The following is a 71722-nucleotide window of genomic DNA, read 5'->3' on the forward strand; positions in this document are numbered from 1 at the left end:
GAGGCATCACTATAGACCCTGGTTCGATTCCAGGCTGTATCACAACCGGCCGTGATTGGGAGTCCCATAGGGCGGCGCACAATTGGCCCTGTGTCGTTAGGGTTTGGCCGGGGTAGGCCATCATTGTAAATAAGAATTTGTTCTTAACTGACTTGCCTAGTTAAGTAAAGGTTAAATAAAAATCCAAACCGACAATGAGATCTACGCGAGTACTGCCCTCAGAAGAAAATGGATTGGTCAGTTAAGAACAAATTCTTATTTACAATGACGGCCAAACCCAGACGACGCTGGGCCAATTGAGCGCCGCCCTATGGGACTCCCAATCACGGCCGGATGTGTTACAGCCTGGATTCGAATCAGGGACTGTAGTGACACCTCTTGCACTGAGATGCTGTGCCACTCGGGAGGCCTAATGTGATGGCTACCTTGTGTCCACAACTTTCCCTTAAGTTCACATCAATGCTTAGCCATCAGAAAATATGTACAGTATATTACACTCAGATGCCATGTTCAAGTCTTTGGTATAAAATAAGATTTAGGTAGTTCATGTTTTGGCCAGTTGAGGGGGAAGTGAGCATGTGTGGAACGTAATACCATGGGTCCACCACAAGATGGCGATAGGCTGTTGTTGAACAACTTGGCCACCAGAGGGGAGTAGAGTACCATGTGACTAATATAATAGGCGAGCATTGAGGGCCCAGGGACAGCAAAACAGAAGGAATAAATGGCCTCTACGCAGAGTTGTCTGTCCCTCCTTGCTATCCATCCACAAGGGTGAGGAGAGCAGGGTTGGTCAGTCCCCAAAACATAATTAACTATTCATTTGGGTCGAATAAAACTCCTCCAGTGTTGTCATGATGCTGGTATGTGTGGTGTCTTCCAGGGGGATGTCGAGGTCCTCACAGCATGAAGGACTGGGTGTGTTTGAAGTCTGCAGGCTGAGCGAGAGAAAACAGTAGCATATTTTCATTAGGTCAGAACTACTGCAATTCAGATCTTTTTCTCCATTATTAGTAACCATTTGGAGAATTTTACTTACTACTACTGCCAAGAGAATTCTACTAGAAATGATCATATTGTCTTTTAATATGGTTATAAAATGTTATCTAGAAAATGTCACATGTAAGGGGTAATGCTCAAGTCAACATTTCCTGTGAACATAATACATCAACAGAGAAAATCTGAGGAAAAACACTCACATCTTGGGGTGGAGGGTTGTAGTTGGCATTAGTCCTGGAAGACAGAGGCATTTATAAAGACAATAGATTGTTTGACACAGTGGAGGGAGCGAGAGGGAGGGAGTTTCCTAAATGTGATGCAGCTGTGGTCTCAGTAAAAACATTGGCATCTATCAAAGAACACCACTACATCAAACACAGCACAGGACACGGTCCTATGGAGCAGAAAGGGCAACTTTTTCTGTAAAGGACTCCTAGGCACACACGTTCACGTGCAAGCGCACACAAACGGTATGTGCTTCTATGTAAAGTCCTGTTCATTGTCAATTGTTCAATTGTCAATTGTTCAATTGTCTAATTTTAAATCTATTACTCGAGTCTGTCTGTGGGTCAGACTCACTTGTCTTTTGTTCTATGGAGGTCCTGGCTGCTGATGTGGGCCACACCATGACACTGAGGGATCCAAAAGGACCTGGGGGGGTTCAAAGTTGAGTGAGGAGGTTCACACACCATGCTCAGGGTTACTAACAACACGACCACACGGAGGGGGTAAGCGAATCACAATTCAGCCGGGAGGGGAGTTTATTAGCAGTCAGGGTTCACTTGAAAAAGAGATGTCAATCCCAATGTGACTTCCCTAGATAAACAATGACTCATTAGAGTTATTATTTGTAATTCATTAAAATAATCATGATAATATTCCTAGTCATCTAACTGGCCTAATCTAGAGTCAGTTAGTCAAAATAACAAACCTAGTTTTTCTAACTGGGTCATAAAACACCTGTTCGTGTCTCTCTCTGTGAGAAGAGACAGGCTTGCACTGCTGGGCTCAATCACACCTGTCACTCTCTACTGAACTTACTCAGAACATTCAAACGCACACACCTCTATTCGTCAGTGGTAGTTACACAGCAATGCAGATGTGTTCAGTGTCAGGGTGTCTTCACTGTATTTTAATAATTGTTCATGGATTTAAGGACACAACTCTTACCTTCCTCTGTGTTCTGGAGATGAATAGAAATGAAGAGGAGAGTGGAGACAGAAAGTAAGAGGAAGTGAGTGCAAATCATATTTTCTAACAGAGAGTCAAATATATTTTATGTCCATGGACAGACAGAGGGACAGACAGACTCACTGCTGAAGTAGCCATTACGGTGTGCATAGTACCCCCCGAAGCCACAAATGGCGATGACCAGACAGATGACCACGACCGCAGCAACGACCCCTGCCATGTTTACATCCTCTGAAAGAGAGAGTGGAGAGAGTGAGAGAGTCACGCTAGTTGGTTACAAAACTGAGGACACCTCAAATAACATTTCTCTACACGCAGATGACATTCTCCTCTATATAACCAACCCTCAAGCCAGTATCGGAGATATCTTGGATCTGATTCATTTGTTTTGTACCTTCTCTGGCTACAGAATCAATTGGAATAAGTGAATGAATGCCTGTTTGAGTGCAGGACCCTTCTTGGTTAAAACATCTCCCATTTAAGATTTCCTCAACCTACCTGGCGATTGAAATTACAAAACTGTACTCTTCCCTATTTAAAGCTAAAAACCCTGCCACGTTTTGGCTCGATGACGCACCTGTGTCATACTTTTGGCTTGCTCCTCATGGAGCATGAGGATTGCTACCCCTACTCCATTGGTGCGGTGATGATGTCCCTTATACGCCTTGGGAAATCACTTTATAGACACAAACCCATTGCACATAGCACAATCTGTATTTGGAAGCAAGTTAAGGTGCTCTTTGACCTCAGACCAGTGTCATTCCTGCTCCCGATAGTGAGGAATCCTTCCTTTGCCCCTTCCAACTTAGACAATCATTTTGATCGCTGGGGAGAAGTTCGGATCCATGCCATAAAGGATCTGTACCTAGTGGGGGCCTTTGCCTCCTTTGAACAAGTGAGAGAAAAGTATGACCTTAAGAATAACTTTTTAAGATATTTGTGGAACAGTGTTGATTCTGTCCCTCTCCTCGCCCCAACCTGGGTTCGAACCAGGGACCCTCTGAACACATCGACAAGTCACCCTTGATGCATCGTTACCTATCACTCCACAAAAGCCACGGCTCGGTTATCCTTCTGGGGGTTATTCAAGAGGTCTTTTCTGTTTTCTTTTTCTTTTTGAAAAACAGCTTTTATTTCTTTCATTAATGTTTTTGTTGTATCCATTTGTTCTAATGTTTTCTTAGCTTAGAAGACCAATTGTACAGTTGTATGCCTATATACCTTACACTTCACAACTGAATGTAATTTATTTTGTGTAACAGACAACGTGGACCCAAAGGATATCACTTGAAAGTATTCATTAAAACGCTTGTTTCCAAAGTGGTCCCCGGTGGTAAAAACAATAACACATTTAATCATTAAAAAAGGCAAGACAAAATGACAAACAACCATAGATACATTCATTTATATTGACATCCTAAAAAGTGGCACTAATCACTGCAACTTTCCCTAACCTTAAAAATCAACCATATTCATTTCACATTAAAACAATCTATTCATTGCACATCATACCTATCATTCAAATAAATACACCGGACCAGCAGCAGTAGGGAGCACAAGGGGCAGTGGAGTGGTTTCTCTTACTTAGACAACCTTATCCAAATGAAAACCTTTGCCTGCTTTTTGAAGCTATTTCTACTTCTTCTTTGCTTGATCTCAAGGGGGAGGCTATTCCATAGACAAATGCCTGTATAGAAAAAGGTGCTCCTCGCAGTACTGTTTACTCTTGGGATTTTACAAGACATAACACCAGCTCTGGTATTGTAACTGTGTTGGTTATAGACCATATCAATGTGGTATGAAGCACGCGAGTCATGCTAGTTTGTGGAAAGACAAAACTACACTAATATGAACCACAATCATTCTTATAATTACACACACACACACACGTGCATGCATGCACGCACACTCACCTATCTTCATGTGTTTAGCCTCGCACATCTTGGGTGGCCCTACTTTGTTTGATGCCAGACAGCTGTACTGTCCCGTGTCGCCTCTCGCCACAGTCTTAAACTCCTGCCAGAGGAGAGGGAAAGAGACAGATGGAGGGCTCAACAGAAAGAAAAAGCGAGAGGAAGATGATATGATGCACAGAAACTGTACAGTTAAAAAAAAAATTGGTCTAGAGTATACCAGTGTGCTTCCGAACTAAGGCTCTATTTGGGTTGATGTCTGACCAAAGGGAAGTGACTTATATCAGCATATTGGTTGTCGCACTCGCGCTGGCAATACACTGGATCACTGCTACTCTAACTTCCGCGATGCATACAAGGCTCTCCGCCCTCCTTTCGGCAAATCTGACCACGACTCCATTTTGCTCCTCCCTTCCTATAGGCAGAAACTCAAACAGGATGTACCCGTGACAAGGACTATTCAACGCTTGTCTGACCAATCGAATCCACGCTTCAAGATTGTTTTGATCACGCTGACTGGGACATGTAGCCTCAGAGAATAATATCGATTTATATGCTTCTACACCTGCATTGCTTGCTGTTTGGGGTTTTAGGCTGGGTTTCTGTACAGCACTTCGAGATATTAGCTGATGTACGAAGGGCTATATAAAATAAACTTGATTTGATTTGATATATGCTGATTCGGTGAGTGAGTTTATCAGAAAGTGATAGGAGATGTTGTACCCACTGTGACTATTAAAACCTACCCTAACCAGAAACCGTGGATAGATGACGGCATTCGCGCAAAACTGAATGAGCGAACCACCTCATTAAACCATGGAAACCCCAGACTGGGAATATGGTTGAATACAAACAGTGTAGTTATTCCCTCTGAAAGGCAATCAAACAAGCATAATGTCAGTATAGAGACAAAGTAGAGTTGCAATTCAATGGCTCAGACACGAGATGTATGTGGCAGGGTCTACAGACAATCACAGACTACAAAAAGAAAACCAGCCACGGACACCGACGTCTTGCATCCAGACAAACTAAACACCTTCTTTGCCCGCTTTGAGGGTAATACCAAGGACTGTGGGCTCTCAAGGACTGTGGGCTCTCCTCCGTGGCCGACGTAATAAGACATTTAAACGTGTTAACCCTCGCAAGGCTGACGGCCCAGACGGCATCCCTACCCTCGTCCTCAGAGCATACGCAGACCAGCTGGCTGGTGTGTTTATGGACATATTCAATCTCTCCCTATCCCAGTCTGTTGTCCCCACATGCTTCAAGATGGCCACCATTGTTCCAGTACCCAAGAAGGCAAAGGTAACTGAGCTAAATGACTATCGCCCCAGAACACCCACTTCTGTCATCATGAAGCGCTTTGAGAGACTAGTCAAGGATCATATCATATCACCTCCACCTTGCCTGTCACCCTCGACCCACTTCAATTTGCATACCGCCCCAATAGGTCCACAGACGATGCAATCGCCATCACACTGCAGACTGCCCTATCCCATCTGGACAAGAGGAATACCTATGTAAGAATGCTGTTCATTGACTACAGCTCAGCATTCAACACCATAGTACCCTCCAAGCTCATCATTAAGCTTGAGGCCCTGGGTCTCAACCCCACCCTGTGCAATTGGGTCCTGGACTTCCTGACGGGCCGCCCCTAGGTGGTGAAGATAGGAAACAACATCTCCACTTCGCTGATCCTCAACACTGGGGCCCCACAAGGGTGCGTGCTCAGCCCCCTCCTGTACTCCCTGTTCACCCATGACTTCATGGCTATGCACGCCTCCAACATCAAGTTTGCAGACGACGCAACAGTAGTAGGCTTGATCACCAACAACGACGAGACAGCCTATAGGGAGGAGGTGAGGGCACTCGGAGTGTGGTGTCAGGAAAACAACCTCTCACTCAACATCAACAAAACAATGGAGATGATCGTGGACTTCAGGAAACAGCAGAGGGCGCATCCCACGATCCACATCGACGGGACAGCAGTGGAGAAGGTGGAAACGTTTAAGTTCCTTGTCGTACACATCACGGACAAACTGAAATGGTCCACCCACACAGACAGTGTGGTGAAGAAGGTGCAACAGCGTCTCTTCAACCTCAGGAGGCTGAAGAAATTCGGCTTGTCACCTAAATCCCTCACAATTTTTTACAGATGCACAATTGAGAGCATCCTGTCGGGCTGTATCACCAACTGGTACGGCAACTGCACCGCCCACAACCGCAGGGCTCTCCAGAGGGTGGTGCGGTCTGCATAACGCATCACCGGGGGCAAACTACCTGCCCTCCAGGACACCTACAGCACCTGATGTCACAGGAAGGCCAAAAAGATCATCAAGGACAACAACCACCCGAGCCACTGCCTGTTCACCCTGCTACCATCCAGAAGGTGAGGTCAGTACAGGGGCATCTGGGACCGAGAGACTGAAAAATAGCTTCTAGCTCAAGGCCATCAGACTGTTAAACAGCCATCACTAACACAGAGAGGCTGCTGCCTTCATACAGACTTGAAATCATTGGCCACTTTAATAAATGTATCACTAGTCACTTTAATATTGCCACTTTAATAACGTTTACATATCTTGCATTACTCATCCCAAATGTATATACTGTATTTTATACCATCTATTGCATCTTGCCTATGCCGCTTGGTCATTGCTCATCCATATATTTATATGTATATATTCTTATTCCATCCCTTTACTTAGATTTGTGTATATTAGGTAGTTGTTGTGGAATTTTTAGATTACTTGTTAGATATTGCTGCACTGTCGGAACTAGAAGCACAAGCATTTCGCTACACTCGCAATAACATCTGCTAACCATGTGTATGTGACCAATACAATTTGATTTCTGAGGTAGCCACTGTTGGTCTGAACTGTAGCTAAGGTTTCAGTGTCCTACTGAGGTTTGTATTATCATATACTGTGCTAGTGGTTGATTATACTTTCATGTATTGGAGTCTGTAATGGAGGCCTGCTATATCGGATGCATAACTTACAGTGTACAGAACGTGAGGCGCTCCTATTAATCTCAATGAAATTTGGGCGTAAGTGAGCTGTAGGTGTTATACTTTGGTTATACAAAGTTATACTTTGGTTCTATTTTCAAGATTTTTTTCCCGCAGCTCACAATAGGATAAAGAACCTTGCACATTGCTCTCGCTGGCCAAAAATTACACTTCCAGTGTAGTAGGTAAAAAAAGAAATACTATTTTCTCAATGCCCTAGTGGCTCCTATGTAACACACAGTTAGTGGTTCTGGCTGGGCCCTCGTTCTGTCAAATTCAAATTGCTTTACTGGCACATACAGTGCATTCGGAAAGTATTCAGACCCCTTGACTTTTTCAAAATTTTGTTTTACGTTACAGCCTTATTCTAAAATGGATTAACACCTCTTAAGGATCCGCCCCTTTTTTCAATTTTTTCCTAAAATGACATACCCAAATCGAGCTGCCTGGAGCTCAGGACCTGATGCAAGGATATGCATATTCTTGATACCATTTGAAAGGAAACACTTTGAAATTTGTGGAAATGTGAAATTAATGTAGGAGAATATAACACATTAGATTTGGTAAAAGATAACAAAGAAAAAAACATGCTTTTTTTTGTATTTTTTTTGTACCGTCATCTTTGAAACGCAAGAGAAAGGCCATAATGTATTATTCCAGCCCAGGCACAATTTAGATTTTGCAGTGTATGTGCAAAGTTTTAGACTGATCCAGTGAAACATTGCATTTCTGTTCAAAATATTTTATCAAGACTGCCCAAATGTGCCTAATTGGTTTATTAAATTGTTTTTTTTTCTCCTCATCAATCTACACACAATACCCCATAATGACGAAGCAAAAACAGCTTTTTAGAAATGTTTTGGGCGTAAGTTATAAAATTTAAAAAACTGAAATATCACATTTAAAGTATTCAGACCATTTACTCAGTACTTTGTTGAAGCTCCTTTGGCAGTGATTATAGCTTTGAGTCTTCTTGGGATGTCACTACACGCTTGGTACAACTGTATTTGGGGAGTTTCTCCAATTCTTCTCTGACAGATCCTCGAAAGGTTCTGTCAGGATGATGATTGGGGACTACAGGAAAAGGAGGACCAAGCACACCCCCATTCTCATCGACGGGGCTGTAGTGGAGCAGGTTGAGAGCTTCAAGTTCCTTGGGGTCCTCATGACCAACAAACTATCATGATCCAAACACACCAAGACAGTCGTGAAGAGGGCACGACAAAGTCGTGATTTGGCATGGGTCCTCAGATCCTCAAAAGGTTTTACAGCTGCACCATCGAGAGCATCCTGACTGGATGCATCACTGCCTGGCATGGCAACTGCTCGGCCTCCGACCGCAAGGCACAACAGAGGGTAGTGCGTACGGTCCAGTACATCACTGGGGCCAAGCTTCCTGCCATCCAGGACCTTTATACCAGGCGATGTCAGAGGAAGGCCCTAAAAATTGTCAATGACTCCAACCACCCTAGTCATAGACACGGCAAGCGGTACTGGAGTGCCAAGTCTAGGTCCAAAAGGCTTCTTAACAGCTTCTACCCCCAAGTTATAAGACTCCTGAACAGCTAATCAAATGGCTACCCAGACTATTTGCATTGCCCCCCCTCTTTTACACTGATGCTACTCTCTGTTTATTGCTATGCTTAGTCACTTTAATTCTACCTACATGTACATATTACCTGAATTACCTCGACTAACCGGTGGACCCACACATTGACTCTGTACTGGTACGGCCTGTATATAGCCTCGCCATTGTTATTTTACTGCTGCTTTTTAATTACTTGATACTTTAATTTTTTACTTAAAACTGCACTGTTGGTTAAGGGCTTATAAGTAAGCATTTCACTGTAAGGTCTACACCTGTTGTAGTTGGTGCATGTGACGAATACAATTTGACTTGATTTGGATGGGGAGCGTCACTGCACAGCTATTTTTCAGGTCTCTCCAGAGATGTTCGATCGGGTTAAAGTCCGGGCTCTGACTTGACCACTCAAGAACATTCAGAGACTTGTCCCGAAGCCACTCCTGCGTTGTCTTGGCTGTGTGCTTAGGGTCGTTGTCCTGTTGGAAGGTGAACCTTCACCCCAGTCTGAGGTCCTGAGCGCTCTGGAGCAGGTTTTCATCAACAATCTCTCTGTACTTTGCTCCGTTTATCTTTCCTTGATCCTGACTAGTCTCCCAGTCCCTGCCGCTGAAAAACATCCCCACAGCATGATGCTGCCACCACCATGCCTCACAGTAGCAATGGTGTCAGGTTTCCTTGAGATGTGTTGCTTGACATTCAGGCCAAAGAGTTCAATCTTGGTTTCATCAGACCAGAGAATCTTGTTTCTCATGGTCTGAGAGTCTTTAGGTGCCTTTTGGCAAACTCCAAGTGGGCTATCGTGCCTTTTACTGAGAATTGTCTTCCGTCTGGCCACTCGACCATAAAGGCCTGATTGGTGGAGTGCTGCAGAGATGGTTGTCTTTCTGAAAGGTTCTCCCATCTCCATAGAGGAACTCTGGAGCTCTGTCAGAGTGACCATCGGGTTCTTGGTCACCTCCCTGACCAAAGCCCTTCTCCCCCGATTGCTCAATTTGGCCAGGCGGCCAGCTCTAGGAAATGTCTTGGTGGTTCCAAACTTCTTCCATTTAAGAATGATGTAGGCCACTGTGTTCTTCGGGACCCTCAATGCTGCAGAATTCTTTTGGTACCCTTCCCCAGGTCTGTGGCTTGACACAATCCTGTCTCGGAGCTCTATAGACAATTCCTTCGACCTCATGGCTTGGTTTTTGCTCTGACATGCACTGCCCACTGTGGGACCTTATATAGACAGGTGTGTGCCTTTCCAAATCATGTCCAATCAATTGAATTTACCACAGGTGGACTCCAATCAAGTTGCAGAAACATCTCAAGGATGATCAATGGAAACAGCATGCACCTGAGCTCAATTTCGAGTCTCATAGCAAAAGGTCTAAATACTTATGTAAATAGGTGTTTCTGTTTCTTATTTGTAATACATCTGCAAACATTTCTAAAAGCCTGTTTTCGCTTTGTCATTATGGGTTATTGTGTGTAGATGGATGAGGATTAAAAAAATATATATATTTTTTTTTTAACTAAGGCTGTAACGTAACTAAATGTGGAAAAAGGGAAGGGGTCTGAATACTTTCCGAATGCACCGTACATTGAGTAGACCGTGTCAAAGCATCAATGGTACGACGGTATGTACACTGTTCTTAAGAAGTATCTCACCAGTATGCCCGTGATTGGGTTGAGGTGGTAGGTGGCGTTGGCCATGCGGGAGGGGGTCAGCGGCTTGTCGTCTTTGTACCAGGAGTAGGTTGCTGGGGGAATGCTCTGCTGGTCCCTACAGCGCAGCTGCACCACAGAGCCCGTCAAGGCCGAGCTGGGGATCTCACAGGATGGGGTGTGGGGGGGCACTGTGAGGAGGGGTACAGCCACAATGTCAGCTGGGTTAAGGGGGTGCACAAACAGCACAGGCAGCATGTCTGAGACAACACAAAGACACACTCAGAACACTCAGTCAGGCAGACAGACCGTCTCAGTCTGCCAGACGATGTGGTACACACCCAAGACTTCGAGGGTGATGTTAGTCTCCCCCAGGGTGATGGTGTCGTGAGGGGCAGTGATCTCACAGCGGTATTCGCCCGCGTCTTTCTGGGTCACCCTCTGTAGGGTCACCGTTGCACCCTTGATCCTTGCACGCCCCGCAAAGGCTCCTGGGAGAGTGGAAACCGGTCAACACAGAGAAGAGGGGGGTTGTGGAGATGTGGTTTCTTAACGACAAATGTTCTACTTAAACTAACACCAACCATCTGGTAACTTCTCTTACAAATGTCTTTGTAATGTTCATCATATTCTGCTTTATGTTGATGAAGCTCTCAAAATGAATTTCCCTCGTGTGAGGAGAGTAAATGAAATCTGAGAGTCTGAAGATGGGCTCTGGACAGGGGTTAAAAGAGACAGACAGAGAGCGATGGAAGACATAGTGCCAGGACAGCCAATCACCTCTGAAGTGTCCCTCATAGTAAACAAATGATACATCTGTTCCTTTCTTCTTCCACTCGATTCGAGGATTCTGTTCCTTCTCTGTCCGAAAATCACAGCTCAGAACCGCATCAGAGTTCTCATGGACCTCCACCTTGGGCGTGGTTGTTGACACGGTAACAGGGACAACGGGGAGGCCTGAGGGATGGAGAGAGAGAGAGAGGTGTCACATATGGGGTTGGGGAAAAGGGTTGTAAAATGGAGGACCAGTTATGAACACGTTAACGCAGTTATAAATCAGCTATAAAGCAATTCTAATCAGTTATGAACTAGTTTATAATCTGTTATAAACCAGTTATATTCAGTTATGATGAACCAGTTGTAAATGTTGTATGAACCAATTATATCTGTTATGAACCAGTTTTTCCTCTGGACTAGATTGGCAGTGGAGCATGAAGAGTCATGGCTGATTGTTTGGTTGGCTGGCTGTGTCTGTTTGGTTGGCTGGCTGTGTCTGTTTGGTTGGCTGGCTGTGTCTGTTTGGTTGGCTGGCTGTCTGTGTCTGTGTGTCGCTCCAGTTGAACATGTACATCTTGACAGGAACAGGAAATAGGAGCATCCCTTCCTGTTGGTTGATTGGTGCAGGGGTCAGGATTATTGTTTTGTCATCCTGTTGCTGTCCACAGGTCGCCCGGGTAACGCCCATCCATTGAGGGAGGAGCACGTGTTGCGTGTGTATGCGCATATGTATGTGTGTGTGGGGGAGATTAACCGGACCACAGTTTGGTACAATGGTCCCGTGTGGCTCAGTTGGTAGAGCATGGCGCTTGCAACGCCAGGGTTGTGGGTTCGATTCCCACGGGGGACCAGTACAAAAAAAAAAAAAAAAAAGTATGATTGTATGTACTTGTAAGTCGCTCTGGATAAGAGCGTCTGCTAAATGACTTAAATGTAAATGTACAATAACGTTATGTACAACACACACGCACACTGAATATTTGGGTCGTTCCATGAAAAGACTGCCTTTTGCGTCCCTTTTGACATTTTATGTAGAAATTGTGCACCAATATTGAATTTTAAAAGCCTGTTATATTAAATGAAGAGCCTTTTAAAATATACTATACCCCATGGAGAAAATCAGGTCTTTCAGTGGTGGAAAAAGTACCCAATTGTTATACTTGAGTAAAAGCAACTTTAACAGAAAAGTAAAAGTGAAAGTCCTCCAGTAAAATACTATTTGAGTAAAAGTCTAAAAGTATTTGGATTTAAATATACTTCAGTATCAAAAGTAAATGTAATTTCTAAAATATACTTAAGTATCAAAAGTAAAAGTATAAATCATTTCAAATTCCTTATATTAAGCAAACCAGATGGCACAATTGAATTGTTTTATTTATTTATTCACGGATAGCCAGGGGCATACTCAGACATCATTTACAAAACAAGCATTTATATTTAGCGATTAATCAGATCAGAGGCAGTAGAGATGGCCAATGATGCTTTCTTGATAAGTGTGTGAATTGGACCATTTGTCTGTCCTGCTAAGCATTCAAAATGTAACGAGTTCTTTTGGGTGTCAGGGAAAATGTATCGAGTAAAAAAATTCATTATTTTCTTTGGGAATGTAGTGAAGTAAAAGTAGTCAAAAATATAAATAGTAAAGTACAGATACCCCCCAAACTACTTAAGTAGTACTTTTTACTTAAGTACTTTACACCACTGTTTTTTTTATATGAATAAAGACTGAATTTTGGCACTTTAGCATGTCCCTCTGTGCACCCTCTATGATTCTAGAAAGTTATTAACCCACTTAACCCCAACATTTCACCCTCATCGTAAAGCCCTAGTTATTTTGCTGCTTTGACAAAGTCCTTTCTGAAGATTATTATTTCTTTCATTATTGATTCATTTACGTCTGTCCCTCATTTCAAGATCAACCGTGTTACGTGAACTAAACTTTTTTTCAAAATAAACATTGAACATCTAGTGTAAAAGCAGGTGAGCTGGTTCTTACTGTTTTTGGCCATTTTCTGGTGTTTTGTGGTGGGAAACTGAGCGGGTCGAGCACAACATGTCAACTGTTACCCATAGATAGACAGGCTAGAAATGTTTTAACAATAAAACAAAAAAATGTGTGAAGCTTGCATTCAATTGCCACTTCCTGTTGCACACAACATGAGACAATGTCCTGTAAAACTGCGTGCTATCCTTTGGGTGCTGATAAAAACGTAATTTTATGTGACGTCGGAGCTCCAGACAGCCCACATTAGTCGCTGCTCAATTCCATCGTAAATCGTTAAGTTTAGTCGGCTAGCTTTACACAGACACTTATTTAACCCACCCAGACAAACACATTTATTTTGTGTTGTGTTTGTATAGGCCAACATCCATTTTTCCTTCCATTGTTTCAGTAAATACTGAGATGTATTCAGATAACACATTTATTCACACACATGCTCAACTAGAAAACTGTAATGACATCTGTATCACTGCATAACCTACTAATACTATATTCCGCTCATTTCATTAAATACTGACAATTGCTGGCCAGCAAAGCACAAGGCTAACCCTGTCTACACCAGTGGTTCCCAACCTTTTTCGGTCACTGTACCACCAACTGAATTTTGCTCTGCCTAGAGTACCCCTGAAGTACCCCCTCATGTGCATTTTACCAGTAAGCCCATGCTCATGAGTCTTATCACGTACCCCCTTGGATAGGCCAAGTACCCCTGGTTGTAAAACAGTAAAACACTTTACTTAACTGAGGTCAACAACCAAATGAGTCATTCATTGTTAGCAGTTCGCTAGCTTCCTGTTTAGTTAGCTTCTGTTTGTTGCACTACTTCCTGTGGTTCTATTAGTGGACCAGAGGGTGGGGTGGGGCAGAGGAAAGGTCCTAACCAACCCTCCTGGTCTCCTGCTTTCCCCCACTGAAGTGCAGGAGTGCATCCCAAATGGTATCCCATTCCCTACATAGTGCCCTATGGGCCCTGTTCAAAAGTAGTACACTATATAGGGAATATAGACGCAAACCGGGTCTACGTGGAAGAATTGAGGGAAAGAATGGAGGCCAACGTGAGACAAAGGCATTGGAGAGGCACAGGAAGTGATAATGGATATACAGGTCCTCTCAAGGTGGAGGTGGCCATCTTAAATGGCCAGGACAGCAGAGCAAAAGTTCGGAAACAAAACATAAACAACTTGCTCGCTGAAAAACAATGACGCAAACAATGAAGCATACTCAATTTCATTTCAATCTAGTCGATTCACAGGAAATAAACGGAAAAACTGAATGTGTGTCCCATTGATTTTGAATTCTCGTTCTGAATCCTAGTTATGAGTATTTGGGCAATTAGGTCTACATAGGCCTACACATTATCAGTGGCAGAATGCTATCTCTCGTTTGATGTGCGTAAGTACAGTATGAATTCAAACTGCAGACTCATGTTGCCTATTCACGTTGTCCTTCAGATGTTTGAATACAGTAGGCGGTAAAAGTGCAGCCTTGTGTATTTTGTCCCTCCCTGCTTGCCGTCTGTGTTACTTTGTGAGTATGTGTAACACTGTTATCACTGCAGCTGTGTTGGGAGTGTGTGTGTGCCTCATCACTCCCTCTTTCTCTCTGAGGATGAGCATTGTCTCTCCCTGGCTGGATGGACAAAGACAGAAAGAGGGAGAGAGAGAGACAGAAGATAAGGGAGAGAGAGACAGACAGAGAATGAGATGTGGAGGGAGATAGGAAGAAATAGATGGAGAGAATGAGAAAGAACGAGAGAGTTTTATTTTATATTATCAGGATCCATCAATAGCATCCCTGGGTTGAAGAAACTGTTGTCATAGTGTCGGCTGTGGCCAGCCACCTTGAGGAGCGTCTCCTTGAGATAACACAGACGTGATAACAACCGTGACATGAGGCCCACACTTTCTCCGTCTGCTGAGTGGTGACCTGTCCCTCTCTGAACCCTATGAGCTATTGCGCCTGGGACCTAACAGGGTTGGGGTCAATTAAAATTGAAGTCAGTCACCTCAGGAAGAAAACTAAAATTCCAATTCAAGAATTTAAAAAGGGGCATTTATTTTAAATGACTTTGCAATAAAAGGAGAATGAGATGCTACTTCTATAAAAAAAATGTCTAAATGCAAATACTTCATAATTGAGTGACTTCAATTGGAATTGACCCCAAAACCGGACACAAACGCACACACCCAACTGGGTTCGAACACGGATCTCCTGCAAGCCCCCCCCCCCCATTACCTATCATTATAAGCTACAACTGAACACTAAATCTGTGCTAGGAGCATTTTATATGTTAGGCATCTAAGAGGACATCCATTTCCAGACAGAGAGGGATCTAGAGAGACAAACAGGGAGAATGTGTGTGTGTCTTCCAAGGAGAACAAAGCCCCTCTGTATCCGTGTAACCCTGCACTGCTCTGTCAGGAACAGCTGTGCCAGTCAGGGTTGGTGGTGGGGGGCTTGTTTGCAAAATGTTGGCATCTCACTGACACCATGGAGTCATCCCAAATGACACCCTCTGTAGTGCACTACTTTCGAACGGAGCACTATGTGCCCTGATAAAAAAGTAGTGCACTATAAAGGGAATATAGAGTGCCATTTGGGATGGACAAATATGGTGACCTGCTGATATCAAAGTTGGTGGTACCCGCCCTTGTGTTGCCCACATTCAGATTAGACTGGCATGTTTCCAACAAAAACTTAAGGCCACATTTGTGGTCGATATCTGTTTTCTGTAGTTGCATGTAGTCCAATATCATCGCAATAACACGCACACACAGTGAGGAAGGCTGTATACGAAAGACCGGGAACGTTGGAAACTTTAGTACAGGCCATAGTGGTTAGAGCGTTGGGCCAGTAACAGAAAGGTTGCTAGATCGAATCCCCGAGCTGACAAGGTAAAACAAACTGTCGTTCTGCCCCTGAACAAGTCAGTTAACCCACTGTTCCTAGACCGTCATTGTAAATAAGAATTTGTTCTTAACCAACTTGCCTAGTTAAATAAAAATGAAATAAAATAACGAAGAGGATAAAGTAATAAGTGAAGTCAATTGTAACCGAAACAAGTGCTGGCCCCTTTTTTTATTTGTGTGTGAAGCACTAGATGCATCAACACAGTAAGATTTTTTTTTTTTTAAATTGTGATTTATCAATATTTTCCTATCTAAAAGGGCTTATTTTTTTCTAAACACAAACAGCTGACATGGCATTACAAATACAAAAGCAATAGGGATGACGGTAATTTAATTATCAAGAATACCAATACAGATCAACCCAAACATGCATTACACACGTCCACAAGCACGCAAACAAACACACACACGAATTACTCATTATCATACGGAATAGCCTAAATGCAAAAGTTTACTTACATTGTATCAGTAGAATGACAAGGAGCAAAAACAGTGACGCTTTCTCCATCCTGAACTCCTGCTGTTCAAAAAGTCTGCCCTTCCTCGAAAGATGAGTTGCTCTTGAGCGACAACCTAATCCCGCACTTGTACACAACTCCAGTAATTCCAGAATCTCGTCGCTCCTTTGGGAAAGGATGTTTCAAAACTCAGTAGTATTTCCTGAGCAGTTAGGCAGCGCGCCGGCGGTTCGGAAGTCGCACTTTCGGGCTTTCTGTAAAATAATACACTAGCCGCAGGGCATACGGCTGCAGAGTGGCTGTCCACTCAGTCACTGTAGACGGTCTCTCTACTATTCTAATGTTGTGGTAGGGGGGGTTTGGTGGGGCGAGGAAGCGAGTTGGTGGGAGACTCCTGGAGAAGGAATGCGGAGAGCGCAACGCTGTGTCCAAGACGCGTACTACACTTGTCCATCTTGCGCAACGCGCCAACAATGGCCAACTGCACTGATGACAGTTTTTTTTCTGTGAGTATGTGTCATCATAGTCTCAGCACTTAAATCCTATTTACCCTGGCATAACGCCATGCTATTTACTTTGAGACATTTTGATGAATTACCATAAAAGAGGACCACCACCAATGGTATAGGAAGCGACACCTGTTGCCAGGTGTGATTGTCGGAACAACAATGCAGTTAAGAAAACCAAAAAGTAAGAAATAAGAATAACAAATAATTAAAGAGCAGCAGTAAATAACAATAGTGGGGCTATATACAGGGGGTACCGGTACAGAGTCAATGTGCGGGGGCACCGGTGTCGAGGTACTTGAGATAATATGTACATGTAGGTAGAGTTATTAAAGTGACTATACATAGATAACAACAGAGAGTAGCAGCGGGGTAGAAGAGGGGGGGGGGGGCAATCCAAATAGTCTGGGTAGCCATTTGATTAGCTGTTCAGGAGTCTTATGGCTTGGGGGTAGAAGCTGCTTAGAAGCCTCTTGGACCTAGACTTAGCGCTCAGGTACTGCTTGCTGTGCGGTAGCAGAGAGAATAGTCTATGACTAGGGTGGCTGGAGTCTTTGACAATCCAAGCTATATTTTACAAAAGCACATAGGCCTATCCCATCGTTATCAAATACCAACTTGATAACGGATTACATAAACCAGGAATAATCTACTTTTTGTGGACAATAACATTTAGGCTACATTTTGACGCATTTGTCTGGATAATATCCATGGAATATAGTAGTCTGGAATTCCAGGCACCGGTTCAAACATCTCAATTGGTGAGAGGTGGGAGGGGGGACTGTAATTTGTCCTTGGGTGTGTCTCCCATACTGTCGCTGGGTGTCGGGGTGGGGCTGGCTGTTTGAGCGGGGGCGACAGCTGTGCAATGGGCAACCTCTCGATCTGTCTCACAGCACCGTGGATATTAAAAAATGTCCCATCACCATTGTTGAGACTCTGGACACGGAGCATCATAGATCAAGATTAATTATGCAGCATCACATTTATGCATATATTGTTATATTTCTTTTTTATACTACATCACAGCTTCAGTTTGAGGAATATACTGTAACTGTTGACATGTACTGTAGGCCAACAGTTACTGCATATGGTCACATCTTTCTTCGTCCCAAACGGAACCCTATTCCCTATATAGTGCACTACTTTTGACCAGAGCCCTATACACCCTGGCCAAAAGTAGTGCACTAAATAGGGAGCCATTTGGTAACTACACTGATCCGGTAATCTGTGACAGCTCCTGCCCACTTTTACACACACTCCTCAAACACCTGTCCCAAAGCGACATACACAACAGCTGCTCTGCCCCTGATGGTCGAGCAGCACACACCCGTCTTTGTGTGTTAGCAAACTGCTGACCCCTCAATACATACACTTTTTGCACACATACCGTCAGCTGAGCAGTTAAAGGCCGCAGAGGGGTGTGTTAGTGTAAGGCTTTAACATGCCCGAGCATGGCACGGACCGCAGCTTTCATTCCACACAAAAGACAGATGGCTGTATCACACAACACAGGTCGTCAATTCATTTGACTTTGGGTTCAAATCCCCGGCAAGCATAAAAGAGTAAGGAAAAGTAAACTGTGCTGTTGTAACAGAGTAGGTTCTGTCCCTGTCCCTCACTGGGCACAAACCAGTTACATTCTGCACAACAAGACTTTGACTCCATATCAGCTATTATGTACAGATCTAGGATCAGCTTCCCCTCCCCAAAACCTAACCTTAACCATTAGTGGGGGAAATGCAAAACTGACCCAAGTTCAGCAACTTCACTCTACACCACATCAGCTACACTGTCATAAACCAATAACCCACTTAAATTTCAGCAAGCATTTAGTATACAGAGGAGAGGGGACGATTTCCATGTGTTACACATTTTGTACACATTTATTCCACAAATATTACGAAGACATATATAATGACACGGTTATAGTCATGATCATTGTTGGGCGGTATGGGGAGGAGTCTGTTCAGGGGCAGAGGGCGGAGTCAATGTATCTGAAATGGCTTCATTGGCTGATGCTGTGGGCACCTCAACCTGTGGAGAGGGAGCGCATATAGGATTAAACCGGCAGTTCAATAATTCATTATGAATAGATACTGAGAGATTCTTAAAGGGATGTTTCACTTTTTAAAGGATCACTTTACTCAAACATATTTTCGATTCCCCCCCCCCCATTAGTCAACTGTTGATATGGACCCAAACAAAAGGGTTTAACTCATTTTGACTTACATAGGTGGTGTTGTTTCATCCGAACCACTCAAAATAATGTGGAGAGATGTAACCTGATCCTCACAACATTAGTAATGCCTTTGAACGCACCGCTAGCCGGTACAAACGATTTCCACTAGTATTGCTACATGCTCCAAAAATGCCAGCCAGGAGATTCTGGATGTTGTTAAATAACCAGCTAACAAACTTAACAGTTCAGATGGAATGATAATACCCTAGCTATGTCGCATACAAGCTACAACTTCAAAAAAAAGTGAACTTGGTCTTTAAAATTGTGAAGAGTAATATTTTCTTACCAGCTTCTCTGCCCTGCTCCTCAGTTTCCTCCACACAGTGTGGTGGGCCTACGGAAAGAGAAGAGGAGAAATTAATGAATGACTCACTCAGTGGCACTCATCACTCACACTCATTCACTCACTGACACTTATTCACTGACACTCGAACACATCCAAAGATGCTTCATACATTCACTGAAACATGTCCTGCATATTTGTGCGCATATGTACCTGTTGCAGGAGGGGCAGTGAGAGCCCCTGGGCCCGGCGGTGGAGACCCCACTTGCCCTCTCCAAGAGGGTGGATGGCAGTGACCTCATACTGAGAGCACAACCCTGTCCTTGCCGCCAAGGGTCCCCCACTCAACAGAACATGGTCCCCACACCTAAGAGACAGATACGAGGTGAGACAAGAGTGTGTGTGTGCCATATACGTGTATGAAAACACAGTGAAGATCAGTATGTCTCAATAAGGATGTCAATAGTGTGTGTGAGTGAGTGAGTCATCTACCGCGGTACAGTTCCTGTAGCTCACCTGTAGAGCATCACTGTGCCTTTAGGACTTTGTGCTGACTTCTCCTCCACTTCCTCCTGCTTACACCTGCAAACACAAACACAGGTACAGCTAGAACACTGGAAGAGAATACGAAACAGAGTAAAATAAGTGAAAAAGTGATTTGAAAACATGGAGGAAAAGGCATATAAGGGAAAGTATTGCAAGAGAAGAGAGGTTTCGAAACTGGCTTTGCCAATAGGCTTTCAGTCCAGAAAAATGCTCGGAGGTTATAACCTGTTATAACAGCACTTAAAACCTCTTTTAGCTAGGGGCAGAATTTATGTTTGGAAAAATAACGTTCCCAAGGTAAACGGACTATTTCTCAGGCTCAGATATTAGAATATGCATATAATTGACAGATTAGGATAGAAAACACTCTAACGTTTCCAAAACTGTCAAAATATTGTCTGTGAGTATAACAGAACTGATTTTGCAGGCGAAAACCTGAGGAACTCCAACCCGGAAGTGCATATTTTTATTTTTTTAATGTTCCATTGCTTGCCCCTCCTCCATTTAAAGGGGTATCAACCAGATTCCCTTTCCAATGGCTTCCTCGGGCTGTGACCAGGCTTTAGACATAGTTTCAAGCTTTTACTTTGAAAAATTAGCGAGATTTATCAAAACGCATCAGGTGTCCTTTGATTAGTTCCTGCGCAGGAGAGATGTGGCTCGACATTTTCTTTCTCTGTAGTATTGAATAGTTTACCGTCCGGTTGAAATGTTAAAAACAACCTGAGGATTGATTATAAAAAACCTTTGACATGTTTCTATGAACATTACGGATACTTTTTGGAATTTTAATCTGCCCTTCAGGACCGGAACAAGCTTGTGGTTTTCTGAACATAACTCGCAAACCAAATGGCGGTTTTTGGTTATAAAACTAATCTTTATCGAACAAAAATAACATTTATTGTGTAACTGGGAGTCTCGTGAGTGCAAACATCCGAAGATTATCAAAGGTAAGCGATAAAGTTTATTGCTTTTCTGACTTTCGTGTCCAAGCTAATTTAAGGCTAGCTGTTCTAGCAGTGATTGATACACTTACAAACGCTTGGATTGCTTTCGCTGTAAAGCATATTTTCAAAATCTGACATGATAGGTGGATTAACAACAAGCTAAGCTGTGTTTTGGTATATTTCACTTGTGATTCCATGATTATAAATATTTTTAGTATTAGTTTTGAATTTGGCGCGCTGCAATTCAGCGGTTGTTTACGAAAATGATCCCGTAAAAGGGATCCGTGCGGCAAGAAGTTAACAAGCTGCAACACCTTCTCACAGTCCTCCGAAAGGGGGTATTGATGGCCAAATTCAATACCGTTGCATTATTTTGGTTTGTCTTGCATATTTTATCCCCCAAAAATTATACAATTGAAGAAGAGAGTATAGAAATAAAGAACCTGCTGTGAGAGAAGACCTCCAGGGCAACAGGGGGCGCCACCTCCAGAGGCTCCCAGGGTAGGTCCCGATGGATCAGCTGCTGAGCACCACGTGTCAGAGAGCGCAGGGACTCCTGGGACACACACACTCTCAGGTCATTTCACTTTGCTCAACACGCATGCACAGTGGGGTCCGAAATGATTTACACCCTTGATAAAGATGAGCAACAATGACTGTATAAAATAAATTATTCAAATACAGAGCTATATTGTATGCAACATTTAAAATATATATTTTATACTAACACAATTTTTTTTATTTTATTGTTAAAATTAACGTTAAATAACGTTAATTATAACGTTATTTATCCACGCTGCATGACATCCGGCCGTGATTGGGAGTTCCATAGGGAGGCGCACAATTGGCCCAGCGCCGTCCGGGTTTGGCCGGGGTAGGCTGTCATTGTAAATAAGAATTTGTTCTTAACTGACTTGCCTAGTTAAATAAAGGTTAAATAAAAAATACAATGTATAAAAAATCTTTAGGGGTGTCAATACATTTTAAGCCCTACCTTTTTAAGAAACAAAATCTTTCTCTGGGCAATTGTATTAGTTTAAAATAATACAATTACATTTATTTTGGTACACAATATAGCTCAGTATTTGAACTATATAGGGCGGCGCAAAATTGGCCGAGCGTCGTCCGGGTTTGGCCGGTGTAGGCTGTCATTGTAAATAAGATTTTGTTCTTAACTGACTTGCCTAGTTAAATGAAAGGTCACATGTTATATTTATTATATACATATACACAGTTGAAGTCGGAAGTTTACATACACTTATGTGGGAGTCATTAAAAATCATTTTTCAACAACATAAATTTCTTGTTAACAAACTATAGTGTTGGCAAGTCAGTTAGGACATCTACTTTGTGCATGACAAGTATTTTTCCAACAATTGTTTAGACAGATTATTTCACTGTATCACAATTCCAGTGGGTCAGAAGTTGACATACACTAAGTTGACTGTGCCTTTAAACACCTTGGATAATTCCAGAAAACGATGTCATGGCTTTAGAAGCTTCTGATAGGCTAATTTACATCATTTGAGTCAATTGGAGGTGTACCTGTGGATGTATTTCAAGGCCTACATTCAAACTCAGTGCCTCTGCTTAACACCATGGGAAAATCAAAAGAAATCAGCCAAGACTGCAGAAAAAAATTGTAGACCTCCACAAGTCTGGCTCATCCTTGGGATCAATTTCCAAACGCCTGAATGTACCACGTTCATCTGTACAAACAACAGTACGCAAGTATAAACACCATTGGACCACGCAGCTGTCATACCGCTCAGGAAGGAGACGCGTTCTGTCTCTTAGAGATGAACGGACTTTGGTGCAAAAAGTGCAGATCAATCCCAGAACAACAGCAAAGGACCTTGTGAAGATGCTGGAGGAAACAGGTACAAAAGTATCTATATATCCACAGTAAAACGAGTCCTATATCAACATAACCTGAAAGGCCGCTCAGCAAGGAAGAAGCCACTGCTCCAAAACCGCCATAAAAAAGCCAGACTACGGTTTGCAAATGCACATGGGGACAAAGATCGTACTTTTTGGGGAAATGTCCTCTGGTCTGATGAAACAAAAATAGAACATTTTGGCCATAATGACCATCATTATGTTTGGAGGAAAAAGGGGGAGGCTTGCAAGCCAAAGAACACCATCCCAACTGTGAAGCACAGTGGTGGCAGCATCATGCTGTGGGGGTACTTTGCTGCAGGAGGGACTGGTGCACTTCACAAAATAGATGGCATCATGAAATCAAATCAAATCAAATTGTATTTGTCACATACACATGGTTAGCAGATGTTAATGCGAGTGTAGCGAAATGCTTGTGCTTCTAGTTCCGACAATGCAGTAATAACCAACGAGTAATCTAACCTAACAATTCCACAACTACTACCTTATACACACAAGTGTAAAGGGATAAAGAATATGTACATAAGATATGAATGAGTGATGGTACAGAACGGCATAGGCAAGATGCAGTAGATGGTATAGAGTACAGTATATACATATGAGATGAGTAATGTAGGGTATATAAACATAAAGTGGCATAGTTTAAAGTGGCTAGTGATACATGTATTACATAAAGATGGCAAGATGCAGTAGATGATAGAGTACAGTATATACATATGAGATGAGTAATGTAGGGTATGTAAACATTATATTAAGTGGCATTGTTTAAAGTGGCTAGTGATACATTTTTACATACATTTCCATCAATTCCCATTTTTAAAGTGGCTGGAGTTGAGTCAGTATGTTGGCAGCGGCCACTAAATGTTAGTGGTGGCTGTTTAACAGTCTGATGGCCTTGAGATAGAAGGTGTTTTTCAGTCTCTCGGTCCCTGCTTTGATGCACCTGTACTGACCTCGCCTTCTGGATGATAGCGGGGTGAACAGGCAGTGGCTCGGGTGGTTGTTGTCCTTGATGATCTTTATGTCCTTCCTGTGACATCGGGTGGTGTAGGTGTCCTGGAGGGCAGGTAGTTTGCCCCCAGTGATGCGTTGTGCAGACCTCACTACCCTCTGGAGAGCCTTACGGTTGTGGGCGGAGCAGTTGCCGTACCAGGCGGTGATACAGCCCGACAGGATGCTCTCAATTGTGCATCTGTAGAAGTTTGTGAGTGCTTTTGGTGACAAGCCGAATTTCTTCAGCCTCCTGAGGTTGAAGAGGCGCTGCTGCGCCTTCTTCACAACGCTGTCTGTGTGGGTGGACCAATTCAGTTTGTCCGTGATGTGTATACAGAGGAACTTAAAATTTTCCACCTTCTCCACTACTGTCCCGTCGATGTGGATAGGGGGGTGCTCCCTCTGCTGTTTCCTGAAGTCCACAATCATCTCCTTTGTTTTGTTGACGTTGAGTGTGAGGTTATTTTCCCGACACCACACTCCGAGGGCCCTCACCTCCTCCCTGTAGGCCGTCTCGTCGTTATTGGTAATCAAGCCTACCACTGTAGTGTCGTCCGCAAACTTGATGATTGAGTTGGAGGCGTGCATGGCCACGCAGTCGTGGGTGAACAGGGAGTACAGGAGAGGGCTCAGAACGCACCCTTGTGGGGCCCCAGCGTTGAGGATCAGCGGGGTGGAGATGTTGTTACCTACCCTCACCACCTGGGGGCGGCCCGTCAGGAAGTCCAGGACCCAGTTGCACAGGGCGGGGTCGAGACCCAGGGTCTCGAGCTTGATGACGAGTTTGGAGGGTACTATGGTGTTAAATGCTGAGCTGTAGTCGATGAACAGCATTCTCACATAGGTATTCCTCTTGTCCAGATGGGTTAGAGCAGTGTGCAGTGTGGTTGCGTCGTCTGTGGACCTATTGGGTCGGTAAGCAAATTGGAGTGGGTCTAGGGTGTCAGGTAGGGTGGAGGTGATATGGTCCTTGACTAGTCTCTTAAAGCACTTCATGATGACGGAAGTGAGTGCTACGGGGCGGTAGTCGTTTAGCTCAGTTGCCTTAGCTTTCTTGGGAACAGGAACAATGGTGGCCCTCTTGAAGCATGTGGGAACAGCAGACTGGGATAAGGATTGATTGAATATGTCCGTAAACACACCAGCCAGCTGGTCTGCGCATGCTCTGAGGACGCAGCTGGGAATGCCGTCTGGGCCTGCAGCCTTGCGAGGGTTAACATGTTTAAATGTTTTACTCACCTCGGCTGCAGTGAAGGAGAGTCCGCAGGTTTTGGTAGCGGGCCGTGTCAGTGGCACTGTATTGTCCTCAAAGCGAGCAAAAAAGTTATTTAGTCTGTCTGGGAGCAAGACATCCTGGTCCGCGACGGGGCTGGTTTTCTTTTTGTAATCCGTGATTGACTGTAGACCCTACCACATACCTCTTGTGTCTGAGCTGTTGAATTGCGACTCTACTTTGTCTCTATACTGGCACTTAGCTTGTTTGATTGCCTTGCGGAGGGAATAGCTACACTGTTTGTATTCGGTCATGTTTCCGGTCACCTTGCCCTGCTTAAAAGCAGTGGTTCGCGCTTTCATGTTTCACGCGACTGCTGCCATCAATCCACGGTTTCTGGTTTGGGAATGTTTTAATCGTTGCTGTGGGTATTACGTCGCTGATGCACTTTCTAATGAACTCGCTCACCGAATCAGCGTATTCGTCAATGTTGTTGTTGGACGCAATGCGGAACATATCCCAATCCACGTGATCGAAGCAGTCTTGAAGCGTGGAATCAGATTGGTCGGACCAGCATTGAACAGACCTGAGCGCTGGAGCTTCTTGTTTTAGTTTCTGTTTGTAGGCTGGAAGCAACAAAATGGAGTCGTGGTCAGCTTTTCCGAAAGGAGGGCGGGAGAGGGCCTTATATGCGTCACGGAAGTTAGAATAACAATGATCCAGGGTTTTACCAGCCCTGGTAGCACAATCGATATGCTGATAGAATTTAGGGAGTTTTATTTTCAGATTAGCCTTGTTAAAATCCCCAGCTACGATGAATGCAGCCTCAGGGTGTGTGGTTTCCAGTTTACATAGAGTCAGATAAAGTTCGTTCAGGGCCATCGATGTGTCTGCTTGGGGGGGAATATATACGGCTGTGATTATAATCGAAGAGAATTCCCTTGGTAGATAATGCGGTCGACATTTGATTGTGAGGAATTCTAAGTCAGGTGAACAGAATGACTTGAGTTCCTGTATGTTGTTATGATCACACCACGTCTCGTTGATCATAAGGCATACCCCCCTGCCCCTCTTCTTACCAGAAAGATGTTTGTTTCTGTCGGCGCGATGCGTGAAGAAACCAGCTGGCTGCACCGACTCCGTTAGCGTCTCTCGAGTGAGCCATGTTTCCGTGAAGCAAAGAACGTCACAGTCTCTGATGTCTCTCTGGAATGCTACCCTTGCTCGGATTTCATCAACCTTGTTGTCAAGAGACTGGACACTGGCGAGTAGTATGCTAGGGAGTGGAGCGCGATGTACCCGTCTCCGAAGCCTGACCAGAAGACCGCTTCGTTTGCCCCTTTTACAGCGTCGTTGTTTAGGGTCGCCGGCTGGGATCAGATCCATTGTACTGAGTGGAAGGCAAAACACAGGATCCGCTTCGGGAGAGTCATATTCCTGGTCGTAATGATAGTGAGTTGACGTTGCTCTTATATTCAGTAGTTCCTCCCGACTGTATGTAATGAAACCTAAGATTACCTGGGGTACCAATGTAAGAAATAACATGTAAAAAAACAAAATACTGCATAGTTTCCTAGGAACGCGAAGCGAGGCGGCCATCTCTGTCGGCGCCGGAAGTCGAAATTTATGATGGCATCATGAGGTAGGAAAATGATGTGGATATATTGAAGCGACATCTCCAGACATCAGTCAGGAAGTTAAAGCTTGGTCGCAAATGGGTCTTCCAAATGGACAATGACCCCAAGCATACTTCCAAAGTTGTGGCAAAATGGCTTAAGGACAACAAAGTCAAGGTATTGGAGTGGCCATCACAAAGCCCTGACCTCAATCCCATAGAAAATTTGTGGGCAGAACTGAAAAAGCGTGTGCGAGCAAGGAGGCCTGCCAACCTGACTCAGTTACACCAGCTCTGTCAGGAGGAATGTGCCAAAATTCACCTAACTTATTGTGGTAAGCTTGTGGAAGGCTACCCGAAACGTTTGACCCATGTTTAACAATTTAAAGTCAATGCTACCAAATACTAATTGAGTGTATGTAAACTTCTAACCCACTGGGAATGTGATGAAAGAAATAAAAGCTGAAATAAATCATTTTCTGACATTTCACATTCTTAAAATAACGTGGTGATCCTAACTGACCTAAGACAGGGAATTTTTTGTAAGATTAAATGTCAGGAATTGTGAAAAACTCAGTTCATGTATTTGGCTAAAATGAATGTAAACTTCCGACTTCAACTGTAATATATATATATAAAATCTTTATCAAGGCTGTCAATCATTTTGGACTCTCCTGTATAATAACAGAATAACACGCATAGTTACACACACACCAGAATATAACACACACTGACCTCTGAAGGGATCCAGGCATCTAACTGAGGATCCAGCACCACATCACAACAGAACGCTCCTGAAGTTACTGCAGAGAGAGAGAGATTACATACATTGTATGAATTATATACACTGTGTATACAAAACCTAATATTGAGTTGCACCCCCCTTTTGCCCTCAGAACCGCCTCAATTCGTCGGGGCATGGACTCTACAAGGTGTCAAAAGTGTTACACACGGATGCTGGCCCATGTTGACTCCAATGCCTTCCAAAGTTGTGTCAAGCTGGTAGGATGTCCCTTGGGTGGTGGACCATTCTTGATACACATGGGAAACTGTTGAGCATGAAAAACCCAGCAGCGTTGCAGTTTGTCACACCCTCAAACCAGTTCGTCATACCCCATTTTAAATATTTCGTCTTTCCATTCACCCTAAATGACACACGTACACAATCCATGTCTCAATTATCTCCAAGCTTAAAAATCCTTCTTTAACCTGTCTCCTCCCCTTTGAAGTGGATTTAATAGGTGACACCAATAAGGGATCATAGCTTTCACCTGAATTCACCAGGTCAGTCTGTCATGGAGAGAGGTGTTCATAATGTTTTGTACACTCAGTGTACATCGTATATAACTTACAAGTAATACATAGTGTTACCATCATCAATGTACATTTTGTTGTTTATCGATGAAGCATTTTTTCTTTTTATAATCGTTTTATGTAATTACATCTATCGACCGAAGACTACACAATACAACAGCAGTATTATATTTACTATTATTATTACTACTGAAATGAACTTCATTTCATTATCCGCATTGCATATTTACTGAAATGCTGTACAGCACCACTATATCTACAAATTGAATTTCATGCCAACAAAACAATCTGAATTTGAAAGGGACAGCGAGAGAGAGAGCGAAAGAGCACAAAAAGCTAGCGATAGAACGAGCGAACGAAGGTAAGTAAAAGCTGGTTATATTACGGTGCAGTCGGAAATGTTCAGACCTCTTGACTTTTTCATCATTTTGTTAAGTTACAGAATCATTCTAAAATGGATTTGTTTTTTCCCCTCATCAATCTACACATGATATTCCACAATGACATAGCAAAAACAACTTTTCATACATTTTTGCAAATGTATATAAAAATAAAAAACTGAAGTCCAGGCTCTGGTTGGGCCACTCAAGGACATTCAGAGACTTGTCCCGAAGCCACTCCTGCGTTGTCTTGGTTGTGTGCTTAGGGTCGTTGTCCTGTTGGAAGGTGAACCTTCACCCCAGCCTGAGGCCCTGAGCGCTCTGGAGCAGGTTTTCATCAAGGATCTCTGTACTTTGATTCGTTCATCTTTCCCTCTAACCTGACTATTCTACCAGTCCCTGCCGCTGAAAAACATCCCCACAGCATGGTGCTGCCACCACCATGCTTCACAGGAGGGATGGTGTCGGGTTTCCTCCAGACGTGACACATTCAGTCTTGGTTTCAATTTTGGTTTAATCAGACCAGAGAATCTTGTTTCTCATGGTCTGAGAGTCCTTTAGGTGCCTTTTGGCAAACTCCAAGCGGGCTGTCATGTGCCTTTTACTGAGGAGTGGCTTCAGGCCACTCTACCATAAAGGCCTGAGTGCTACAGTCCTTCTGGAAGGTTCTCCCATCTCCACAGAAGCATTACAATCATTTCGCTACACCCGCAATAACATCTGCTAAACATGTGTATGTGAAAAATAAAATGTGATTATATTTTTGAAGCTCTGTCAGAGTGACCATCGGGTTCTTGGTCACCTTCCTGACCAAGGCCCTTCTCCCCCGATTGCTCAGTTTAGCCAGCTCTAGGAAGAGGCTTGGTGGTTCCAAACTTCGTCCATTTAAGAATGATGTAGGCCATTGTGTTCTTGGGGACCTTCAATGCTATGCGACAGAATTTTTTTGGTACCCTTTCCCAGAGCTGTGCCTCAACACAATCCTGTCTCAGAGCTCTACGGACAATTACGTCAACGTCACGGCTTGGTTTTGCTCTGACATGCACTGTCAACTGTGGGACCGTAGACAGGTGTGTGCCTTTCCAAATCGCCACAGGTGGACTCCAATCAAGTTGTAGAAACATCTCAAGGATGATCAATGGAAACAGGATGCACCTGATCCCAATTTGGAGTCTCATAGCAAGGGGTCTTAATATTTATGTAAATAAGGTATTTCAGTGTTTTCGCTTTGTCATTATGCGGTGTTGTGTGTAGATTATTCTAATCAATTTTAGAAAAAAGCTGTAACATAACAAAATGTGGAACTATTCAAGGTGTCTGAATACTTTCTGAATGCACTGAATATAGGATTCACTGTACATAGGATCTAGTTCCAATCTGTTGACTAGATGCGAGTCATTTCTTGATGTTTTTTTGAAAATGAAAATTGTAGGGAAAACATGGGTATGAGTGTTTCCTGGCATATACCTTGCACCTCTGGGACTCTGAGCAGTTCCACAGAAAAGTCTTCTTTAAAGGCATCCTGAAGGACCTGGCCAAGGAGGGCTGCACACGACCGCCAGTATGCCTAGGGTGGGAGAGAAAGGCCATACACACACACCAGCAGCCAATCACCACAGTCACAGTCTGAGACCAGTCAGTCACCACCACCAGAAAACCACCACTTTGGAGGCAAATATGTCTGGTGTCAAAAGTTTGCCGTATACAGTATCTATGGCCCTGTACACTACAGTCTACATGTACTGTACACTGCAGAAATGTTTATCTTACCTAGATACAGTATCTCTTAGCATTACAATGCAATGACTTGACATCTTCAAAAGGTAAATTCTTTCAGTGCACTGGCAAATCATTTAGCTTACTTTAACCTAAAAAAAAGTCTTGAAACAAGTCAGAATATCTTAAAACAAGACCAATTGTCTTGAAGCATTTTCTGGGTGAGTGAGATCAACTCAAAACAAGTATATCAATATTTTCCCTTCAATACATTTACTGTTCAGGAGTCTTATGGCTTGGGGGTAGAAGCTGTTTTAGAAGCCTTTTGGACCTAAGGTCCCTCAGTCGAGTAGTGAATTTCAAACACAGATTCAACAGCAAAGACCAGGGAGTTTTTCAATGCCTTGCATATTTTTTATTTAACCTTTATTTAACAGGCAAGTCAGTTATTTACAATGACAGCCTAGGAACATTGGGTTAACTGCAGTATTCAAAGGCAGAACGACAGATTTTTTTGTACCCCGTCAGCTCGGGGATTCGATCTAGCAACCTTTCGGTTACTGACCCAACGCTCTAACCACTAGACTACCTGCCGCCCCTAATTGGTAAACAGGTAAAAAATTAAATATAAAGCAGACACTGAATATTCCTTTGTGCATGAAGAAGTTACTACTTAAACTTTGGATGGTGTATCAATACACCCAGTCACTACAAAGATACAGGCATCCTTCCTAACTCAGTTGCCGGAGAGGAAGGAAACCGCTCAGGGATTTCACCATGAGGCCAATGGTTATTAAAACAGTTACAGAGTATAATGGCTGTGATGGGAGAAAACTGAGGATGGATCAACAACATTGTAGTTACTCCTCTATACCCACCTAAGTGACAGATTGTAAAGAAGGAATATGTGTTATTCTCTACAAACAAGCATCCTGTTTGCAATAAGGCACTAAAGCACTACTGCAAAAAAAATGTGGCATTTTTAAAAACTTTTTCTCCTGAATACAAATAGTTATGTTTGTGGTAAATCCAACACATCACTGAGTACCACTCTTCATATTTTAAAGCTTGGTGGTGGCTACATCATCTTATGGATATGCTCATCATCGGCAAGGGAGGGTTTTTTTTAGGATAAAAAGAAACGGAAAAGATTTGGCATGGGTCCTCAGATCCTCAAAAGGTTCTACAGCTGCACCATCGAGAACATCCTGACTGGTTGCATCACTGCCTGGTATGGCAACTGCTCGGCCTCTGACCGCAAGGCACTACAGAGGGTAGTGCGACCAGCCCAGTACATCACTGGGGCCCAGCTTCCTGCCACCCAGGACCTCTATACCAGGCAGTGTCAGAGGAAGGCCCTAAAAATTGCCAAAGCCTCCAGCCACCCTAGTCATAGACTATTCTCTCTGCTACCGCACGGCAAGCGGTACCAGAGCACCAAGTCTAGGTCCAAGAGGCTTCTAAACAGCTTCTACCCCCAAGCCATAAGACTCCTGAACAGCTCATCAAATGGCTACCCAGAATATTTGCATTGCTGCTCTTCCTCTTTTACACCGCTGCTACTCTCTGTTGTTATCATCTATGCATAGTCACTTTAATAACTTTAATAATGTGCCCCCGCACATTGACTCTGTACCGGTACCCCCTGTATATAGTCCTGCTATTGTTATTTTACTGCTGCTCTTTAATAACTTGTTACTTCAGTTTCTTATTCTATCTGTATTTTTTAAAACTGCATTGTTGGTTAGGGGCTTGTAAGTAAGCATTTCACTGTAAGGTCTACACCGGTTGTATTCGGCGCATGTGACTAATACGATTTGATTCAACCGTTAGTGGGGGAAATACTAAACTGATCCAATATCAGCGTCTAAGGGCAACTTCACCCTACACCGGTGCTATATACCTCAGTGCATGTACACCTATATCTGTGGTGCTGTGTTGTACCTGGTTGACCAGCAGTGGGTCTGTGTCTTTGAAGGTGAGCAGGGAGAGGGAGCAGGATTGGGTGAGGGGCTGGTGCAGGGACCAGGGCTTTCCGTCTACTAAGGCCAGGGCCGAGCTGGTTACATACCACTCTGTCAAGTCTAAGAGAGAGAGATTTAATATGATTCATACGATATAATTTTTCTGACTGCCTTGACAAAATCAATGCGGCACACAGACAAACCACAGGTATTGTCCCTGTACTCACGGCGTGCACAGCTGTGTGGTGTGGACACTCCCTTGTTCATGACGAGCAGGGTGCCCTGCAGACCGGGTATTTGCAAGGTCACCTCGATCTTCTCTGTGCGCGGGTACAGGGAACGCTGGCGAGCCTGCTCCCGGGAAAACACAGCGCTGCGCTGACCACGCACCTCAGCAGCCGAGAGACGCACAGACGTAGCACTGGACGCCATCCCTGAGTCAATGAACACATGATAGGACAATACACTAGGAATACATTTAGTATGCCTAAACTAGTTTGAAGATTCAAGATTTAATGGAATTCGCCATTCGTTGGTCATCATTGGAATAGTGTTATTGGGAACTAGTTATCCCTTGAAAATCGATTCCCGAAAAAACTTTTATTGAACAAATGTTAACTTTACGTACTGGGCACTACAACTGCAGTGCCGGAGCCACAAAGCAAGAATATGGCAACTGATTTTCACAATCCCACATCCTATACACAAATTAGCGATGCAGAAACCCAGATTAGCTATATAAACTGTCATAGTTTACATCATGAACGTTTGTTGATGATGTCATGATCTAATACTGTACTTAGCAACCACCCAAGGTCATTTTGTATACAGTGAAGCTAGCTAATTAGCATTCGGTAGCTAGTCCGTTATATGAGTGGCAGCGGTTGAGTGGTCAGACATATGTTGTACTTACGGCGCTGTAGAAGTTGACATACGGTACGACACGCCATTGTTGCGTTTGGGCTTTTGGCGATGAATCGCTGGTACTGGTTTAACAGTAGGGCACCAATGCCGGGATAAATTATGTGTATTTTACACTGCTATTTTCTATAGAGTTTGTTTGGACCCCATGCTTGTCTGAAGAGCAACGTTGATTTCGGTCCGGGTAGAATAAATTGTTGGGGTGTTGAATAGTTCCCACATAAACGCCTGAGAGGACATTATGTTCCAAAAACAGACAGCAGGTGTAGTGGTACTATGTTTCAGTAAAGCATGAACAATATTATTGATAGTTTTGTCTGTTCAGAGATTTGACTCACTGACCAACCAGAATGTTATTGTTGACATCTGACGTAGGCTCAATGTATGGGGATATCCAGCCTGGACAGTTGCTAGTGGTCACTATTGTATTTACATATACAATATCCCCATGCTATGGCAGGCCCTATAAAATACAAACTCATTAACGTCTCTTTCATTTCATTATTTTTTGGAGACAGTGGTGGGATAACAATTGCACAGAATGAGCATGCATAGTCATATAAACATGAAAGTTCTCTTCGAGGCGTGGCACTCAATTATGTGCGTGGTTAAATGGCGCCATCGTGTGTTCAATAAATCCAATCACATTTTATTGGTCGCATACAGAGTACCAGCCAAAATTTTGGACACACCTACTCATTCCAGGGGTTTTCTTTATTTTTACTACTTTATGCATTGTAGAATAATAGTGAAGACATCAAAACTACGAAATAACACATGGAATCATGTAGTAACCAAAAAGATGTTAAACAAATCGAAATAGATTTTAGCTTCTTCAAAGTAGCCAAACTTTGCCTTGATGACAGCGTTGCACACTCTTGGCATTCTCTCAACCAGCTTCACCTGGAATTATTTTCCAACAGTCTTGAAGGAGTTCCCACATATGCGGAGCACTTGTTGGCTGCTTTTCCTTCACTATGCGGCCCAACTCATCCCAAACCATCTCAATTTGGTTGAGGTCGGGTGATTGTGGGGGCCAGGTCATCTGATGCAGCACTCCGTCACTCTCCTTCCTGGTCAAATAGCCCTTACACAGCCTGGAGGTGTGTTGGGTCATTGTCCTGTTGAAAAACAAATGATAGTCCCACTAAGCGCAAATCAGATGGGATGGCGTATCACTGCAGAATGCTGTGGTATTCATGCTGGTTAAGTGTGCCTTGAATTCTAAATAAATAACTGACAGTGTCACCAGCAAAGCACCCCCACACCTCCTCCTCCATGTTCCATGGTGGGAACCACACATGCAGAGATCCTCCATTCACCTACTTGCGTCTCACAAAGACACGGTGGTTTGAACCAAAAATCCCCATTTGGACTCATCAGACCAAAGGACAGATTTCCACCGGTCTAATGTCCATTGCTCGTTTTTCTTGGCCAAAATAAGGTGCCTGTTAACTCTAATGAGCGTATCCTCTGCATCAGAGGTAACTCTGGGTCTTTCTTTCCTGTGGCGGTCCTCATGAGAGCCAGTTTCATCATAGCATTTGATGGTTTTTGTGACTGCACTTAAAGAAACTTTCAAAGTTCTTGAAATGTTCCAGATTGACTGACCTCCATGTCTTAAAGTAATGATGGACTGTCATTTCTCTTTGCTTTTTTGAGCTGTTCTTGCCATGATATGGACTTGGTCTTTTACCAAATAGGGATATCTTCTGTATACCAACCCTGTCACAGCACAACTGATTGGCTCGAACGCATTAAGAAGGAAAGAAATTCCACAGATTAAATTTTAACAAGGCACACCTGTTAATTGAAATGCATTCCAGGTAACTACCTCATGAAGCTGGTTGAGAGAATGCCAAGAGTGTGCAAAGCTGTAATCAAGGCAAAGGTGGCTACTTTGAAGAATCTCAAAAATAAAATATATTTGATTTGTTTAACATTTATTTTGGTTACTAGACGATTCCACATGTGTTATTTCATAGTTTTGATATCTTCACTATTATTATACAACACGTACAAACCCACAACAACACAGAAACTGGGGAACATAACACGCATTATGAAGCAAAGAAATTCCACAAATTAACTTTTAACAAGGCACACCTGTTAATTGAAATGCATTCCAGGTGACTACCTCATGAAGCTGGTTGAGAGAATGCCAAGAGTGTGCAAAGCTGTCATCAAGGCAAAGGGTGACTATTTGAAGAATCTCAAATATATTTTGATTTGTTTAACACTGTTTTGGTTACTACATGAATCTATGTGTTATTTCATAGTTTTGATGTCTTCACTATTATTCTACAATGTAGAAAATAGTAAAAATAAAGAAAAAACATTGAATGAGTAGGTGTTATAAAACTTTTGACCAGTAGTGTATATAGTAAAGTAAACAAGATAATTAAGAAATAAGAGAGGAAGCTGTATACAGGGATAGCCAGATATACATGAAAACAGGGCTGAAAAGTTACTGGTAGCAGGAACATACATATACTTCTTGTAATATACTAGTGGTAAGATATACAGTTGAAGTCGGAAGTTTACATACACTTAGGGCAGCTGGAGTGTTTGGCAATAGTTCAAGCCTTTCTCAGACGACACATGGCATGTACGTCCTGGATGGCTGGGAGCTCGCCCCCAGTGATGCGCTGGGCTGTCTGCACCACCCTCTCTCGGGACTTCTGGTCGCAGGTGGTGCAGTTGGCTTGCCAGACCGTTGTGTCATGATGGGGTAGTGGTAATAATACAGCGTAGTGGTAATAATAATACATCTAATCGATCATCATTTTAGCAGCAGCGTAGGTGTGAGGGGGATTAGTAGTAGTTAGCCATTTAACAGTCTTATGGTGTGGGGATATAAGCTGTTTAGGAGTCTGTTGGTCTGAGCCTTGATGCACTGACACCGTCTGCAGGAAGGGAGCATAAAGAACAGTCCATGTCTCGGGTGACTGGAGTCTTTGGGATTTTTTCAGGCCTTAGATACCGCCTGGCATGTACGTCCTGGATGGCTGGGAGCTCACCCCGGGTGATGCACTGGGCCATCCGCACCACCCTCTGGAGCGCCTTCCGGTCAAGGGCAGTGCATACCAGACAGTGATACAACCAGTCAGGATGCTCTCAATGGAGGATCTGAGGGGCCACGCCAAAATATTTCAACCTCCTGAGGAAGAGGAGGCACAAGTTCTTCACAACTATACTGGTGTGAGAGGACCATGTTAAGTCCTCAGTGACGAATTACCAACTACAAACCTTAAGCTCTCCCAACAGCAGATGACTTCCGAATAAACTAAACCAGTTCTACTGCAAATTTGACTCACAAAGGCCCCTCAATCACCAGGACGATACCCCCCCTCCACCTACCCCTGCCTGCCACTTCCCCCTCTCACCCATCTACCCCACCCCCCACCACTCCCTTCCCCTTTCCTCTCCAGGCCCCTCTCTCCTCTACCCTTCTGCCATCATAGCAACTCCCCAGGTCTGTGGATGACGCTGTCAACATGGGCCTACACTACATCCTCAAACACCTCGATAACCCGAAGACCTATGCAAGGATATTGTTTGTGGACTTTAGCTCTGCGTTCAATACCATCATCTAAGAACTGCTACAAAATAAACTCTGTGTCCAGCTCCATCTGTCAGTGGACCACTGACTTCCTGACCAACAGGACACAACACGTAAAGCTGGGAAGACACCTTTCGGACTCTTTATCCGTCAGCACTGGAGAACCGCAAGGATGCGTGCTCTCACCTCTACTTTACACCAATGACTGCACTTCCAACAACACGACGGCAATGAGTCCATGTACCATGGAGAGGTTGACCAGCTAGTGGCCTGGTGCAGTTGCAATAACCTGGAACTAATCACAGACAAAACTGTGAAAATGGTGGTTGACTTCAGAAAACTCCCCCCACCATATCTCCCCCTCGAGATTGATGACTTAGCTGTTAGCATGGCTGAATCATTCAAATTCTTGGGGACCATCATCTCCCACAACCTCAAGTGGGAGGACAACATCACAGCGCTCACCAAGAAGGCACACCAGCTGATGTACTACTTGTGGCAGATGAAAAAACTCAAAATCTCGCAGTCAATCATGATCCGGTTTTATGCATTAATCGTTGTGTCCATCCTTACCGCCTCCATCACCATCTGATTTGGGTCTGCGTCTACCCGCTGTAAGGGCAAACTGCAACGCATTGTCCAGTCTGCAGACAGGGTCATTGTCTGCCACATGCCCTCCATCGAGGTCCTGCACGACTCCAGGGCAAGAAAGAGTTCAGGAAAGATTGCCAACCCCTCCCACCCCGGTCACCCACTCCTCCAAAAATGAACCCCTAGCTGGCGGTTCAGGTCACTCATGACCAAAACCTCCCACCACCTGAAAAGTTTCTTTGCCCGGACTGTGGCCATCACCAACCGACCATCTGGCCGTTTCCCTTTCCCTGGATCACTATCCTGCTCTTCATCCTGACGGTTTTCCTGACCACCGGTGAGTTTCCAAAATAGTCAAAATTGGTGAAGTGAAATGGAAAAAATAACTTGTTTCAAAAAATTCGAAAAAATAAAAAACGGAAAAGTGATGCGTGCATATGTATTCACCCCCTTTGCTATGAAGTTCTAAAATAAGATCTGGCGCAACCAATTACCTTCTGAAGTCACATCATTCGTTAAATAAAGTCCACCTGTGTGCAATCTAAGTGTTACATGATCTCAGTAAATATACACCTGTTCTGAAAGGCCCCAGACTCTGCAACACCACTAACCAAGAGGCACCACCAAGCAAGTGGCACCATGAAGACCAAGGAGCTCTCCAAACAGGTCAGGGACAATGTTGTGGAGAAGTACAGATCAGGGTTTGGTTATAAAAAAAATAATATATATATATAAAAAATATCAGAAACTTTGAACATCCCACGGAGCGCCATTAAATCCATTATTGAAAAATGGAAAGAATATGGCACCACAACAAACCTGTCAAGAGGGCCGCCCACCAATACTCACAGACCAGGCAAGGAGGGCATTAATCAGAGAGGCAACAAAGAGACCAAAGATAACCCTGAAGGACCTGCAAAGCTCCACAGCGGAGATTGGAGTATCTGTCCATAGGACCACTTTAAGCCGTACACTCCACAGAGCTGGGCTTTACGGTAGAGTGGCCAGAAAAAAACCATCGCTTGAATAAAAAAATAAGCAAACACGTTTGGTGTTCACCAAAAGGCATGTGGGAGACTCCCCAAACATATGGAAAAAGGTACTCTGGTTAGATGTGACAAAAATGTTGCTTTTTGGCCATCAAGGAAAACGCTATGTCTGGCGCAAACTCAACACCTCTCATCACACCGAGAACACCACCAGTCTCAAATCTCTGGGAGACTGAAACAGGTTTCCTTCAAGAATTTCCCTGTATTTAGCGCCATCCTTCAATTCTGACCAGTTTCCCAGTCCCTGCCGATGGAAAAACATCCCCACAGCATGATGCTGCCACCATGTTTTTCATCGGCAGGGACTGGGAAACTGGTCAGAATTGAAGGATGGAGCTAAATACAGGGAAATTCTTGAAGGAAACCTGTTTCAGTCTCCCAGAGATTTGAGACTGGGACGGAGGTTCACCTTCCAGCAGGACAATGACCCTAAGCATACTGCTAAAGCAACACTTGAGTGGTTTAAGGGGAAACATTTAAATATCTTGGAATGGCCTAGTCAAAGCCCAGACCTCAATCCAACTGAGAATCTGTGGTATGATGTAAAGATTGCTGTACACCAGCGGAACCCATCCAACTTGAAGGAGCTGGAACAGTTTTGCCTTGAAGAATGGGCAAAAATCCCAGTGGCTAGATGTGCCAAGCTTATGGAGACATACCCCAAGAGACTTGCAGCTGTAATTGCTGCAATAGGTGGATCTACAAAGTATTGACTTTGGGGTGGTGAATAGTTATGCACGCTCAAGTTCTGTTTTGATGTCTTATTTCTTGTTTGTTTCACAATAAAAAATATTTAGCATCTTCAAAGTGGTAGGCATGTTGTGTAAATCAAATGATACAAAACCCCCCAAAAATCTATTTTAATTCCAGGTTGTAAGGCAACAAAATAGGATAAATACCAAGGGGGGGTGAATACTTTCGCAAGCCACTGTAATCATCCTCCTATGCAACTAATCCCAGTGTCCCAATTTGCACCTTATTCCCTATGGACCCTAGGCAAAAATAGTGCACTAATAGGGAATACATTTTGGATGTTTCCTAGATGTCCTCTACATGTAACTTGTACCACAATGTCTCCCCCCACAGTATTTGTGTATCTGAATGCATTCTCCAACACAAACTTCAATCTGGCTGGTACATGAGACAGATCCGCTGTCCACCCCAACCCTAGTGTGTGCGCGCGTGTCATCCACCCCATAGCTATTTTTTGACACTATCTTATCTCTCTATTGGGTAGAATTGGAGTGGTTTACTTTGTGCACACAAAAATCCAGTATTTACTGACACCTGATGCTTTTGCTGAGGTTGACACCAGGTCATTGGTGGGTTGGCATCACTGCTGCAGGTCAGGGTCATTGAACTGCCCTCCACTATTTCAACAGAGGAACAAATTACATACAAATAGTTGTTTTTTGTTATTTAACCTGGCAAGTCAGTTAAGAACAAATTCTTATTTACAATGACGGCCTACCCCAGCCAAACCCGGGCAACGCTGGGCCAATAGTGCGCCGCCCTATGGGACTCCCAACAACGTCCGAATGTGATACAGCCTGGATTTGAACCATAGTGACGCCTTTTGCACTGAGATGCAGTGCCTTAGACCACTGCACCACTCGGGAGCCATATAATTTGACAGAGTTCCAATATGATTTTATATACCCATAGGGCACGCTCTGCTCAAAATTAATGCACCACGGAATAGGGTGCAATTTGGGACGGAGACCTTTACCGCAAACAACACACTGATTTTACCCAACAGGATAAATATTGGCAGTAAATACCATCAGCCCTTTTTCTCCTCTTAATTGCATTGTATTTACCAGGTTCTATTCTATTCCAACAGCACAACATCCAGTAGATTGTTGCTGGATACATAAATCACCAGTCTGACTCACACAGTTAGTTTTTTGTAAGGCATACAGAAACACAACCTAATCATTAATATGACTATAAAAGCCTGTAAAATGTGGTGTGGGAAGTCATGTTCAAAGTCTAGAGTTTCATAAAAACCTGATGATCTAATAACTAACACACGTATATAATTTATATGGTTTACACATGTAGGATTTTCATTTGAGCCAGTTTGCTACAGCAGCAACAGGAAATGTGAATTATTATGCGGATAATAATGAATTACATTTTTTTGTAGGGGTTGATACATTTTACATTAGGGCAAATCAAGTCTGAAATTTTGAAGTGGAAATGTAAAAATTTGGAAGCCTTTTTAAACCTTGAATACACTACACGTTTGCATTTCCGGCTGTGCTGGAAAATTTTCATCAACACAAGTGATCAAATTAAGATCCTACATCTGTATGATACTGATATTTGTATTATAGCCTATTAATAATTGTACAAATGTCATTAAATACATTTGACTCTTTTTCCACATTTGTTGAAAATGTATATATTGAGGTGCAAAATAAAACCGAAGTGGGAGATTAAATGTAACTGTACACATTTAAAACATCTGAAGTCAACCACGAACCTCAGGTAACAATTCTACGTACTCACCAGTGTCCCATGCTCTGCCCCATCCTTTTGAGTCAACACACTATATAGGCCTACAATGTTTATCTGTTTTCTTTCACCCCTGTTTCCAAATGCTTCTCTGGCGAATGTGTAATAGAGGGAGTTCGGTTTACCACTGTCGCATGAAGAGTAACCTTGCATGAGACCTATAGACTTCGATAGCTCACCATCACAAACATGTTTTATTCATTGGGGGCGGTATTGTCCTGTCTTGGCCCCTCCTGCTGTCACCCTCTCACAGCGCCGCCCCCCTGGATTTGGTAAATACTGCAGACGGAGCAGCTGTGCTCCTATTTGTCCAGCCCCCTGTCCGCTACCCTCTCACAGATCCGCATCCCCGCAAGTTACTGTATACTGCAGGCTAAGCCGCAGCAGGGTTCCTCTCTGTCGGGCAGCGAGGAGGAGTCCATCTGTCAGACGATTTCAGTGAAAAGCTCGTCCACCGTGGTCTTGCTCTTCGCCGAGGTCTCCAGGAAGGGACAGCCCCAATCCTCGGCCAAAGCCTGGCCCTCTCCACAAGACACCTCCCTCTCTCCCTCCTGGTCCACCTTGTTCCCCACAAGGATCACCGGCACACTCTCGTACCTAGGAGGGAGGGAGCGAGAGAGAGAAAGTGTGAGAGAAAGAGAGATGGGGGAGATACAGTATATCTGTATGCATCTCTGTATTTATTAAAGCAATGTACAGAATAGAGATACAGAATAGAGATAGAGAGATAGAAACAGTGCATTCGGGAAAGTATTCAGACCCCTTGACTTTTTCCACATTTTGTTACGCTACAGCCTTATTCTAAAATGGATTAAATTGTTTGTTTTCCTCATCAATCTACACACAATACCCCATAAAGACAAAGCAAAAACAGGTTTAAATTCTTGTGCAAATTTATAACAAATAAACTGAAATACCACATTTACAGAAGTATTCAGACCCTTTACTCAGGACTTTGTTGAAAAACCTGGCAGTGATTACAGCCTTGAGTCTTCTTGGGTATGTGCTGTTGTAACAGAGTAGGTTCTGTTTGTCCCTCACTTGTCCCTCACTGGGCACAAACCAGTTACATTCTGCACAACAATACTTTGATTCCATATCAGCTATTATTTACAGATCTAGGATCAGCTTCCCCTCCCCCACACCTAACCTTAACCATTAGTGGGGGAAATGCATAACTGACCCAAGTTCAGCTACTTCACTCTACACCATATTAGCTACACTGTCATAAACCAATAACCCACTTACATTTCAGCAAGCATTTATTTTGGGGGGTTTCTCCCATTCTTCTCTGCAGATCCTCTCAAGCGCTGTCAGGTTGGATGGGGAGCATTGTTGCACAGCTATTTTCAGGTTTCTCCAGAGCTGTTTGATCGGGTTCAAGTCTGAGCTCTGGCTGGGCCACTCAAGGACATTCAGAGACTTGTCCCGAAGCCACTCCTGTGTTGTCTTGGCTGTGTGCATAGGGTAGTTGTCCTGTTGGATGGTGAACCTTTGACCCAGTCTGAGGTTCTGAGCACTCTGGAGCAGGTTTTCATCAAGGATCTCTCTGTACTTTGCTCCGTTCATCTTTGCCTCTATCCTTACTAGTCTCCCGGTCCCTGCCGCTGAAAAACATCCCCACAGCATGATGCTGCCACCACCATGCCTCACCGTAGGGACGGTGCCAGGTTCTCTCCAGACGTGATGCTTGGCATTCAGGCCAAAGAGTTCAATCTTGGTTTCATCAGACCAGATAATCTTGTTTCTCATGGTCTGCGAGTCTTTAGGTGCCTTTTGGCAAACTCCAAGCGGGCTGTCATGTGCCTTTTACTGAGTGTCTTCCGTTTGGCCACTCTACCATAAAGGTCTGATTGGTGGAATGCTGCAGAGATGGTTGTCCTTCTGGAAGGTTCTCCCATCTTCACAGAGGATCTCTAGAGCTATGTCAGAGTGACCATCGGGTTCTTGGTTTTACTTCTTGTTTTTACAGGTTTTACTGTTAACCTATAAAGCGTTACATGGGCTTGCTCCTACCTATCTTTCCGAGTTGGTCTTGCCGTACATACCTACACGTACGCTACGGTCACAAGACGCAGGCCTCCTAATTGTCCCTAGAATTTCTAAGCAAACAGCTGGAGGCAGGGCTTTCTCCTATAGATCTCCATTTTTATGGAATGGTCTGCCTACCCATGTGAGAGACGCAGACTCGGTCTCAACCTTTAAGTCTTTACCGAAGACTTATCTCTTCAGTAGGTCATATGATTGAGTGTAGTCTGGCCCAGGAGTGTGAAGGTGAACGGAAAGGCTCTGGAGCAACGAACCGCCCTTGCTGTCTCTGCCTGGCCGGTTCCCCTCTCTCCACTGGGATTCTCTGTCTCTAACCCTATTACAGGGGCTGAGTCACTGGCTTCCTGGTACTCTTTCATGCCGTCCCTAGGAGGGGTGCGTCACTTGAGTGGGTTGAGTTACTGATGTGATCTTCCTGTCTGGGTTGGCGCCCCCCCTTGGTTTGTGCTGTGGTGGAGATCTTTGTGGGCTATACTCGGCCTTGTCTCAGGATTGTAAGATGGTGGTTGAAGATATCCCTCTAGTGGTGCGGGGGCTGTGCTTTGGCAAAGTGGGTGGGGTTATATCCTTCCTGTTTGGCCCTGTCCGGGGGTATCATCGGATGGGGCCACAGTGTCTCCTGACCTCTCCTGTCTCAGCCTCCAGTATTTATGCTGCAGTAGTTTATGTGTCGGGGGGCTAGGGTCAGTTTGTTATATCTGGAGTACTTCTCCTGTCTTATCCGGTGTCCTGTGTGAATTTAAGTATGCTCTCTAATTCTCTCCTTCTCTCTTTCTTTCTCTCTCTCGGAGGACCTGAGCCCTAGGACCATGCATCAGGACTACCGGTAATGATGACTCCTTGCTGTCCCCAGTCCACCTGGCCTTGCTGCTGTTCCAGTTTCAACTGTTCTGCCTGCGGCTATGGAACCCTGACCTGTCCACCGGACGTGCTACCTGTCCCAGACCTGCTATTTTCAACTCTCTAGAGACCGCAGGAGCGGTAGAGATACTCTTAATGATCGGCTATGAAAAGCCAACTGACATTTACTCCTGATTATTATTTGACCATGCTGGTCATTTATGAACATTTGAACATCTTGGCCATGTTCTGTTATAATCTCCACCCGGCACAGCCAGAAGAGGACTGGCCACCCCTCATAGCCTGGTTCCTCTCTAGGTTTCTTCCTAGGTTTTGGCCTTTCTAGGGAGTTTTTCCTAGCCGCCGTGCTTCTACACCTGCATTGCTTGCTGTTTGGGGTTTTAGGCTGGGTTTCTGTACAGCACTTCGAGATATTAGCTGATGTACGAAGGGCTATATAAAATAAACTTGATTTGATTTGATTTGGTCAACTATACGACCAAGGCCCTTCTCCACCGATTGCTCAGTTTGGCCAGGTGGCCAGCTCTAGGAAGAGTTTTGGTAGTTCAAAACTTCTTCCGTTTAAGAATGATGGAGGCCACTGTGTTCTTGGGGACATTCAATGCTGCAGACATTTTTTGGTACCCTTCCCTAGATCTGTGCCTCGACACAATCCTGTCTCTGAGCTCTACAGACAATTCCTTCGACATCATGGCTTGGTATTTCAACAGGACAATGACCCAACACACCTCCAGGCTGTGTAAGGGCTATTTGACCAAGAAGGAGAGTGATGGAGTGCTGCATCAGATTACCTGGCCTCCACAATCACCCGACCGCAACCCAAATGGTTTGGGATGAGTCGGACCGTAGAGTGAAGGAAAAGCAGCCAACAGGTGCTCAGCATATGTGGGAACTCCTTCAAGACTGTTGGAAAAGCATTCCAGGTGAAGCTGGTTGAGAGAATGCCAAGAGTCCGCTAAGCTGTCATTAAGGCAAAGGGTGGCTACTTTGAAGAATCTCAAATATAAACATTTGTTGAACTCTTTTTTGGTTACTACATGGTTCCAAATGTGTTATTTAAATTGTGCAAATTTATAACAAATAAACTGAAATATCACATTTACAGAAGTATTCAGACCCTTTACTCAGTACTTTGTTGAAGAACCTGGCATGGTTTTGATGTCTTCACTATTGTTCTACAATGCAGAAAATAGTAAAAATAAAGAAAAACCCTTGAATGAGTTGGTTTGTCCACACTTTTGACTGGTACTGTAGGTTCCTCTCTACCTCCCAGCTGTGCCAGTCCATAAACAATAAAAATACCCCAAAATGTATTTATTATTATTATTATTATGGTTATTATTATTATTATAGCACTCATAATGGCTTGATTTTGGCAGTTCTCTTCCAGGCCTCCTCTGGCCTTGTAGGGGATCCTGCCATTATCACTAATGTTACATTGCTCTGGCCTCTAGCCTCTCTTCTGAACAATACTGATCCAGTGACAAATTCCCATTGCCTTGGGCACTGCTGCTATGACAGTGATTCTCCAGAGTCCCAGGCCGTTTCCATGACTCCATGGGCAGCAGGTAGCCTAGCGGGTTAAGAGTGTTGGGCCAGTAACTGAAAATGTTGCTGGTTTGAGTACCCAAGCCGACTAGGTGAACAATCTGTCAATGTTCCCTTGAGCAAAGCCCTAATTTCTCTGGATAAGATTGTCTGCTAAATGACTAAAATGTAAGGGAAAAAATGACTCAGAGATTCTGAGTGGGGTGCTTGCTCTGGTGAGCACTCTGTAAAGAGGGCAGTATCCATACTGAAGGCCAATTCTCAAGCACCAACAGATAAATACAGTTGGCTCTGAATGAAATAAGGAATGACTAATGGTCATGGATTGACAGTGTCTGAGCCTGCTATCAGGGTTGTGTTTATTAGGTACCAAAGAAAAATACGAAATCTATTTGACTCTTATATGAGATTGATATATATTCAAAGCTTTATTGGGATTAAGCTAGCCACATTTAGTCAACCGCAACAAACAATTGCAGATATTGTTGTCCATCACTCTGTATTTACAGCCTGACCGTTCACACACCCCAGGATACGCAGTCAATAAAATCACAGTAGCACATTGCCCTTTACCAGTGCTTAGCACGGAAAACACATTCGACTGGTCCGGTGGATCGTTGGCAACTAGCCTGGTTCCAGATCTGTTTGTGCTGTATAGACACATCCAGAGGGCTACCAGGCTATGTTACTGAGAGAAAACAATCGGGTTATATAGAGAATGTGAAGATGACTAGCCCGGTTCCAGATCTGTTTGTGCTGTGTAGTCAAATCCTATCACAGCGCAAAATTCCTCTGTATCAAGACCTGACATGACTTGACACACATACTGACAAATTAAATCAATGAGTATCCAAATATGTCCAGGTCTGTTACAACAACGACAATAGGAGTTTGCAATACAGCACAAACAGATCTGGAACCAGGCTAGAAGATGACAGGATATGGAGTGAATCCATATGAATGGATTCTATCATAACACAGCCCCACTGTAGAACACATTCACTTATGGTTATGGAAAAATAAGCTTGGAGGTACGGGAAAAAGGACATTATTTAAGCACGGCAAAAATGCAGGCCTTTCATTCAAATTTCAATTACTTTAGTTTGGATTTATCCAATGAATGTTATCTAAAGTTACTTTAAATGTACTCTTTATCAAATCAAATTTTATTGGTCACATACACAGAGTGAGCAGATGTTATTGCGGGTGGAGTGAAACGCTCCAACAGTGCAGTAGTAGCTAACAATTCACAACAATACGCACTAATCTAAAAGTAAAAGAATGGAATTAAGAAATATATAAATATTAGGACGATGTCGAAGTGGCATACACCAACATACAGTAGAATATAGTATATACAGTTGAAATCGGAAGTTTACATACACTTAAGTTGGAGTCATTAAAACTTGTTTTTCAACCTCTCCACAAGTTTCTTGTTAACAAACTATAGTTTTGGCAAGTCGGTTAGGACATCTACTGTGTGCATGACACAAGTAATTTTTCCAACAATTATTTACAGACAGATTATTTCACTGTATCACAATTCCGGTGGGTCAGAAGTTTACATACACTAAATTGACTGTGCCTTTAAACAGCTTGGAAAATTCCAGACAATTATGTCATGCTTTAGAAGCTTCTGTTTGGCTAATTGACATAATTTGAGTCAATTGGAGGTGTACCTGTGGATATATTTCAGGGCCTACCTTCAAACTCAGTGACTCTTTGCTTGACATCATGGGAAAATCAAAAGAAAATCAGCCAAGACCTCAGAAAAAAATTGTAGACCTCCACAAGTCTGGTTCATCCTTGGGAGAAATTTCCAAACGCCTGAAGGTACCACGTTTATCTGTACAAACAATAGTACGCAAGTATAAACACCATGGGACCACGCAGCCGTCATACCACTCAGGAAAGAGACAGGTTCTGTCTCCTAGAGATGAACGAACTTTGGTGTGAAAAGTGCAAATCAATCCCAGAGCAACAGAAAATGACCTTGTGAAGACACTGGAGGAAACAGGAACAAAAGTATCTATATCCACAGTAAAACAAGTCCTATATCGACAAAACCTGAAAGGCCACTCAGCAAGAAAAAAGCCGCTGCTCCAAAACCGCCATAAAAAAGACAGACTACGGTTTGCAACTGCACACGGGGACAAAGATTGTACTTTTTGGAGAAATGCCCTGTGGTCTGATGAAACAAAAATAGAACAGTTTGGCCATAATGACCATTGTTATGTTTGGAGGAAAAAGGGGGAGGCTTGCAAGCCGAAGAACACCATCCCAACCGTGAAGCACGGGGGTGGCAGCATCATGTTGTGTGGGTACTTTGCTGCAGGAGGGACTGGTGCACTTCACAAAATAGATGGCATCATGAGGGAGGAAAATTATGTGGATATATTGAAGCAACATCTCAAGACAGTCAGGAAGTTAAAGCTTGGTCGCAAATGGGTCTTCCAAATGGACAATGACTCCAAGCATACGTCCAAAGTTCTGGCAAAATGGCTTAAGGACAACAAAGTGGCCATCACAAAGCCCTGACCTCAAGCCTATAGAAAATGTGTGGGCAGAACTGAAAAAGCGTGTACGAGCAAAGAGGCCTATAAACCTGACACAGTTACACCAGCTCTGTCAGGAGGAATGGGCCAACATTCACCCAATTTATTGTGGGAAGCTTGTGGAAGGCTACCCGAAACGTTTGACCCAAGTTAAACAATTTAAAGGCAATGCTACCAAATACTAATTGAGTGTATGTAAACTTCTGACCCACTGGGAATGTGATGAAATAAATAAAAGCTGAAATAAATCATTCTCTCTACTATTATTCTGACATTTCACATTCTTAAAGTAAAGTGGTGATCCTAACTGACCTAAGACAGGGAATTTTTACGAGGATTAAATGTCAGGAATTGTGAAAAACTGAGTTTAAATGTATTTGGCTAAGGTGTATGTAAACTTCCGACTTCAACTGTACATAAGAAATGAGTAAACATTGTTAAAGTGACTAGTATTCCATTATTAAAGTGACCGGTGATTCCATGTTATGTACATAGCTCAGCAGCCTCTAAGGTGCAGGGTTGAGTAACGGGGTGGTAGCCGGCTAGTGATGGCTATTTAACAGTCTGATGGCCTTGAGATAGAAGCTGTTTTTCAGTCTCTTAGTTCCAGCTTTGATGCGCCTGTACTGACCTCGCCTTCCGGATGATAGCCGTGGCTCAGGTGGTTGATGTCCTTGATTATCTTTTTGGCCTTCCTGTGACATCGGGTGCTGTAGGTGTCCTGGAGGGCAGGTAGTAGAGAAGAAGGAATTCTGTGAAGACCTGTTAGGTGTAACACCACTCGAGACACATGCAAGAGGAAAGGACATATACATGGCCATAAAGAAGATTCTGAGAAAGAGGGGCATAGATCTAAAACAAGTGGTCTCTATCACCTCAGACGGGGCCCCTGCCATGATAGGAAGGAGAGAGAGGAGCTGTGGCACGGCTGAAAGACGACAACCCTGATCTTACAGCTTACCACTGCGTCATTCATCAGTCTGTCCTGTGCACCAATCTGTCAGAAGAGCATGCTGAAGTGATGAATACAATGATGATACTCATCAACTTCCTCATCTCATCAAGATCGCCTGCTGAGAGAATTCCTGAAAGAAGTTGAGGCAAAAGGCAAATGACCTACTGCTGCACAACAACGTAAGATGGCTCAGTAAAGGCAGGGTGTTGGAACGCTTTTGGTCCATTCGAAAGGAAATAACAGCTTTCCTAGTACAGCTCGAGTCAGCAGGCAACACAGATTTCACTTTTTTTGCAAGACGAGAGCAAAATGAATATTGTTGATTTTTTGGTAGACATCACATCACACCTTAATGAGCTCAACGTGAAACTACAGGGCAAGAACAATTCCGTTTGTGATTTGAAGACATCTGTCCGCTCCTTCCAGAGGAAACTGGAAGTGTTCGAGGAAGATCTTCAAGGAGACTGCACTCTTCCCAAAAGTGCAGGAACAGATTCAGGGTGAAAGAGATGTTCCTCCTCATGCTGACTTCATAGATAAGCTGATTGGAAACTTCAGAAATCGCTTTGATGGCTTCAGCCTTGGACAGCAGCTCCTTCTTTGAATTGAGAATCCATTCCTCATCACAGATGTCAGGGGATTTTCAAAGGATGTGACACAGATCATCAAGTGGGCACATGCTGGATCTCTACAGATGGAACTGATTGATCTGCAAGCAAATGTTGCACTAAGAGAGCACTTTCAACTAACTGATCATGGCACTTTCTGGCTGCAGGCTGCAGGCTGTGTCTGAGACTGTTTTCCCTGGTCTAACCAGAGATACAACAAGAAAACCGCTGTGTTTTTGAAAGGCATTTCCGTTCTTCGTTTCGCCTGAAGGAGCGTCACCCTTATGGCTACCTGCTCCCTTATCCACCACACCTACACCAGCTTCCTAAAGCCCAGTGCAATTACACTAATGACTGCAGTGCATGCGCCCTCTCCAGCACGATGCCCCCCAAGCCTTGAGCTGCTGTTGTTTCATTGTTTCATTGTACTCATCTGTCGTTAATTAAAGGTGCTATCTGGGATATTTGCATGCGATTTTTTTTGCAGGCGAGACATTTGCAGGAAATGTTTGGTCATTCAAATTAATGGGGCAGTGCAGTGTAATACATGCTTTTTCTGTGTTTTATATATATTTCCACACTATGATGTTGGACTAATTCTGTGAAATTGTAACAATGATGATAATACCTTTTTAGTGTAAGAGCTGATTAAAAGGCTACCTGGCAACATCAAGTTAATAGATCAATAACAAATTAGAGTTTTCACCCTTTCTGCCAATAACAGCTAGCTTTAAGGTTACATATCCCTCCCATTAGGCTCCTCCAATTAGGTCACTCACTCAGACCTATTCCAGACAGTCCTGCAAAATTCTTGCTTAAATTGCTTTTTACTACGAAGCTATTTTTGTATATTTTTGATCATTTCAATTGAAAACAATCACAGTAAGGTACTTATTTTTTTACCCAGAAATGGTTTGAGATTGTTGAGATAGAAATGGTTGCGTTGGACCTTTAATGATATATCCCCATCGATTCTTGAAGAAAATAACTACAGTTGGGATGAAACACAAATACCAGCTTGTGGCTTTCCCAATCCTGTAGCCTTATGGTGGCTAAGCTAACATACAGTACTTAGATAGATGTTCATTTGGAGTTCTGAGGGAGAGCTGGGGAAAATAAGAACAAAATGGATGTGGAGTCCCAAGAGATGCTGTGATGACGGACTTCCCACACTGTGCTGCTGCTGCTGGGCTGTGTACGTGTGCATGTGCGTGTCTTCACATGCGGGAGTCATACTGGTTATAACTTATAAAAACTAAACACAACACAACAAAAGGCCACAGTTTTTGACAACAAAAATAAATAGGGAAAATAAGTGAATTCAACATGAACCATAACATAACCGGGGAATGAGGCCTTAGAAATGAGTCTACATTGTCAAAAACAGGCTATTCGTGATACTTTTCAAATTGAGTCCCAGTACTTCTAAAACATAGCTACAAGTATTGGTTTGTATTCCATTTCATAGCCTATGTTTATGTTCTCTAAATCATGGTGATCAATACCCATTTTTGTGTCTTTTTAGAAAAATGTATCCAGATAGACTTACAATATTGAGTGCATACATTTTCATACCGGTCCCTCATGGGAATCAAACCCACAACCCTGGTGTTGCAAGCTCCATGCTCTACCAACTGAGCCATGCAGGACTTGCGGGCAACAAACATTTTGCCTAATGGACACCACCACCACCACGTTGAGCCAGGACGTGGGTTAAACGTCAGAACTTCAGTCACACGTCCCTCCTTTAGAAGTGTAGTTTGAGACCACACCCCATTGCACAAATGACTACACTTAACAGCCCGTGATGTTGTCCCTCTCTTGCTATTAAACACAGCATCAGTACAGCGTGAAACCCATCTGAAGTGCTTTTGAAAACACAGCCTCTAGGTCGATCGACTCATTATCCTTCACATTCATGCGAGGAAATCGTCAAGATCAAGTTGGAGCACACCCAGGTTGGATTTCCGAAACAACAATATACACGATGCAGTCATTTATTTGGTTATTTTGTGGGGTGCTGTAGTAAGAGTTGAAGGTGCACACACACATATACATACATACACACACAGAGCCCAAATTACCTCACTCTTGGATCCCCCCTAGTTCCGAGGATTCCGCTGCTAGGAGTCAAACGTGGCTTTAGGTTATGTGCCTTCTCACTAATGGAGGCCTGATGTTTCCTTGGCTTCCAAATCACACACAATCCCGAGTTGTGGTGAGTGAGGATATAGTGCACTTCTGCTCGCTGGCTCAGCGAAAATTGTTTTTTTGAGGCAGTAAAAGTACTGTAAAGACACTTTCTGGAGTTAGCTAATGGAAGTAGAGTGAAGTTTCCCCTAGACGCTGATCTTGGTTCAGTTTAGCATTTTCCCCACTAATGGTTAAGGTTAGGTCTGTGGGAGGGGAAGCTAATCCTAGATCTGTATCCAGGGGACATTTTACCATGGAGGAGTACTATGCATCTTAGTAATGACAGGCTGGAAAATAGAGGCTAAACCAAGCTAAACCAACCCGAGCTGTACTGGGATGGCCAGTAAAGTATGGTTCACTTTGGGTCGGGCCTATAGTGTGAATCAGGCAACTGATTTGCATTTGCCACTTCATCGTCTCACTTGTTCCAACTAACAGAGTGAAACTTTGAGTAGGGGACTTTCGTTTTTCTTGATCATGTGATCTGAGCAGGGCAAGTTATTGCCAATACCTAGGACCTGGAGTTTTTCCTGGGCTTTTCTCTAAACCATCGTGTCTAACATCTCTGGTTACAAAGATACAGTACTTCCTAAATGAGTTGCCAGGGAGGAGGGAAACTGTTATTCTGGACCAGGTCTACATTGGTATGGAGATGACCTACAGAGCCTTCAGAAAGTATTCACACCCTTTGACTTTTTCCACATTTTGTTGTGTTACAGGCTAAATGTTTAATTTTGATTTTGTGTCACTGTTCTACACAGACAATATCCCATAATGACAAAGTGAAATTTAGTTTTTCGAATTTTTTACAAACTAATAAAAAATGAAAAGCTCAAATGTCTTGAGTCAATAAGTATTTAACCCCTTTGTTATGACAACACCAAATAAGTTCAGATGTAAAGATAATACGTTTTCCAGATGCCTCGCAAAGAAGGACACCGATTGGTAGATGGGTTAAAAAAGGAATAAATACAGACACTGAATATCCCTTTGAGCATGGTGAAGTTATTAATTAGGCTTTGGATGGTGTATTAAAACACCCAGTCACTACAAAGATACAGGGAAGGAAACCGCACAGAGATTTTACCATGAGGCCAATGATGATTTTAAAATGGTTACAGAGCTTAATGGCTGTGATAGTAGAACACTGAGAATGGAACAACATCCTTGTAATTACTCCATAAAAAAAGAAATGTACCTTTTGTCCTTAATAAAAGCATTAAGTTTGGGGAAAATCCAAACACATCACTGAGTAACACTCTTCATACTTTCGAGCATGGTGGTGGCTGCATCATGGTATGGGTATGCTTGTCATAGGCAAAATCCTAGAGGAAAACCTGGTTCAGTCTGCTTTCCAACAGATACTGGGAGTTGAATTCACCTTCCAGCAGGACAATAACCTAAAACATAAAGCCAAATCTACACTGGAGTTGCTTACCAAGAAGAAATGTAATGTTCCCGAGTGGCCTAGTTACAGTTTTGTCTTAAAACTGCTTGAAAACCTCTGGCAAGACTTGAAAATGACTGTCTAGCAATGATCAACCACCAACTTCACAGAGCTTGAAGAATGTTAAAAGGAATAATGTGCAAATATTGTACAATCCAGGTGTGCAAAGCTCTTAGACTTACCCAAAAAGACTCACCGCTGTACCAAAGGTGATTCTAACATGTATTGACTCAGGGGGGTGAATACTTATCTAATCAAGATATATTTGTGTTTTTGTTTTTCATTCATATTTTTTTTTCATAAAAACAAATTCTTCCACTTTGACATTGCAGCGTACTTTGTGTAGATAATTGACAAAAAAAATGACAATTTAATCCATTTGAATCACACTTTGTAACACAACAAAATGTGGAAAAAGTCAAATGGTGTGTACACTTTCTGAAGGAACTGTATGTGGGACAATCTGAATGATGGCCTATGCTCTGACCTGTTCAGGTTTCGTATGGGTTCTCCATCTAGCTAGAAGTCCAACATCAAACCATAGGACTTCTGGGCAATAGAGTACAGGTAAAGCACAGCTGGACTTTCATGACTAACACATGACCTGGATGAATCAGATAATATCTCCTCAAAGAACAGGAAGCTTGTTTGGTTCCACATGTCCAAGATAAAACTAAGCAGATGTGAGCCCAGCCCTGCTCAAGTATTATCGATCCAAAGGAATCAAATCACACGCGCACGCGCACACGCATATACTAATTTTCAATTAGTAGTGGAATAAACTAGAGTAATTACTAGACCATTCGAATTTTCTAGAATATAGCCTATATTCATTGATTTCAATAGGGCCATTGGCCATGACTCTGATCGCGTTCCAAATTAACTTTCAATCTAGTGACACAGTCAGGGAATTAATATCAAACTCAGAAATCACCTTTTAACTCTGATGATCTGATCTCTCATTGGCTTGATGTCTTGGAAACTCTGTTGGTTGACCAGACTGTAGACTAGTATGAAGCCCTGGCCGTTCTTGATGTAAAGGTCTCTCATAGAAGCAAACTGCTCTGTCCCAGCAGTGTCCAGAATCTCCAGCACCGACGGGGAGGAATCCACCTCGATCTCCTTTCGATAAAAATCTTCAATTGTCGGGTCATACTTCTCTATGAAGGTCCCGGTCACAAATTGCACGGTGAGAGCAGAAATGCCGACACCTCCGCTGTCGAGGACCACGACTTTATACTCACGCATTGCCCCACTGATGCGGTCAAGGATGATTAGAATAATTTGTCAAAATGCCACTGCCTCCTGCCGATATCAAAGCAATTAAATTGGCTAAACTAAAGCAATAACATTTTATAGAATGTCAATTTCGTAACACAAAATAGCCTACGGCAGTTGCTGGGACATTATAATTACTAATAACTTAATTACAGAAAATACCACATTAAATAATCAAAGAAAAAAAAAGAAAAAAAAACCGTATCGTTTTGTTGGAAAAAACTTAACGTAATGCATTTGAGTTCGACTGTATAGGCTGATTTGCTCATCATTTCAGACCGTGGTTAAAAAGTTGCTTCTGTTCTGCGTGCCTTCTTCAGGAATCCTTTGGAGACTCCAGGCTGATTTACGCAAAGGAAATGCATAGTTTTGAAATACCTTGCAGAAAAAGTTGTTGGCATATGTAGGACATAACGACTTTCTATCACTCTATGTCCACCACTCACGCCTGTTTGACATTCTTCAGTCGCCATTCCTGCGGGTGGTGACACAATATTTCGTCTCTCCTCGGCTTCCGTAGGCCTATATGCAATATGTCTCCCATCTCAATGACGACAATACATGAAACAATATAACATGCCTACTCTCTCTTATGGAAAGAGTAGGCTGACAGACGAATGAAGCTCTTCATTTGTTATGTTCCACTTTAAGCCTCGCCCACATGTTGTACGTCAGGTTGTATCAGATACTTTTTATTGAATATATGTAGCCCCCCAGTAGTCTGTACAATAGTGACATCTTCAGACAGAACAGAATCAAGTATCCCTATCTCAAATCAAATCAATCACATTTTATTGGTCACAAACACGTGTTTAGCAGATGTTTTTGCAGGTGAAACGAAATGCTTGTGTTTCTATTTCCAACAGTGCAGTAATATCTAACAAGTAATATCTAAGAATTTCACAACAATACACACAAATCTGAGTAAAGGAATGGAATTAAGAATATATAAATATATGGATGAGCAATGTCAGAGCGACAGACTAAGATACAGTAGAATGGAATAGAATACAATATATACGTATGGGATGAGTAATGCAAAATATGTACACATTATTAACGTGACTAGTGTTCCATTCATTAAAGTGGCCAGTCATTTCAAGTCCATGTATATAGGCAGCAGTAATGTGCTAGTGATGGCTATTTTAACAGTCTGATGGCCTTGAGATAGAAGCTGATTTTCAGTCTCTCGGTCCAAAGCTTTGATGAACCTGTACTGACCTCGCTTTCTGGATGATAGTGGGGTGGACAGGTAGTGGCTCGGGTGGTTGTTGTCCTTGATGATCTTTTTGGCCTTCCTGTGACATCGGGTGCTGCTGGTGTCCTGGAGGGCAGGTAGTTTTCCCCCGGTGATGAGTTGGGCAGACCGCACCACCCTCTGGAGAGCCCTGCGGTTGCGGGCGGTGCAGTTTCCGTACCAGGCGGTGTTTCAGCCCGACAGGTTGCTCTCAATTGTGCATCTGTAAAAGTTTGTGAGAGTGTAAGGTGCCATGCCAAATTTCTTCAGCCTCCTGAGGTTGAAGAGGAGCTATTGCGCCTTCTTCAACACACTGTGTGGGTGGACCATTTCAATTTGTCAGTGATGTGTACGCCGAGGAACTTGAAGCTTTCCATCTTCTCCACTGTGGTCCCGTCGATGTGGATAGGGGGGTGCTCCCTCTGCTGTTTCCTGAAGTCCCACAATCATCTCCTCCCAGAGCCCTCACCTCCTCCCTGTAGGCTGTCTCGTCATTGTTGGTAATCAAGCCTACTACTGTTGTGTCGTCTGCAAACTTGATGATTGAGTTGGAGGTGTGCGTGGCCACGCAGTCATGGGTGAACAGGGAATACAGGAGGGGGCTGAGCACACACCCTTGTGGGGCCCCAGTGTTGAGGATCAGCGTAGTGGAGGTGCTGTTTCCTACCTTCACCACCTGGGGGGGCCCGTCAGGTAGCCCAGGACCCAGTTGCATACGGCGGGGTTCAGACCCAGGGCCTTGAGCTTAATGATGAGCTTGGAGGGTATTATTGCGTTGAATGCTAAGCTATAGTCAATTAAGAGCATTCTTACATAGGTATTCCTCTTGTCCAGATGGGATAGGGCAGTGTGTAGTGCGATGGCAATTGCATCATCTGTGGATCTATTGGTGCGGTAAGCAAATTGAAGTGGGTCTAGGGTGTCAGGTAAGGTAGAGGTGATATGATCCTTGACCAGTCTCTCATAGCACCTCATGATGACAGAAGAGAGAGCTACAGGGCGATAGTAATTTAGTTCAGTTACCTTTGCTTTCTTGGGTACAGGAACAATGGTGGACATCTTGAAGCATGTGGGGACAGCAGACTGGGATAAGGAGAAATTGAATATGTCCGTAAACACACCAGCCAGCTGGTCTGCACATAAATGTGGACGCGGCTAGGGATGCCGTCTGGGCCGGCAGCCATGTGAGGGTTAACCAGCTTAAACGTCTTACTCACGTCAGCTATGGAGAAGGGGAGCCCACAGTCCTTGGTAGTGGGCCGCATTGGTGGCACTGTGTTATTCTTAAAGCGGGCAAAGAAGGTGTTTAGCTTGTCCGGTAGCAAGATGTCAGTGTCCGCAACGTGGCTGGTTTTCCTTTTGTAGTTCGTGCATGTCTGTATACCCTGCCACATACGTCTTGTGTCTGAGCTGTTGAATTGGGACTCCACTTTGTCTCTATACTGACGTTTTGCCTGTTTGATTGCCTTATGGAAGGAAAAACGACACTGTTTGTATTCTGCCAGATTCCCAGTCACCTTGCCATGGTTGAATGCAGTGGTTTGCACTTTCAGTTTGGCGCGAATGCTGCCATCTATCCACGGTTTCTGATTAGGGTAGGTTTTAATAGTCACAGTGGGTACAACATCTCCTATCACTTCCTGATAAACTCAGTCACCGTATCAGTATTTTCATCAATGTTATTGTCAGAGGCTACCCGGAACATATCCCAGTCCGTGTGATCAAATCAATCTTGAAGTGTCGATTCCGATTGGTCAGACCAGCGTTGAATAGTCCTTAGCACGGGTACTTCCTGTTTCAGTTTCTGCCTATAGGAAGGGAGGACCAAAATGGAGTCGTGATCAGATTTGCCGAAGGGAGGGCAGGGGAGGGCCTTGTAGAAATCTCGGAAGTTGAAGGAGCAGTGGTCGAGTGTTTTAGCAGCGCGAGTACTGCAGTCAATATGTTGATAGAACTTCGGTAGCGTTTTCCTTAAATTTGCATTGTTAAAATCCCCAGCTACAATAAATGCAGCCTCAGGATATGTGGTTTTCAGTTTGCATAAAGTCCAGTGAAGTTCTTTGAGGGACGTTGTGGTATCGGCTTGAGGGGGAATATACACGGCTGTGACTATAACCTAAGAAAGTTCTTATGGGAGGTAATACGGTCGGGATTTGATTGTGAGGTATTTTAGGTTGGATGAACAAAAGACTTGAGTTCCTGTATGTTATCACAATCACATCATGAGTTGTTAATCATGAAATATACACCCCCGCCCTTCTTCTTCCCAGAGAGATATTTATTCCTGTCTGCGCGATGAACTGAGAACCCCACTGGCTATACGGATTCAGACAGTATGTCCTGAGAGAGCCATGTTTCCGTGAAACAGAGTACAGTACATTACAATCCCTGATGTCTCTCTGGAAGGAAATCCGCACCCTCAGCTCGTCAACTTTATAATCCAGAGATTGAACATTAGCGAGTAATATACTTGTCATGACCATCATTAATGTGTTTGACTGTTATTTGATCAAATCAATTAACTACGTTTAATTATTACGATGATTACATTAATCACGTACCAATTAACACAGTAGTAATCTTGGGGCACCACGTGAGAAGTTTATTTAACGAGTTACTATCTCCCGACTAAACTCTAAAGACAAATATCTCTTACATAAGTCACAGTCAATTCATTAATTCTAATTTACCTCATCAGTCTCATTCTGAATGTCGCAAAATTCTTGAATATCTGCACGAACCCTAGCATAAATGATGAATCAGAGATATACAAATTGGCTTAATAATGTATTTACTAACTAACAAAATAATCACACAGAAATACATGAGCACACACAGGATAGGTTACACATTGATTACTACATAATGCAATGAAAAGTCCCTAGTGGACTAACCCAATATGACGGCTTGTTACACAATGAAAAAGGAGGGGCATGTAAGAAAGAGCAATAGAAGAAGAGACAAGGGACTTCACCTATCATACATACAGTTGAATAATACGCTCATCATAAATATGGATATTTAGCACCCCAACAACCAGTCATTCGGATTTATAAATACAATGTACATATTTACGATTGTATGTCTTTGTCGTCTCGCTCTGTTGAAATCACTCGATCAGTCTGGAGAGTAGTTCATCAGAAGTCTCTGGTTGTGTCCCCTAGAAGTCACAATGTCTTTGTTGCTGTAGCTTCTCTGTCTGAGTGTCTGTTAGTTCCGTACCCCTTCAAACATTCAACCTCCGGCTGCGTACCCCCTCTAGCACCAGGGTCAGCGCACTCTCAAATGTTGGGAAATTTTTGTAGGCCTACAATGATTTTTTCAATAGAAATATAATCACTAAGATTGTGATGATGGCCAGTTCGTTTTACAAGTGTGTGCACAGTTAACAGGCATAGGTTAAATGCATTGCACTTCTCGTTGTGGCTGCACGTTTGGATATTATTAATTTCATTTCTGACGTTTTTGTCATTGCCTTGTCGTCACTTGTATTAGGCTTATAGCTATTTTGTTGAAAATTCTTTGGTCAAATTCAATTAAAAACGACATTTACATCGAATGTGCTGTGTGCCATATCTGCTTTTATTGAAAAAGCGAGAACTTCCTTATAATTTTGAAGTCATGAAAATCGACTATTTTCTTAGCACCCACACGTATTGGTCAAGCTCTCCCTTAGCCCCGGGAGAGAGAGAAATCCTTGTGCCTGGACACACTCCAATCAGTTTCAGAAACAATTGCCCAGACTTTGTAGAGAGTTTAATAATGCGTAAACCATCTATCAAATGATCCATCAAAGGAACCAACTCTGAACCTACGTATGTCTTCTGTATGTATGGGTTGTTTGAGTTGCATCTCATTATATCCCCAGTATTACTTTTATCAAATCTCTAGTAATCCATTACACACATAAAATTTGTCAGATTTTCATGTCTTCACAGAATCCATATAGAACGTTAGAAATTCTTAGGTACTCACATCCACCAATCCATGTTCACAAACATTCTCCCAGCGGGGAAAAACGGAACTTTCCCAGACACTGCCCCGCCCTGTCATAGGATCCTAAATGGCTCTCTATCCTCCCAGAAACCATGGAAAAGTCCAGCCTCCCAGAAACTATAGACTTGCTGCTAACATCCCGCTCTCAATACCACCCTGAGATATTCTATGATGCGCAGTGATGGACGGAACCCCAAGATGACATTATATCAATACTTATTATCCAAATTTCAATCGTCTTATTATATTTTTAGTCAATGCATGGGGCGCGCTTCTTCACAAAACTGGATCTCAGGAGTGCGTATAACCTGGTGCGTATCCGGGAGGGAGACGAGTGGAAGACAGCGTCCAGTACCACCTCAGTGCATTTTGAGTACCTCGTCATGCCGTATGGGTTGATGAATGCTCCGTCAGACTTCCAAGCCTTTGTGGACGAGATTTTCAGGGACCTGCACGGGCAGGGTGTAGTGGTGTATATCGATGACGTTCTGATATATTCCGCTGCACGCTCCGAGCATGTGTCCTAGGTGCGCAAGGTGCTTGGTCGACTGTTGGAGCATGACCTGTATGTCAAGGCTGAGAAATGCCTGTTCTTCCAGCAGTCCGTCTCTTTCCTAGGATACCGCATTTCCACCTCAGGGGTGGAGATGGAGAGTGACCGCATTTCAGCCGTGCGTAATTGGCCGACTCCCACCACGGTAAAGGAGGTGCAGCGTTTTTTAGGGTTTGCCAATTACTACCGGAGGTTTATCCGGGGTTTTGGTCAGGTAGTGGCTCCCATTACCTCACTGCTGAAGGGGGGCCCGGTGCATTTGCAGTGGTCGGCTGAGGCGGACAGGGCTTTTGGTCACCTAAGGGCTCTGTTTACCTCGGCTCCCGTGCTGGCCCATCCGGATCCTCTTTGGCGTTCACGGTGGAGGTGGACGCGTCCGAGGCTGGGATAGGAGCCGTGCACTCTCAGCGCTCGGGTACGCCACCGAAGCTCCGCCCCTGTGCCTTCTTCTCGAAGAAGCTCAGCCCGGCGGAGCGAAACTATGATGTGGGGGACCGGGAGCTGTTGGCTGTGGTCAAGGCGTTGAAGGCGTTGAAGACGTGGAGACATTGGCTTGAGGGGGCTCGACACCCTTTTCTCATCTGGACTGACCACCACAACCTGGAATACATCTGGGCAGCGAGGAGACTGAATCCTCGTCAGGCAAGGTGGGCCATGTTTTTTACCCATTTTGTTTTCACCCTTTCTTTCAGACCAGGTTCCCAGAATGTTAAGGCAGACGCAATGTCCCGGCTGTATGACAGAGGAGCGGCCCATGGATCCTACCCCCATACTCCCTGCCTGGTGGCACCGGTAGTATGGGAGCTGGACGCGGACATTGAGCGGGTGTTACGTGCAAAGCCCGCTCCCCTCCAGTGTCCTGCTGGGCATCTGTACATTCCGTCTGCTGTCCGTGACCGGTTGATCTATTGGGCCCACACGTCACCCTCCTCTGGTCATCCAGGCATCGGTCAGACGGTGCGCTGTCTGAGTGGGAAGTACTGGTGTCCCACCTTGGCAAAGGACGTGAGGGTTTATGTTTCCTCCTGCTCGGTGTGCGCCCAGTTTAAGGCTGCTAGGCACCTGCCCAGAGGTAAGCTACACCCTTACCCGTTCCACAATAGCCTTGGTCGCATCTGTCGGTCGATTTCCTCACCGTCTTCCTCCCTCACAGGGTAACACCACGATCCTGGTCGTTGTGGACCGTTTTTCCAAGTCCTGCCGTCTCCTCCCTCTGCCCGGTCTCCCTACGGCCCTACAGACTGTGGAGGCCTTGTTTACACATGTCTTCCGGCACTACGGGGTGCCTGAGGATATAGTGTCTGATCGAGGTCCCCAGTTCACTTCGAGGGTCTGGAAGGCGTTCATGGAACATCTGGGGTCTCGATCAGCCTTACCTCGGGTTTTCACCCCGAGAGTATGTATTCAAAGAGATGCTGGATCCCGGTGGAGGACGTTTTGGACCCTTCTATGCTGCGGGAGTTCCACGGTCTTCGTCCGGATCGCCCTGCACCTCACCTTCCGGGTCGTCCCCGAGGCCAGTGTTGGCGCGCTGCTGGAGCCGCGCGTCAAGGAGGGAGGGGGGGGGGGGGGGGGGGGGGGGGGGTACTGTCACGACTTCCACTGAAGTCGGTCCCTCTCCTTGTCTGGGCGGCGTTTGGCGGTCGACATCACCGGTCTTCTAGCCATCGCCGCTCCACCTTTCATTTTCCATTTGGTTTGTCTTGTTTTTCCGCACACCTGGTTCACATTCCCTCATCAGACTAAATGTATATTACCCTCTGTTTCCCCCATGTCTGTGTGTGGAATTGTTCTTTGTGTAGGGTGTTACGCTACGGGCTGGCTTGCGCTAGGTTTCTTTCAAACCTAGACTACTATACTAAACATAAACCCAACTACTCTAATAAACCCCCTAAACCTTACAACCACCCTAGACACTACAAAAACCACATACATTCCCCATGTCACACCCTGACCTAACTAAAATAATAAAGAAAACAAAGAATACTAAGGCCAGGGCGTGACAAATATTTAATTTTAAAATCCTGTTATATTAAATAAATGTCGTTTAATGTAGACCACATGGAAAATTCAATACATCTAGTCTAGATGTTGAGAGGTGCTGCTTTGAGAGAAAAAAAAAGTATCCCTGCGCAGCAGTCCTAATATAGGAGTAGTAAAGGCCCAGTGCACTACTTTTGTGAAAAAAATGACAAACAAATATTTTTTTGTATTGTAATTTTTTTCACAAAGTAGTGCACTGGGCCTTTACTACTCCTGTATTTGTTTTTTCAGGGGGCGCTGCAGTACCCTCAGCACCTCTATTTCCCGTGGCTATGCCCAAAGGGTGTTTAGCATCCCAGTGGCTCTACAAGTGCATAGATAGACGTTATTCTCCACTGCTGGCCTGCACTCCAGGTACCATCTCATGAGGCTGAAGCCACAGACTCTGGCCAAACCTGTATTTGTTCTCGAGTTCAGTCCTGCTTTAATGTTTCCCATCAATACCTCTGTAACCCACTATACCAGTTTTTAAAGTTTCCCATCAATATCTCCTTTCCAACCTTACAGAATCCTAGAAACATTCTACAAAGTCCTCATCAGAAGTATCAAATGGCACTATATGCATCTCAGTATTCTTAAATGGATCTTACACTGTCTTTGCTGATCTGAACTTACAGGATAAGGGAAGCCAAATGTCAGAATACTTTCAGATTCAAATATAAGTATGGGTAAAGGAAAGTATGCTATTTTAGACCATTCATAAGGATAATTTATCTATGAAAGGAATTCTCAATTTACAGTAGCGAGACAGATAAGCACAGCATGATATACACACAATGCCTGATGTCTCACGTCCTTGATGTAAAGCATTGCAGCTTTGGGTCCCGCTGTAGAGACCACATTGTCCACATCTCTGTGGGATTCAGTTTGTGCACCACCATGAGCTCCCTGTAAATGCAGGGGTTGAAGTGTGTCACCCCCTTTTCGAGCCCAAAGGTCTTAAAGCCAGAGTGATGCGTCAGCGTGATGTTCATCTTCTGTAGGCACAAGCCCACAAAGACATCATCAATGGGGAAGAGGTCAATGCTGGACGCTGCCACTTCCAGACTCAGCACAGTCTGATTTGACATCAGGTAGCCCCCACCCCCAGCGTATAGAGGATAAGGCTTGTCGGGGTACATCTCCACTGGTATGAAATATTTACTTTGTTTGTCCCGGACTGGATAGCCAGACATGATGTTCCCAGCATACAGTTGCTCAGAGGGCTTGTTGTCCTTAACATATTCCACCAGATTGCTGGTGTGAACAAAAACATCATCGTCCCCTTTGAACACATAGTGTGCCCAGCGGCACTCCAGGCTGAACCATTTGAGGAAGTGGACCTCCTTTAGGGTCAGGTTGAAAAAACTGTCGTCAAAATTCCACTGCAGGATGTCCCCAAACTCTCTGCTCTCCCACTCCAGTACCTGCTGCAGCGGGTAACCCTGTATTGTGTCTGAAGACTTACCTACAAGGAACAATAGTTTCACCTTTTTACCCTGAACATATCCCTTCTTCCCCCATGTGTTCCGAAGTGCAGACCTGCGATCAACCTGGATGGCTGTGGACTTAACTGCCAGCAGGAGAAAGAGGTCTTTCTGACAGGGTATAGGAGACAGCAGGCGGGAGAATGTCCTGCAGTGTTTGTACATGAGGAAGTTACGGTGGGTAGGTGGGATAGAGGATGAAATGTTGTTCACGGTGTCATTCAGGGAGCACTTGAAAACATCCACAGTGGACTGTGACTGTGGTGGCGGGGCAGAGGGAGAAGTGTTCCAGTGCCTGTCTGTGTGGTTCATGCGCAATAGTCTGAGGACGCCAATCAACAACGCAGTCCCAATGACAAGGGACCATCTACAGCGGCTTTGGATTCTGAAGAGGATCCTCATGGTTCTGAAAAACAATTGCAAGCACACCACTTTTTAGCCACAAGGAGACAGAATTGGAACTGGTATATGAAGTAGGCCTAAAATAGGCTACAAGTGGCACAGTTTATTTAGTCTCATACCAAAAGTATGTATGTCACACATTGCTGTGCCTACGACAAGGAGAGGCATATACCTCAGAGGCTTTCTCAAGCACAGAATAATACACCTACAGTTGAAGTCGGAAGTTGACGTACACCTTAGCCAAATACATTTAAACTCAGTTTTTCACAATTCTTAACATTTAATCCTAGTAAAAATTCCCTGTCTTAAAGTCAGTTAGAATCACGGCTTTATTTTAAGAATGTGAAATGTCAGAATAATAGAATGATTTTGTTCAGTTTTTATTTCTTTCATCACATTCTCAGTGGGGCAGAAGTTTACATACACTCAATTAGTATTTGGTAGCATTGCCTTTGAACTGTTTAACTTGGGTCAAACGTTTCAGGTAGCCTTCCACAAGCTTCCCACAATAAGTTGGGTGAATTTTGGCCCATTCCTCCTGACAGAGCTGGTGTAACTGAGTCAGGTTTGTAGGCCTCCTTGCTCGCACACGCTTTTTCAGTTCTGCCCACAAATTTTCTATGGGATTGAGGTCAGGGCTTTGTGATCCACACCAATACCTTGACTTTGTTGTCCTGAAGCTATTTTGCCAAAACTTTGGAAGTATTCTAGGGGTCATTGTCCATTTGGAAGATCCATTTGCGACCAAGCGTTAACTTCCTGACTGATGTCTTGAGATGTTGCTTCAATATATACACATAATTTTCCTACCTCATTATGCCATCTATTTTGTGAAGTGCACCAGTCCCTCCTGCAGCAAAGCAACCCCACAACATGATGCTGCCATCCCCTTGCTTCACAGTTGGGATGGTGTTCTTCGGCTTGCAAGCCTCCCCCTTTTTCCTCCAAACATAACGATGGTCATTATGGCCAAACAGTTCTATTTTTGTTTCATCAGACCAGAGGACATTTCTCCAAAAAGTACGATCTTTGTCCCCATGTGCATTTGCAAACCGTAGTCTGGCTTTTTTATGGCGGTTTTGGAGCAGTGGTTTCTTCCTTGCTGAGCAGCCTTTCAGGTTATGTCGATATAGGTCTCGTTTTACTGTGGATATAGATACTTTTGTACCTGTTTCCTCCAGCATCTTCACAAGGTCCTTTGCTGTTGTTCTGGGATTGATTTGCACTTTTCGCACCAAAGTACATTCATCTCTAGGGGACAGAACGCGTCTCCTTCCTGAGCGGTTTGACGGCTGCGTGGTCCCATGGTGTTTATAGTATTGTTTGTACAGATAAACGTGGTACCTTCAGGTGTTTGGAAATTGCTCCCAAGTATGAACTTTTGGAGGTCTACAATTTTTTTTCTGAAGTCTTGGCTGATTTCTTTTGATTTCCCCATGATGTCAAGCAAAGAGGCACTGAGTTTGAAGGTAGGCCTAGAAATACATCCACAGGTACACCTCCAATTGACTCAAATGATGTCAATTAGCCTATCAGAAGCTTCTAAAGCCATGACATCATTTTTTTTAGAATTTTCCAAGCTCTTTAAAAGGCACTGTCAACTTAGTGTATGTAAATTTCTGACCCAGTGGAATTGTGATACACTGAATTATAAGTGAAATAATAGGTCTGTAAACAATTGTTGGAAAAAAGACTTGTGTCATGCACAAAGTAGATGTCCTAACCGACTTGCCAACACTATAGTTTGTTGACAAGAAATTTGTGGAGTTGTTGGAAAAACGAGTTTTAATGACGCCAACTAAGTTTATGTAAACTTCCGACTTCAACTGTATATGTGGACAATATACAGGCCCTAGGGCAGCGAGGAAATTTGTGTGACTTGACCTTCTCAAACAGTATTTGATTACCCCTGCCCTATGCATGCTTAACAACCCAGCTAACAATTCTAGGGAGAAATTTTTTTACGTTACACATAACGTTCCCCTGATGTTTGAGTGTCCAGTTTTCTGCTAGTTTTGGGAACATTCTTTTATGTATCAAAAACCTCCTGAGAACCTATTTTGCATGTTCTGGGTAAGTTCTGTTTGACATTAAGAGAATGGTCTATTGGAAATAGTCCTTGCACGTCACAGAAACATTCCTTTGAAAATGATAGGTTATAACTTAGTGAGACTCTTAAGGGACCGTTCTCTAAAGTTGTGGGAATGTTTGTTTTTGGGGAGCTGGTTTCTACATGTCATCTAGGCCTAGTTATTTCTACTAGTCTGTCTTGATTCCTTATAAAACAACAAAATATAATGCATGATTTAATAAATTGATAACAATTAATCCTATGAGCTCGAGCAATTTGGTTTCTTCTCATTTGTATTATACAACGAGTGTGTCTAATCCTGGATGCCGATTGGTTAATACCGCATTCTGGGCAGTTGTCCATCCTGGTTGCAGTCTCTGTTCAGCCATCACATTCCACTCCTTGCCACTCCTGTCTTTGACAAATGACAGGAGTGGCAAGGAGTGGAATGTTAGCTAACCACCCCAGTGGGTGTGCCGCAGCCCTCACAGTTGCCACCCATGACTACACACCTGCCCAGTCATGTGAAATCCCTACATTAGAGCCTAAGGAATTTATTTCAATTGACTGATTTCTTATATGAACTGGAATTCAGTAAAATCTTTAAAATTGTAGCATATTGCGTTTATATTTTTGTTCAGTATATTTCACGACTACCACCGGCTATGATGGCGAAATGCCTATTTGCTGTCCCATCTAAAAAGTCACTGCGTTTCCCTATCCCTGTCCCATCCCCTTGCTTTTGGCTAGCATTTGGTTTGACCCACTGTCATCACAACCAATGTCACTGCTACACAGAAAATATACAAATAGTCAGTGACAATAATTTGGCCCAGGTGGTGACCTTCTTTCCCAGTCGAGGTTCTGCTGAGGTCCTGCTCCTAGTCTGCTTTCTGACAGATACAGCATCACCTTTGTGTGTGTGTGTGTTCTATGTGAAATGATTTGTCTTCACAAGGTCCTTTGCTGTTGTTCTGGGATTGATTTGTACTTTTCACACCAAAGTACATTCATCTCTAGGGGACAGAACGCGTCTCCTTCCTAAGCGGTTTGACGGCTGCGTGATCCCATGGTGTTTATACTTGCATACTATTGTTTGTACAGATAAACGTGGTACTTTCAGGTGTTTGGAAATTGCTCCCAAGGATGAACTTGTGGAGGTCTACAATTTTTTTCTGAAGTCTTGGCTGATTTCTTTTGATTTCCCCATGATGTCAAGCAAAGAGGCACTGAGTTTGAAGGTAGGCCTTGAAATACATCCACAGGTACACCTACAATTGACTCAAATGATGTCAATTAGCCTATCAGAAGCTTCTAAAGCCATGACATCATTTTCTAGAATTTTCCAAGCTCTTTAAAGGCACTGTCAACTTAGTGTATGTACATTTCTGACCCAGTAGACTTGTGATAGTGCATTATAAGTGAAATATGTCTGTAAACAATTGTTGGAAAAAAGACTTGTGTCATGCACAAAGTAGATGTCCTAACCGACTAGCCAAAACTATAGTTTGTTAACAAGAAATGTGTGGAGTGGTTGAAAAACAAGTTTTAATGACTCCAACCTAAGTGTATGTAAACTTCCAACTTCAACTGTAAGTGATTATAAATGTATTAACTCGTGACCTACCTCTCACATGCCCAGGGCCCACTTTGGGTCCCGACCCACAGTTTAAGAAACTCTGCTTTACCTCCCTAAGTGTGCACTAATAGCACACCTCATCATTGACTTTAAAGCATTGGATTGAGTTATATATATTTTTCATTCTGGTTTGTATTTAAAACCCAGCAATAGCATATGATTTCAGATTTTCTGGTCAAAGAGCACTGAACACATTTTATCAGTCATACCTTTCTTTATAATAACATAAGTTGAATATCAATGCCCAATGCTAAATTTTTGGGAAAGATACAATGCCCGTATGAACCCCGTATGAACCCTCCACAACCTGTTTTACAGGTTGTGGAGAGGGTTACAGTGGATGTTGTAGAGGAGTGAGCCTTTGACTCCCCTGTACCATAGATGGTGTCCAAACAATTGGGTAATCCAGTGTGTGTGTATGCCAATCAGATTGCAGATTTCTCTGAACCCGTTTGAAAAAATGAATTGTTGAAATTATAAATGTGTTAATTGTTTATATCTAATTGTGTAATCCTGTGTGTGTGTGTGTGCACATCTAAATAAAATGGTCAATATATTTTGTTTAATTCATGCATCCTTATGAGAAAGTTAAGAAAACCATCTATGGGAACATTTATTGAGTTCCTTACTTTGTAATCTTCAGAGAACATTCCCAGAATGTTCCAAAATCTGTAACCTTCAGAGAGCGTTCCTAACTTTGTAACATTCCACGAACGTTCCCTACTACCTTCAATACAGCCAAAGGAGAACGTTCAAAGAATGTTAAGAAAACCATCCATTTGAACCTTCAGGGAAGATTGGTGCAATGATCAGGGAACATTCCCACAACCTTAAGAACCAAAATATTACTGTATAGAGCAAGTTTTCAAGGTGTTTGTGGAGGCTGGGCGTTGCGGTAATTCGGCCATTCTATGGCTCTGGTGGAATTTTCTATACAGCATGCCGAGTGCGGGCGCGATCACGGATCTGGTGGCATTTCAGAGAAGCACCAGATCCATGCTTTCTTTGGCGGGGTGGATTGTGGATTTTTCTCAATGGGAAAGTTACAACAAAAAATGCTTAGGATCACACCAAAACAGTCGTTAAGCGGGCACGACAAAACCTATTCCCCCTCAGGAGACTGAAAAGATTTGGCATGGGTCCTCAGATCCTCAAAAGGTTCTACAGCTGCACCATCGAGAGCATCCTGACTGGTTGCATCACTGCCTGGTATGGCAAATGCTTGGCTTCTGACCGCAAGGCACAACAGAGGGTAGTGCGAATGGCCCAGTACATCACTGGGGCCAAGCTTCCTGCCATCCAGGATCTCTATACCAGGCGGTGTCGGAGGAAGGCCCTAAAAATTGTCAAAGACTCCAGCCACCCTAGTCATAGACTGTTCTCTCTGCTACCGCACGGCAAGCGGTACCGGAGCGCCAAGTCTAGGTCCAAGAGGCTTCTAAACAACTTCTACCCCCAAACCATAAGACTCCTGAACATCTGGTCAAATGGCTACCCAGACTATTTGCATTGCTGCCCCCCCACATGTACATACTACCTCAACTGGCCACATTGACTGTACTGGCACCCCCCCGTATATATTGTTATTTTTTGTTGCCGCCCTTTAATTACTTGTTACTTTTAGCTCTTATCCATATATATTTTTTAACTGCACTGTTGGTTAGGGGCTTGTAAGTAAACATTTCACTGTAAGGTCTACACCTGTTGTATTCGGCGCATGTGACTAACATTTGATTTGATTTGATCAATGTTGTCACAGTTACTTCTTGTTGAAAGAGACTTGTCCCGAAGCCAATCCTGCATTGTCTTGGCTGTCTGCTTAGGGTCGTTGTCCTGTTGGAAGGTGAACCAACACCACAGTCTGAGGTCCAGAGTGCTCTGGAGCAGGTTTTCATCAAGGATCTCTCTGTACTTTGCTCTGTTCATCTTCGCCTCGATCCTGACTAGTCTACCAGTCCCTGCCGCTGGGAAAAAAAAGACAGCATGATGCTGCCATCACCATGCTTCACCGTAGGGATGGTGCCAGGTTTCCTCCAGATGTGACGCTTGGCATTCAGGCCAAAGAGTTCCAACCTTGGTTTCATCACTTAGCTTTTCTTTCTAAAACAAGGCCATTTCAATTTTTTTGTCCATTAAAATACCATCAAATTGATCAAAAATACAGTGTAGACATTGTTAATAATGTTGTAAATGACTATTGTAGCTGGAAACGGCAGATTTATGGAATATCTACATAGGCGTACAGAGGCCCATTATCAGCAACCATCACCATCACTCTTGTGTTCCAATGACACGTTGTGTTAGCTAATCCAAGTTTATAATTTTAAAAGGCGAATTGATCATTAGAAAACTATTTTGCAATTATGTTAGCACAGCTGAAAACTGTTGTCCTGATTAAAGAACCAATTAAACTGGCCTTCTTTAGACTAGTTGAGTATCTGGAGCATCAGCATTTGTGGGTTCGATTACATTCTCAAACAAAGCACTTTCTTCTGAAACTTGTCAGTCTATTCTTGTTCTGTGAAATGAAGGCTATTCCATGCGAGAAATTGCCAAGAAACTGAAGATCTCGTACAAAGCTGTGTACTACTCCCTTCACAGAACAGCACAAATTGTCTCTAACCAGAATAGAAAGAGGAGTGGGAGGCCCCGGTGCACAACTGAGCAAGAGGACAAGTACATTAGAGTGTCTAGTTTGAGAAACCGACGCCTCACAAGTCCTCAACTGGCAGCTTCATTAAATAGTACCCGCAAAACACCAGTCTCAACATCAATAGTGAAGAGGCGACTCTGGGATGCTGGCCTTCTAGGCAGAGTTGCAAAGAAAAAAACATATCTCAGACTGGCCAATAAAAATAAAAGATTAAGATGGGCAAAAGAACACAGACTCTGGACAGAGGAACTCTGCCTAGAAGGCCAGCATCCCAGATGATAAACAGGAGCGTTTGAGTGATGAAAGTTGAACAGAGGATCTCAATCTCTAAGCAAGAAACACTTAGGCAAACATTTTAAAAAACTGTTACATGGAACCTAAACCGGCTGCGCGCGTGCGCCATCGTGCATTAATGTATTTTGTCCCCCCACAAACGCGATCACGACACGCAGGTTAAAATATCAAAACAAACTCTGAACCAATTACATTCATTTGGAGACAGGTCGTAAAGCATTAAACATTTATGGCAATTTAGCTAGCTAGCTTGCACTTGCTGTCACCTGTTCACACACATGTAAGTCATTATCACACACTATTTAGTTCACTTCTTTGCACCCCATCATTGTGAGGTATCGTTTGTTTTGTGACACGTCTATTCGGGGTTTCCCCGTAATTTACTCCTCCCGTGGATGATAGTTTTTGCCTGCCTCGCTAACGACGCCGTTTGCCTATTCCCTGCCTGTACTTTAGCCTATAGGATTTCCTGTTATCAACCTATCGCCTGATCTCCCGGAGGACGTTACTAGCCTTGTCCCTGCCTGTACTGTTGCTTTTTTGGACCCCTGTGTATGACCTTATGCCTGCCCCTGGACCCATCTACCGACCTCCTCCTGTGGTCCTTTCCAATAAACACCTGCTGCGTACTGCGCTTGAAACCATCTCTCAAGTCTCCCATCGTGTTCATTACAGCATCGTGCATAAGAACAGCCCTTGGCCAATATACTGTACAATGACTATATGCCACACCACCTCGTGCCTTATTGCTTAAATATACAGCACCAACTACATAAATATCTATTAGGGTCCATTATCTGCTAACTAACTATTCTTAACCATTTACATTTTTTTCTTCAAAACAACATGGTTTTCACTTACTTGTTATTTAAAGAAGAAGCAGTTGGACAATCAAAAACGTTTGTGCGAATTGAAGTGTGTGTCAAACATCCATAGCACAGTCCAAGAGGATGCGCAAGCAATGTTTGTACATCTGTCGCTAAAACGCTCAATTTATAATTTGCTTGATACCGTTATGTATGATAGGCCTAATATACCCGCGTTTTTAAGAAGTTATGCTATTCGTCTAGAGAATCGTTTGGAATTTACTTAACTATACTATATTCAATGGTTACCAAAGTT

The 71722-nt window shown here is 43.6% G+C and overlaps 4 protein-coding genes across 8 annotated transcripts; all 4 read right to left on the minus strand.

The window, feature by feature from the left end:
- Positions 1–363: 363 nt before the first annotated feature.
- On the minus strand, positions 364–16848 carry jam2a (junctional adhesion molecule 2a). 2 transcript variants are annotated; one of them, XM_038980119.1, is made up of 10 exons: positions 16493–16848; positions 11126–11302; positions 10687–10836; positions 10349–10536; positions 4104–4206; positions 2314–2421; positions 2170–2182; positions 1579–1650; positions 1200–1233; positions 364–938 (listed from the first exon to the last, which is right to left on the minus strand). In XM_038980119.1, the coding sequence occupies exons 1-10, from the start codon at positions 16539–16541 to the stop codon at positions 900–902; spliced, it is 933 nt and encodes a 310-aa protein (XP_038836047.1). In that variant the 5' UTR covers positions 16542–16848; the 3' UTR covers positions 364–899. The 2 variants fall into 2 exon arrangements, with proteins under 2 accessions (XP_038836047.1, XP_038836048.1); XM_038980120.1 differs by lacking the exon at positions 1579–1650.
- Positions 16849–18851: 2003 nt separating this feature from the next.
- mrpl39 (mitochondrial ribosomal protein L39) lies at positions 18852–33202 on the minus strand. Its single transcript, XM_038979740.1, has 10 exons — positions 33023–33202; positions 32337–32543; positions 32090–32229; positions 29897–29996; positions 27471–27538; positions 21459–21571; positions 20039–20104; positions 19736–19889; positions 19526–19573; positions 18852–19034 (listed from the first exon to the last, which is right to left on the minus strand). The coding sequence occupies exons 1-10, from the start codon at positions 33057–33059 to the stop codon at positions 18936–18938; spliced, it is 1032 nt and encodes a 343-aa protein (XP_038835668.1). The 5' UTR covers positions 33060–33202; the 3' UTR covers positions 18852–18935.
- A 7975-nt stretch (positions 33203–41177) lies between these two features.
- On the minus strand, positions 41178–54216 carry LOC120033572 (ras-related protein Rap-2a-like). 4 transcript variants are annotated; one of them, XM_038979976.1, is made up of 3 exons: positions 54157–54216; positions 53903–54030; positions 41178–41349 (listed from the first exon to the last, which is right to left on the minus strand). In XM_038979976.1, exons 1-3 carry the CDS (start codon positions 54214–54216, stop codon positions 41178–41180), a joined length of 360 nt encoding a protein of 119 aa, XP_038835904.1. The 4 variants fall into 4 exon arrangements, with proteins under 4 accessions (XP_038835904.1, XP_038835903.1, XP_038835905.1 ...); XM_038979975.1 differs by having other exon boundaries at positions 54082–54216; XM_038979977.1 differs by having other exon boundaries at positions 41178–41340; positions 54029–54216.
- Positions 54217–62863: 8647 nt separating this feature from the next.
- LOC120033170 (N-acetyllactosaminide beta-1,3-N-acetylglucosaminyltransferase 4-like) lies at positions 62864–63853 on the minus strand. The gene has a single exon (XM_038979454.1). The coding sequence runs from the start codon at positions 63851–63853 to the stop codon at positions 62864–62866; it is 990 nt and encodes a 329-aa protein (XP_038835382.1).
- Between the last annotated feature and the right edge of the window lie 7869 nt (positions 63854–71722).

The sequence above is a fragment of the Salvelinus namaycush genome, chromosome 40, assembly GCF_016432855.1.
Source record: "Salvelinus namaycush isolate Seneca chromosome 40, SaNama_1.0, whole genome shotgun sequence".
Lineage (NCBI taxonomy): Eukaryota > Metazoa > Chordata > Actinopteri > Salmoniformes > Salmonidae > Salvelinus > Salvelinus namaycush.

Excerpts from the sequence above, each read along its gene's own strand:
- LOC120033170 (XM_038979454.1), bottom strand. The coding sequence starts at position 63,853 with ATGAACCACACAGACAGGCACTGGAACACTTCTCCCTCTGCCCCGCCA.
- mrpl39 (XM_038979740.1), bottom strand. The coding sequence starts at position 33,059 with ATGGCGTGTCGTACCGTATGTCAACTTCTACAGCGCC. Across the intron at positions 27,539-29,896 it reads CAGAGTCCCAGAGGTGCAAG|TAACTTCAGGAGCGTTCTGT; the intron begins GTATATGCCAGG and ends CTCTCTCTGCAG. Across the intron at positions 19,574-19,735 it reads CACTGCCCCTCCTGCAACAG|GCCCACCACACTGTGTGGAG; the intron begins GTACATATGCGC and ends CTCTTTCCGTAG.
- jam2a (XM_038980119.1), bottom strand. The coding sequence starts at position 16,541 with ATGGAGAAAGCGTCACTGTTTTTGCTCCTTGTCATTCTACTGATACAA. Across the intron at positions 10,837-11,125 it reads CTATGAGGGACACTTCAGAG|GAGCCTTTGCGGGGCGTGCA; the intron begins GTGATTGGCTGT and ends CCACTCTCCCAG. Across the intron at positions 1,234-1,578 it reads CTCCATAGAACAAAAGACAA|GACTAATGCCAACTACAACC; the intron begins GTGAGTCTGACC and ends TCTGTCTTCCAG.
- LOC120033572 (XM_038979974.1), bottom strand. The coding sequence starts at position 54,216 with ATGCGTGAGTATAAAGTCGTGGTCCTCGACAGCGGAGGTGTCGGCATT. Across the intron at positions 41,350-53,902 it reads CAGATCATCAGAGTTAAAAG|GTACGAGAGTGTGCCGGTGA; the intron begins GTGATTTCTGAG and ends CCTCCCTCCTAG.